General features: G+C 36.5%; 3 protein-coding genes across 4 annotated transcripts in view; 1 reads left to right on the forward strand and 2 right to left on the reverse strand.

The window, feature by feature from the left end:
• LOC145686520 (charged multivesicular body protein 1b-like) overlaps positions 1-5,343 on the forward strand; it is a 14,284-nt gene extending 8,941 nt beyond the window's left edge. Inside the window, exons 3-4 of the mRNA XM_081759908.1 lie at positions 337-557; positions 2,190-5,343. Of these exons, the coding sequence (XP_081616034.1) occupies positions 337-557; positions 2,190-2,307 (339 nt within the window). The 3' untranslated portion in view covers positions 2,308-5,343. The remainder of the gene's footprint in view (positions 1-336; positions 558-2,189) is intronic.
• A 4,660-nt stretch (positions 5,344-10,003) lies between these two features.
• LOC145686522 (AP-4 complex subunit beta-1-like) lies at positions 10,004-53,452 on the reverse strand. Its single transcript, XM_081759911.1, has 4 exons — positions 53,370-53,452; positions 22,423-22,551; positions 19,177-19,292; positions 10,004-12,240 (listed from the first exon to the last, which is right to left on the reverse strand). Exons 2-4 carry the CDS (start codon positions 22,549-22,551, stop codon positions 10,857-10,859), a joined length of 1,629 nt encoding a protein of 542 aa, XP_081616037.1. The 5' UTR covers positions 53,370-53,452; the 3' UTR covers positions 10,004-10,856.
• Positions 23,142-59,120, reverse strand: LOC145686521 (uncharacterized). Of its 2 annotated transcripts, XM_081759910.1 has the most exons (3): positions 56,142-59,120; positions 46,821-46,884; positions 23,142-23,259 (listed from the first exon to the last, which is right to left on the reverse strand). In XM_081759910.1, the coding sequence occupies exon 1, from the start codon at positions 58,991-58,993 to the stop codon at positions 56,249-56,251; it is 2,745 nt and encodes a 914-aa protein (XP_081616036.1). In that variant the 5' UTR covers positions 58,994-59,120; the 3' UTR covers positions 23,142-23,259; positions 46,821-46,884; positions 56,142-56,248. The 2 variants fall into 2 exon arrangements, with proteins under 2 accessions (XP_081616036.1, XP_081616035.1); XM_081759909.1 differs by lacking the exon at positions 46,821-46,884.
• Between the last annotated feature and the right edge of the window lie 12,969 nt (positions 59,121-72,089).

A 72,089-nucleotide genomic window follows, 5' to 3' on the forward strand; every position in this document is an offset into this window, starting at 1 on the left:
TCATAATGAGCATCTCTAGCATGGGATATAACGTGTGTATATAAAAAAAAATGTCATTGCGAATAAATAAACATAAGTTATTCAACCTTCAAAGAAGAAAGATTACAATAGCCCTGTATTTTACTTATAGTGTATATTGTATAATTTTATCGCGAAATCTACCTGTTGTATGCAGAGATGTAGTGAAAGCATCCGTAGTTTTGCAGAACTGTTGAAAATATTCCGTAAAAACTCTGCTCCCTACCTTTAAGCCTAAAATTAAAAAAGCATTATATACGCGTAAACGCAGTAATTTATGTACAGAATGTAATGAGTCTTGTTATTATTATTTGATAGGTTACTCAGTCCATGGCTGGTGTCGTAAAGGCTATGGATGCAGCCATGAAATCCATGAATTTAGAAAAGATCTCAGGCCTCATGGACAAATTCGAACACCAATTCGAAGATTTGGATGTTCAAAGTTCATACATGGAGAATACTATGTCTCAGACGACTACGACAGCTGTTCCTCAAGGTGATGTCGAGCACCTAATGCAGCAAGTGGCTGATGAAGCTGGGTGAGTATTAAAGAAACTTTTTAATATTTAGTTTCACTGACATTATAGCACTAAGTCATTAATACTGGTGGATATTTAAATCCAGGAGTAGGTTTTCAAGATCAGTATCAGTGTGCTTAGGAATATTTTGATTTGAACGCATCCACACAATATTTCAGGTTGACTGACCAAGCATTTTTAGTGTATAAGGACAGGGTTGCTAAAAACTGAAAATGTTTCCAGAACTCCTTTTGACACTTCTTTTATTTCGATTCTATACATAACACTACACATATTTTCATCTCATATTTCTAATCTTTTTGGGACGGCCACATTTTTTCGTAAAGTTTCAGTTTTCATACTACTTACGTGAATTTTTGTTACCGTTTTCAGAAGATGACATTTCAAAATTGTAAAATCATTTGAGATATGGGAATAGTATACCTGCAAAAATGCCTTAAATTTGTTGTGATTACTAATTTTATTTCTGGAAATAGTGCAAATATACTGCAACGTTGTAACAGTGGCATATTTCAGATTGTCAAGTATTTTGAGTTTCATGCTGCAAACAATTATGAGAACATTGTACGTCATTGAAAGACATACATTTACCCACAATGGAATAGTCTTTTTCGTTGAAACTTGCGTGAATTTCAAATTCGAAACACTAGACCTTTATATTCACCCCTGGAAATCAAATTCATGAATGAGAAGAGCATAATCCATGCGCGATTATCAGTGTAAAAGCTCCCCTAAATTCTCACAGCCCCATAGCCTTCTTTGGCTCCCCTTCCCCGTCATACACACAGATTTGCTCCATCCAGTAAGTCATGGAGTAATTTCTTGAAGTCCTTAAAGGTGTACTGCTTTCACTTTGTTTCTCCGTTAAGGAATAGGGTACGAAAAGTGCACACACTTCCATTTCTTCAAATCCTCTGTTCTCATTTGGTGAAGTTTCCTTATTCTCCCTCACGAGGTCTGATACTACGTACCCTGAGACTTGTAATTTCGGTCATTCAAAATGATATCCCGGATTTTGTCAGTTATTTCCCTGGTTCTCACAGACATGTTTGGATCTAGGCTGTCATCATCTTTCACAGATTCCTAGCGTTCAATCTCTTATGCCATTCGAAAAACACGGCAACGAGAAAGGTAAATTATCTCCATACACCTTTTTCAACATCTCAGGTGTTTCCATTGGAATTTTTCTTAAGCGCTTACAGAATAACTTGATATTTACTCTTATCTTCCATTATTGAAATTGTGATGAATTATCACAAAACCAGTCAATGCGTAGCCGCGTCATGCACCACATTGGCGACCAGCCGAGTTGGAATGTATGCATATGTGTTCCCAAGTCTCACAAACGATTTTCCACCTATGAAAAGTTACGGTGCCAAAACTAACTTCGCAGCGAAAAAATAATTCTTATTTCCTAATTGCCGCATTGTGCGTGCAAAGTTCAATATTATAGTATTGTCTATGCACTCGTAGCATTTAACGTCACCGTATTAAAATCTGCGGACTATCTTTAATGAATGCATAAAACTGATGTGCACATCTCTTGGTGCATGTAATTATCTACACTTAAAATAGAGATGTGCTCTGTGTAATATATGTATTGAATTATTGAGCTGGACTTTTTGTTTACAGTTTGGAGCTGAAAATGGAGTTGCCACAGGAACAGACCGGTAGCATTGGAGTATCAACCGCTGCAAGCACTGAACAAGATGAACTCACTCAGCGTTTGGCTCGTCTTCGGCAAATGTAGAGATTGTTTCGGGATCTTTGAATGAAAGGTATTTTTCAGTGCGAGAATTTGAAGAGTAATATATTATGAAGTTAACATCAAGTGGAAATTTTATTAAGAACATGTTGAAAAGTTTGAACAGAATTGTTGAATACAAATAACAAAGTGGTTCACTTTGTTAATTTTGTATTTGAATCTGCTTTGTATATATTCATATGCCTTGATAGGATTTATTGTTAAAAAAGACAATGATATAGTGGTTTTCCTCATGAATACAATTTTAGTGCTAAGTGAGGAAGAGGTGTGAATTTCAACGAGTGTAATTGGTATTCGTTATTTGATTTTTGTATTGAAAAACAAAAGAAAAGAAAAGAAAATGTAAAAACAAATAAAGACAAATGTAAAAACTAAACAAGTGAATAAATATGGAAATTAGCTTGAATTTTGATTTGCAGTAGACACCTTTAAATCAGAATGAATAATTTGAATCTAATGCATTACCTATTGCCAAGTTCCAATGCCTAGAAGGCAGTGTTTTGATAGATGTGGATTTAAAATTGATCAGAAAATATAGAATTATAGAATCTAAAAAAATTCTTTGATTGAAACTTCATACATTTGTCATTACAGAAAAGAATTCTTGAATTGTTTCAAATATTGAAAACCGTACACAACCGACATCATGTTTATGGAACCATGTCAGAAGCACTGTTAGTTTTACATTTTCTATGGAAACAAGCATGATAAACTTAAGTTGTTTTTTATTGTATTAGTTTCAATTTTATACATGAACTATAATGTACTACGTTAATTCAGTCTAAAGTGACATTAGTTTGACATGTAAAGTCAAGTGTGTGTATTATCGTAATATCTTTTAAGTTAACTGAAGGTCCAACATAATCTCTGGTTATTATCATAACGGAAATCGTGTATTTTCGTTTAACCATGAATTTGAGAACTTCCGGTTATATTGAGACTTCAAGAAACGTCTTGAATGAAATGAGAACGAAGGTAATAATTTTAAGACTATATATTCTACTGTGTGCTAAATTACTTTTATTGATTTTAAATATCCCAGCAAAGTTTTTATATAAATTGTTTCATGTCTTGAAAGACCGGTTTTTTGTTGATGTGTCAACCGTGTGCAGAAACAGTAAGTAATCCATGTATTTAATTAGCAGTTAAAAGTTACATTTCGTTCTAGCGCAACAAACGCTTATCGTCACTACCAAAATAGTTCTAAAATACGGAAAACGACGTGGTGTATGCAGCAGCCTAGAAAGCGAGTGATGTATCAATTAGAATCGAACATCAATCTTTTTTCAAATTTTTATCATTGCTGTTTTCCTATAGTTACGTGGTATTGTTGTCATGTGCTGGCGGTTACTTTATATCCTTACTATTTGAGAATATGGAAAGGAAAAGCAGTTTATTTTGTTTCTTTGTTGTATTTTATTACATTTTTCATTCTTATTTTTCTTTTAAAGAAAATATTGTCAAGTACATCGAGATAGAGTCTGACATTTATCTAGCATCTGCTTATACCTTTTTTGAAAGTAAATGTATTGTATTTTTGTAATTGTAATATATTGTATTTTTTCTGTTCTGAAAATGTGGTTATGTCACACTGAACTATTCTTGCGTCTCTTCGCTAAGCTGACGTCCATTTTTTCTTTAATTAGTGTATAAACTTAACAAGGATGAAAAACATTAAGCTTTTGTATAATGTACGAGGGCCGTTTGGAAAGTAACCTCCGATTGGGAAAAAAAAAACAAAGTAAATAAGAATTTATTATATACACATGAAAAGTACTTATTTGCTCTATTTTTCAACATAGTTTCCATAAACGTTCAAGCATTTATATCTCTGCACTGGCTTAGAAATTCCATCAGCATAAAAATCTCCTTTCTATGCTTTGAGGCAGCCTGTGACCGCATCTTTCAGCTCCTGCTCATCATCAAAGCACTGAGATCATATAACACAGTCCTGGAAATTTGTGGAAATTCGTCGGAAAGCTCCGAGATTGTGTAACGTCGATTTTCACGAATTTTTCCTTCAATTTTCTGAACGAGTTCATCGGTGATCGCTGATCGCCTGCCACTCCTCTCTTCATTATGACACAAAGTTCCCGATGGATAGCTATTGCCGAATATTGTTTCGCCATAAGAAAACGTATAACAGCTCGCACCTCGCACTTGGCAGGGTTTTCTATTGCAACACACATTTTGAGACGTTACAAAAGTGGAACTAGTGGTCAGACAACCTTCTCTCTACCACGGCTGGGTGCAGACTGATCTACCACACATATCTGTCCAAAGACGGTAGCGCTAGCCTCACTACTTTACCCACAATCGGAGGTTACTTTCCGAACGCGCCTCGTACAAATTTGGGTGTCTAACACTGATGACGTCATAAACTGTGTACCGAAATTTCTGACCTATAAGAAAAGGTTTGGAAACTGTTATTAGTTTATTTAATAACATTTTGTAGATACTATTTGGCTCAGTTTGCATGTTTTTGATATTCATTATTTGTTATTCATTTTTTATTCACTAAAATTTGAAAAAGTAGGGGCGAGCTTAGCGAAAACTCTTAATAGTTGAAGTACTTCTTTAATTTTTCTCCCCAACTTTTTCAGCATATAATATGTTTGACGTATTACAATCGTCTACAATATAAATATTTTATTGGCGTAGAAATAATCATATTTACAATTCGCTTTGGCAGCAGAAGCTAACGTGAGTGTTTCATAATGATTTGAGCTTGCGTTGACAATTTACTATACAAGTACGAAGATGCTTTGTACTTTCGTTCTACAATAACTACGTGCCAGCGAATCAATGCAGTTTAATTATATCACATTTCTAAAGCAATCGATCGTGATAGAAAGTGAATGTACGGAGTGATTTGGAGAGAAACCGTACATATAGGAACAAATAACACTTGTAAAATATAAATTGGATATAGTACGGGATGAGAGTGTGTACATAAAGTGTAATATTCAATGCAAAGTTATTTTGTAATAAATGTGATATATAAATGCTTGCTGTATCTTTGTAGAGCAGTTTTATTTAAATCCTTATCGCACCAGAAAGAAAGATGTAATACACTTGTTATTGTATGGTTGCTATAGTTACGTTTGAAAATGAAATCTTTAAGTTTTACGTCCCACGGTTATGCCGGTTAGGCTAAAGGAGACGGTGATGATGAGTGAAATGATGGAAAGAAAGTGGGAGGAAACGGGAGAACCCCGAGAAAACTCACGAGCACGGTGTTTGTCCACCACAAAGTTCACACGACGCGAGTTGGGATCGAACCAGGGACCCCAAGCACCGGAGGTGAACGCTCTACCACTGAGCCACCGCACCCCCATATAGTTAAGTTTGAAAATGAATCTCATGAATTCTTTTATCAATCTTATTGAACTGATTAAATAGGTTACGCAAATCTTTGTGCAATAGTGAGTTTCAAATATTTAGAGTAAGTCCGAATTGTTGCGGAAAACTGCCATATTAACGTTGTTTGTGTGGATGTTACCATTTCAGAAATGGAAGAGGCACATTTCCGTTGCTTTTTGTTTTCCATATTATATTCTAACGTGAGATCATAGCGATTTTCTTAGCAAGAAACAATGTACAAAACAATCTCTTTTAGGTCTTTTGGATAAAATTATAATAGTAAAATTGAGTCTTACACTTTCCATGATATTCTAATCTACTCTTTCCAAAGTTCCAAGATGGAATGTGAAGTGGACAAAATTCAGCATTTCCGACATTCGTTGTAATTTACCTTCAACATCATTTGCATAATGTTACAAGCATTCGGAATGTTAGTGAAGATTATTTTGGGAGTAAAGACTTTTTTTTAAATAGAAAAACAATATTAACCGACTTCTATAAGAGCGCTAAAAAGCAGAAAATAATACGAGGGTTGCAGTGAAAGTTTCGGGAAAATGATAGAACGCAAGAACATCAAAGTACAACAGTTTTATATATATATTGATTTTCAAAGTACTCCCCTTGTGCAGCAATGCTATAGAACCACATCTTGAAATAGTTATGCCACTGCAAAGTTGGTACCTGTGAAACATGCAGTTTGTATGCGTCGCTGGCTTCTTCCCCCGCAACACATCCTTGATTGTTGAGAACAGAAAGAAATCATGGCGGCTAAATCAGGGGAATAAACAGGATGTGTCATGACCAACGTTTTCCTGGTCTAGAAAATCACTTGTGGGAGCCGCTATGTTCGAGCTATCATTGTGGTGATGCAGAATGATTCGACGGTTGGGGTTGGACTGTCTGCTCACATTCAGTACTTTTGATAGACATATAGTTGTGCACCATCCTGCATTGACTATTCTCGATTCTTCAGTGGGACAATTGCAATATGACCTAATCATTTTTTGAAGACACTGCATGCATGAATAACTTTGGTTGGTTTAGGTTCATCGCGAAACAACCACACAGCAGATTGTCGCTTTGTTTTCTTTTTGTATGCATAAATCCACGTTTCATCATCTGTTACGATGTTAAACACCAAATTAGATTATCCAGACTTAAACCGTTTCGTCATAGCTTTGCACTACTTCACGGGAGTCGTTTTGTGCTTGAGTTAAATTGTGTGGGATCCAACAAGCGCAAGGCTTTTCCGCATCTAAATGATTATGCAATATTGTTTGTATTTGACTCATGCCAATGCCTAACGTCCCCTGAATTTCGCGATAAATCACATGTCGATCAGTGTTAATTAATTCATGAACGGCTTCAGATCTGATGAAAGTTTGCCTAGATGATGATAGTAAGAATGTGTGTTCGGCTAAGTAGGTTGATGGTGGATTTGCAACACGTACACTAATGTCCAAAATTATTGTCGCATATCTATAAATATGTTGTAAGAATATAATTTGATAACGAATTCGCCCAGTATTTCTTATAATGTTAGTATGTGTATAATCGGCAAAGACATGTATGTGGCAAATTTCATGTCAAAAGAGCAGTAAATAAGAACAACAAAACGAAAATAAAACTTTCTTGTCCATTTAGCAACATTTTGTTTTACTCACTCTAATTTTCGTATTTATAATTCTTTTCCTATGAAATTTACCGCAAATATACATTTCCCGATTATACACATAGCATCAGTATTGCTACATACATGTCTTTGCCGATTATACACATACTATTCTTATAAGAAATACCGGGCGAATTCGTTATCAAATTATATTCCTACAATAACAAATTTATAGACATGCGACAATAATTTTGGACATTAGTGTACCTCGCAAGTACGTGGTGTGAAATATAAAATCTTTATACGCATTTTTGTGTATCATTATGTATGTTTTATAATTGATGGCTATAAGGGGAGATGGGAAGCCATCAAAAATTACATATATTTAACAATATTGTTCTTGCCCAGAATATATATGTACTTATTTTGTTTATATTTTTATAACAGCTGTCTCAAGTAAGACAACAGATATTATAAAACTACAAGTGTCTAGAGAGTAGTGGTTACTTAACTTCATTAAAATATAGTCTGGAAACTGTTCTTTGTGGGCTGGAAAATTCAGGGAATTTTATTTGTCTGAAATAGATACGCTGAAATTTCTCTTAGTATGTGAACCACTTTGGAGCCCTGAATTGTCTAATGCAATTAACATTCGAAGTCCATGACTGAAAGCAAATCATAAGTGTCAGAAGTGCTAGGCTTGTCCACCTGTCACTCCATCTTGGGCCACTCGTATCACAAAAGATATTGGATTGCATAAGATCTAATAGCGCTTTTTAGATGGGTAAAGACCATACCATAATGGCATAGAAGAAGATTTAATCGAAAAATTCACCGTATGCAGTAATATACTTTTCTCAGCTAGAAAGTTGCGGGATTCCTCACGAATGAAATCCTTGGGTCTGGACGAAACGAAACTTCGGAAATAATGATCTACAATATTCTAATTGACGAAGGATTTTGAACTTCCTTGTGGCTTAACCAAACAACAAATCATTTTTCAGGTAAACGAGTCGCCAACATTAGGAAGAGTTGATAATCCGTTGAACTTAGATTTGGGCAATACATGGATCGGGAAAGAATTATGAAACCCAGTTAGTTCAACTTCGCAACTGTCACTCAAGAAACATATGCAGACATGTGTCATCATGTTGTGAGTTTAGAGAACGTTCTGGTTCCTTGGCTTCAACGTACTGGGTTGATTGCTTTGGCGTTTCCTAGTTCCATTTTTCACATGACAATGCGGTTGAGGGAGGGTGTGTTCCGACGTACTAAGGAGAAATATAACTCTAGAATAACACTATTTCTGTGTTTCATTGGTCCTTTTCTTTTTTTCTTTAGTACCTTTCAGACAGTTATCAACTGTCTTGGAGAAGGCTCTGAACCAGGAAGAAATTTCTTGCTTCCACAGACATGGATTTTCGTCGCCTTCAGTTGCTTGTTGATCTACGCTCTTCATTTTCAAAGCTGAAATTGCCAGTGTAGAGTTTCCGGAACCATTGCTGGACTGTGCGTCCATTTATCACTCTCTACCAGATTAGTGTTAATGCTGCGCGTTGGTTAACTTTAAGACTAATTTGCTAAAATAAACATTTGTTTATTTGAATTCACTGATCATAATTTATCATAACTTGAATACACAAAAACATAGGGTAAAGCCAACGCAATCCTTAAGATTCTGACATACTAAAAATAATACAAAATTTACCATTTTTGTTTTGCTTGTTTTTCATAAGTGATAGGAGATAAAGAAATGCAACTTACCACAATCATAGATAATGTTATTCTACAACAGAAAATATGAACCTGAAGAACTTTCAGTGTTGCCAAAATAACATTTCCGCCAAAATCATAATTAAGGCTGCGACTAGAGGAACGAACTGAACTGCATTTGATTACGTATCATGTTGTTTTGGTATCCTGTGAATTACTTTTTAAATAACACTATTATTTAATTTAAATAACTCTACATTAAAACTATTTTGTTTATTACAAATTAAATACAACTATTATTTTAAAAGTAGCTCATAGGATTCCAAGACATGACACGTAATCAAATGCAAATTCAGTTCATTCTTTTAATCGCTGTCGTAACTTAGATTTTGAGGCAAATGTTATTCTGGCAACACTGTAGTTTCTATGGATGACAATACTGAAAATTTTTCAAGTTCACATTTTCTGTTGTAGAATAACTTACCAATGATTGTGGTAAGTTGCATTTCATTATCTCCTTTCACTTATGAAAAACAAGTAAAAGAAAAATGGTAAATTTTGTATTATTTTTAATGTCAGGCATTTAACATCCTCAGTTAAGACAACCCACTCTTCTCATCCAACAATAGCGCTCCTGCAAAAACATCGACTACGCAATCGATATTATTTGCCTGTCACCACTCTCTACCATGCCAGGTGTTCTGTTTACTCTTTGTCCTCTCCGTGTGGTTTATTAAGAATAGGAGCAATAATCTTTGTTACCATAGAGGATCCAGTTAGAAATGACTTCCCTACACCTACCTGTTGGATTTCTTTCTCGTAACCTCAAAATTTATGAATTACATGTGCAGATTTAACAGGATCATGATTTCCAAGACTAAAATAACAAATCTTTCATAGTAGCGGTACTTTTGTAAAATGTTTTACATATATAGCACGTTGGTGTTGAGAACCACATGGGAAGAAACAAAAATAAATAAATAAATAAATAAATAAAAATCACAGATTTTATTGCCACACTGCATAGCAGTACACAAGCCACTAAGTTTCACCCACTTCATATGTACTTTAGTCCATAACTTAGAACAAGATTAATTACAGTACTATTTTTTTCATATAGAAGAAATGTAGTTCTTTGTCTGTATATGTTATCAAAAACTGCTACTTTCAATTGCACTTCAAACTGATTTAATTCATTTTCAGGATATTGGCAAAAGAATACACATACAGAGGTCAGACTTTCTCTAACAACTTTACCAAGTGCCAATTTAAGAATATAAGCTTCTGCTTTCAAGTTACAGGATTCCATCAATGTAATATAATCTTATTTAGGATAACTTTTTGCTAAATTGAAATAAAGAATGAGCTACACCATTTCGAGGAAAAGCTATCCTTTGGAAATACTTCAAGTAGTCCTAAGCTATTTTAAATATAAAATTAGAAAAATGTTTGTTACGATACACAATGCTATCTGAAGCTATTCACTAATTCTTCTTTAAGATAGAATCGCATCTCATCTGTCTAAACACACACATCACAAAGCCTTATAATACCTGATTCATTCAGCGAATCGTATTAGGCATGGGAACACACACAAAAAGCATGAAGTGTAAATTGTATGAAACAAGCATTTAATTTACATAATACACTCAAAACAGACAAGTAATATATATATATATATATATATATATATATATATATATATATATATATATATATATATATACGAAACACTAACAACAAGCCAATAATATAAAATTTAATAAATTTACAGTTAATTAAATGCCAACAGAAAACAATGCAACATTAGTATCTGGTTCCTTCAAATTAAAGATAATAAACATGTTTAATCCTCTAAAACAAGCTTGCGTACAAGATCGACATCTTTTCGCATTAAGAAATAGTATTTAAGAGCTCTTTCTGATAATTCAATTGAATCACTTTTAACACACTTTTCCATAAGATTTCCTAATATATCTTGATATTGAGAAGGCATCTTGAAAAACAACTTCAAAGTTGAAGTGAGCAACAAATTTCTAAATCCCTCATCATATTTATCAAAATTATCTATCATTAATTCCATTATGTACGGTGTTTCCTCTATTAAAACCCCGTAGCTACCCAGCAGAAGAGGTATCGTAGGGGAAATATTTTCCGGATGATAAACATCAACTTTTCTGCTGATTTTCTTCATTACTTTTGCAAGTTCACTTTGTTCTGTAGTTTGAAGACTAAAATGTTGTAAAGCATTAAGTACATTCCTACATATCCCTGCATCACAATCAAGTAAATTCACTAAAATATTTAAACATTCTTGGTTTGCTGAAGGGAGCAAATTTGCAATTTCACATACTGTATCGATACCAGCCACACTAGTCTTCGAATTTTTGCAATGGCGAAATACGGATTGTAATGTGTGCCTTACATTTTTATCTGAGCATATTGACGGAATTATTTTTAGTTTCTTCAACACTAAAGGAAGTGGATCAGCATTTTTGGTGTAAAAAAGTTCAGGACTATCCTTAAATTCTGATAACCAATCACTATCATATTTGTTTAGAAAATCAATCACGAAACTGGCAGCTTCAGGTGAATCAGACGCGAGAAATTCTCGTAACTTCGGTGAAGATCTCTGTACGATATCTGACTTAAGAGATGGGTAGTCTTCAGTTAAAAAAAGAAACAGTTCTATACAATTGACTACAACAGCACTCGAGTTGTACGTTAAGAACTTGTCCAGAAAATTAAGCTCTTCAAACAGCTCTTTTTCGTTCTTTGGTTTATACTTTCTTAGCACCTGGAATATTGAGACAAGCTGAGGGTTAGGGAAATCTGTTAATCGCGAGAGTAAATATGACGAAATATGATGATTCACTACTACCCCACCTTCAGCTACTAATACAAAATCCAATACTAACAACGTACTCGTAACTACAATAGGATCTGGGTCCCTTATCATTTCATACAGTCTATCTACAAAGCCGTGTTCAGCAAGGAAGTTAGGCGTATGCTTGAATATTTTATTACAACTTGAAACTGCAGTGCGTCGCACTCTGGGATTGCCATCGTAAAACGCTTCGCGTAGTACTGAGTCCACTTGATCTACCAAACAAGGAATGGTGCACAGTGTGTTGAGTGCAATACATTTCACCATAGGATTTGGATCTCTGCAATCTTGAAGAACTGTGTTTACTGCCAGAAGAGCGCTATCGGGATGATTTTCACATAACCTAGAAGATAAAGTAAATTGTTACAATAGAATTAACAGTATGTTCTTTGAACATCGACATATAGCTATAGCAAAAATGATATGAGTCGTAAGTCTTGCAATATTCTGTCTGGTACACAACCAGGGGCATAGGCGTGTCTAATAACATTTAAAAAGTTATTTTGTAGACTACAACATATATATGTAGACTAAACCATACTCTTTTAGTAATTTACCCCTACCAAGATGCCGGTCAAGACTAGAAATACTTACGCGTATCTACAAATTTTTGACAAATGATTCAGAGTGCTTTTAATTTTCGAACATATCTGTAAAGAAAGTTGAGTGACAACTCACTTATACAGTCTTCAGCTGAACGAAACTTTTATTTCTGGCTCCGGATAGGTATTGTCTTTTCTTTAAAGATATATTTACATCAATTAGATACACAGATTAGATGTAATTAGATACACATCTCACATAAAAAAAATAAATAAAACAAAATATTTACAGATAAATAAAACAGACAGGCAAGACCAGAACTATATGCTGGATGCGTCACCAGTTCGATCCATCAAGTTTCCGACTTGTTTGTTGCGTTATTCGGGTCAAGTGTAATTTTGCGCTGTCCTGTTACAGCAGGGCACGGTTTCGGTTCACCAAAGCGGGATATTTTTGACGTACTGCAGCATACATCCGTTCCAACTGTTGGGAATAAAGTTCGACATTGATGGTACGACCGTTAGGAACGAACTCGAAGTGAATTACCTCGTTGCATTTCCAGCACACACAGAGCAGAACTTTATGCTCAAAGCGGTCCTATTTCACAACCGCTTCTGGAAGATATCCCTTACTCAACCATTGTTTTGGTACTTTCAGATTTCGCAAAAATACCCAGTTTTCGTCGCATGTGGCAATTTGTATCAGGAAACTTATATCAAGTGGATTTTGCACAAATTGTCGGCAGACATTCACTCTCCTTTGGGCGTGAGCTGGTGCATGCCACAATGCAACTTTCCCGAGTTCGTGAAGGTGACGCACTACAGGGGACTGATACAAGCCGAGTTGGTTTGAAAATTGTCGTGTGGCTGGTGGACGAATTTTCCTCAACAATGTGTCATATGACCTCAGAATCTGTTCTGGCAGGACCTTGGCTGATCTTCGACATTTTTATACATCCTGCATGCAATTTCTGGAACCAACGAGTTGCTGTGTTGTAGTTCATTGCATTTTCCCCTTTACATGACAAATGTTTTGAGTTGCTCTTGCAGCATTATGGCCGAGTTCAAATTGATATAGTAACAGTTCACGTATCAGACATTGTTGGCCACTCATTGTCACTATCACTATTAACTGACAAAAAACTGACGGAGGGGCGGCCTACATGTTAAATAGTTACCCTGCCAGAGTACTTCTTGGGCTAGTTTGACCTTCTACTTACGGCTGATCATTGTGTATGCACGTGCCTCCTGTTTGGGTTGTGGAAATATTGCAAGACTTACGATATTTTATTTTGTACTTTGTACAAAGAAACGAATCACATGTCATTCTTGTCATTTCTCTAAAATAGTTCTGGATTAATTTCCTAATAATTGGTAAGTCTCGATCAGTCTACAGTGCATAATTTTGGAACATAAATATCAATAAATAAATATAGAAAGCTACCTCAAATACAGTAAACCACAGATTTAACGGACAGAATTTGATTAATGTAGCAAATATACTTGGGAGAAAGAAACTGATGAGACAACAATTTCGACCAGATTTTTAAAACATGCGACGACTGAATAGATGTCATTGTAGTATGGCAGTTGTTCGTGATTAAGTGCGGTTCGTCAGTGAGTATTAAGAAACAACGGAAAAGAAATCGAAGCTTGAGGCTTTTTCCATCTTTCTAATACAAGGTTGTACGTTTTTTTCTCTATTAATATAATATGTGCATTAAATATTTTACGTTGAATTTATATAGCATATAAATATTTTACGTTGAATTTATATAGCATAGTTTCAGATCCTATTTTAAATATTGTTCATACCGCCTTCCGATTTAATAGACTCCCAATTATAAGGACACCTTTTTGCCCCAATTCGTTCGTTAAATGAAGGGTTTACTGTACATATATTTTTAAAGAGCCACTCAAGACTTGGTATACACAAAATCAACATAAATGAAAACACTAAATCGAAGAACACTGCTTTTGAGTAGTGTCGTTGAAATAATTAACATCGTCAGTTATGGATGTTTAGATAACACTTCCACATTTGTGGCTCTAAAGCTGAGTACTTCAGCAAAACACCGTATTGTAAAACGCAGGTGAAAGGTAACGGAAATATGTCCACTCTTTGTTTTTACCATAGAGGAATATGCATTTTATCGATGTAACTATATTCATTCCTAACTTTTTAAACTTCAAGGATGGGAAAATAAACAAAAGTATTAAATCCGAATGGTTAATAACAGCTATAATAGAAGATATATCAACTGCATAATTCTTAAATATCAATTTATTAAAGCTTTATGACATGGCTTAATAATGAATTTTCTTTCTCTTATGGGAATAAACAATTAATTCTTTTCAATGTTTTAAGTTATTCTGCATTCACTAAGTAGCAGCAGGAATAGAGCAAAGATTAACAATATGGAGAAAATACGGCAGTTGTGGGAACTCAAACCACGAATTCCCACTTACTAATCTCCTGTTCTACCAATTGAAACAGCGACACGACCATTTTTTCCCCCGCTTTATTTCTTAAATCGCTAATGACCAGTCTTCTGCTGGTAAATTGCGGAAGTGATCCAACAATAGTAAGCATTGGTAGGTACAAGCAGGCTTTAGCGTACTCCATTATAATTAAGTATTTTACGATGTCTAAGTGCATTTAAATGGTACTTATTAGTGTATTTAAACTAAGTACTATGAATATGTGTGTAAGTGCTCTGTATAGATGTTCCTCCCAGAGGGTAAGGTGTAACCTATTCGACAGGAAATGGTAAGCTAACAGTAAGAGTAGGATTCACAAGATGTCTTATTAACACTTTGACCTTTTCGATATGGTCCAAATGATCTACTAAAACCTATTCTATTTTGTAAACCAAATTACGTTTACTATCCCTAATTCTAATAAACTTTGAAGTATAACAATTTCGATATTATAGTAGCATCGATATTAAAGTTTCGACTTCACAACTTACTTTTATTTATTTATCTTCTTGAAGGGAAACCAGGGCGAAGAGGTGGATTATGGATTGGAATTATGAATACCATAATATAGCTCAGTAATAATCGCTACCTTGTTCAATGCCCATTTGTACACGCTTCCGATGTTAGCACACTGACGTTTTATAGTTAAGAAGCCAGATTCTTAATAGAGGAATAAGTACTAATAAATACACAACAGTCCAAGTACTTCAAATATTTGTTTCTACAGCACGCCACACCTTTACAAATTAGTAGCACATTGCTGGTTATTAATAATAATAATAATAATAATAATAATAATAATAATAATAATAATGAAACTGCTCTGCAGAAATAAGATCGAACTTTAAGCTCCACCAGACTTTTCTGTTACATGCTTCAGTTATCAGTTATTTTCTTACAATGCTTCCTGAATATAATACTTATACTTTTTTCTTATATGAAATACTTTTTTCTTATGAGACATATTCTTGATCTTCCTTCCGTAAATTCACTTTGCTCTTAATACACATTTTATTCGATATTACCTTGCAATAACTTCTGTAAAATTAATTCAACATTTTTGGCATATTGGCTCGTTAATGATATTTCGTAGCAGTTTCTACATTAAAAATATATATATATATATATATATATATTTCTTTTTTGAAGGGTGGCCCGACTTACCCTCTCTTCCATTATTTTGGTATCATTCTCTGTCCCTAGACATATTTCGTCACTCTATTGAACCGATATATATCCAATGAATTTTGTATAGTTTCAAGTTTCAATCGATATTTTATGTTTTCCAGGAGCTTTGTCTGCTTTTATCTTTTTTTCAATGCTCTCTCGACATCTCTCAGATAATATCTGTAGCTGGTATTTGTTCAGTCTTTTCGTCCTGTTGAAGGTGTTTCTATTTATCATCTGGTACTTTGTCGCTGCGCTCTTTACTTCGCTGTATTTCATCTCTGCTATTTCGTACATTCTCTACTAATCTGTACAGCATTTTCTTGTTTCCCTCAGTACCTTTTTCCAGATTTGTGATAACGTTTTTGTGTTTTCTTCTTTTGCTATTTTCGTACATCCCTTTTTTACTTTATAATAACACTGTAGTAAACAAAGATAGTTACATAAATGTTATTTTAAATGTATTGTAAAACCAATAATTAAACACATTTTCAAAGACTATGTATTACTCAATGCTAATATCGTACATGAGCTTAGTCGCTGATCGCAGTAAATATTTGAATATGGTTTTTAATTTTTCAAGAGTTTCAGTATTTCGAATAATTCTGGACATTGAATTCCGGGCATTTGTCATCCTTCTGTTTGTTTATTACTAGCAGCGTTCACCCCGCTTCGCTGGGGTCACCCCGGAACGCAATAAACTTTGTTACTTAGATAATTTTTACTTTTTCGCTTTCAAGTGATATGATAAAAACCATAGAAGATTGGAGTAAATGTTAACATTATATCGCCTGTCATTTATGTTAACCCGCCGAGTGACACGGTCATGTGGGTTGCATATAAATACGGTTAGATTTAGCTATGATGAGCTAACAAAGGATTTGTACGTTATGGACACTTGAATGGTCAATTATCTCAAGACACTGGTAATTGAAAATTAAAGTGATATGATAAAAACCATCTAGGGTCCAAATCTTAATAACCCCCCAAAAATGAAAGAAATTGGTTCAGCCGTATTAGCGTGATGAGCTAACAAAGGATTTGTACGTTCTCTTTTATATATAAGATTATGTCCGGACACACCAGAGTTTTGTTTACTTTACTTTAAGTAGGAGTGATTATAATTTTGTTATTAAAATATATAACAAAACATGATCTACTCCTGTTTAGTACTACAATATCTGTTGATTAGGTGTTTACCAAATGGAAAGCAAATTTCATATATGTGTTTCGTACTTTCTGTATTATCTAAGAATTGTTGACAAATACGGTTGATCAGAATAGACAAGATTAATGTATTTCTTAAGTAATGTTTAATTCCTGGCGAAAAATATTCTTATAGTCTGTAGTTTATTGAGATGTCCTATACATGACGGTCATTATTCCAGTTTAGTTCTTGATCAATTGATAGACCGACACTTCTGATAACAAAAGAGTGCATGATATTTACATAAAGTCCTTCGCAATAATTTTGTTCAACAACTTGTCCTAAAGTTCGTTAATCTGTAACTGGCCCGATCGATGAGTATATCGTTATTATAACAACAACTACACATGTCAACAAAGTACCCATTAGGAAGTTCTATTGTTTGGTGAAGTTGTATACCTTGTGGCGTTGAAGTAAAAAGATGTGTCATGCATATATACGGTATATATATATCAATGTTTTGTTAAACGTTTGGTAATGTTTACTAGATCTTCCGTGCACGATAAATATACTGTTGGAACTTCTGTAGATCTTGTAGTATACTTGGTTCAACAATAGAACGGTCGGAGACTAATTAATTTTTTGTATCCAGGGCTGTGACCCAAGCAGGAACTGTAGTTATATCGGATAAATTACAGTACTTCATATAACGCATAAAGAGTAGAAAAGTGACTGACTGGATCGAGACCTCCGGCAAACTGTACCGATTCCTTAACTACCACGCCACACAGTCCGCTACCTAGAACAGCCATTCATTCTCTCACTCTCGAAGTCGGTACTCTCCACTCGGACCATATGGGTTCCAGTCCCGGTTTAGTCAGACACTTTTTCGCCCTTTGAGCGTTATAGAATTCACATCTACAGAGAATCTGGTGTGTTAAAAATAATAAATCGTTTGTTTCCTCTTTCACTAACATCTATGTGAAATTACAACATAGGTGCTCAGTATATGGACACATGGATTGTCCAAGCTAGGCAGCGGTCTGTGGTACAACCCACGTGTCCAAGTGGAGAGCACCGACTTCGAGAGTGAGTGGCTGTTCTGGCAAGCGGACTGGCTGACGCAGTGGTTAATGCATCGGCACGGCATACCGGAAGTCCTGGTTCGAGTTCCGGTCCAGTCAGTCACTTTTTTACTCCTTGGCGTTATAGAATTCACATCTACAGAGGATCTGGTGTGTTAAAAATAATCGGTTGTTTCCTCTTTCATTAATATGTATACCGTACTTCATTTTTGTCAGTATAAAATGTGGTTAACTAAATTAAAAGCCTTACCAGAATCTAGTAAGAATAACATATCTTCTTGTGAACTATCAACTATAAGCAATGTTTTTCATCTACAGTTTTTAGTGATGCCCTACTATGGAGTTTTCTAAAATCTGACTGAATACGCGGTACAAGGTCGTTGTTTTTAATATACCAGTATAGCTGTTCATACACTACATTCACCTAGTACTTTTGACATTCTTGGTAGAATCCTTATAAGAAGAACATCGTCTATTTTATTTAACTGCTGTTTCGAAGGCACGAATTTGATCATTTTTCGTAAGTTTGGGAAACAGGCATTATTTACGAGGAAATTATTTTATGACAAGCGTTAATGAGGCTAAAATACACCGTGAGGGCATCCTTGTTGTTATACATTGATGGTTGGAGAAGGTTCTGTCACCATCATTTGTACATTATTAAGACATCAGTATGTTAAAAATAAATGACTGTTGTTGAACAGCTTCTACTGACGCTTAGAGATATCCAGAATCTTACAATAAAATGCATAATTATTAATTTTACTGACATAAACAAACAAACAAACAAACAAACAAAAATCTTTAAGTAATGACTATATATCTCTACAAAATATTTTAGTATATTTAAAACTTACTTTGGCAATACAGAATAGGCAACTTTCTTTACGTTGAAATCACGATTTGGAAGCAACTTCACTACAGGTCCTATAAGGCATGTTGTGTCTCCAGGTGTATTGATAGCTTCAACAAGCTGCAAATAATCAACACAATCCGTAGTATCATAAACATTTTCAGAGATTCCAAGAAGAAAGAGAAAAAGTAATTCTAAATTTATAATCAAATTATGTCAAGTTATTTCAATTTTGGAACAAAAATACAATAGTACATCTTATCTATATATACACATTAATATTCCTCGTCAAGACTAATATGAGATACAAAGTTTTTATTAATTTTGAATCTTCTCTGTTTAAGATTTCACTTTGTCACTGTATTTCAACACACACTGTGTTTAACATGTACATGCATGAGATTGTGAGACTGTTCAACCGCTAAGTTTATAATTACTTAATAAAATAAATTAACGCCCCTGAGTAAAGACTAACGCCCCTACGAAATTTCCTACAGAAATTTGAGTTTTCGACTGAAAGAATCCTAAATTCATTTCTGAAGACTTTTCAACTCTTTAGAGAACAAATAGAATGAATACTTAAGAGGCTACGATGAAATGAAAAGCGTACATGAATACAATAAATTACAACAATTGTACACACATCTTTACGTAGAGAGCAGAGAATCCATATGGAGAAAGTCACCAGAACTTTAAAACGCTTGAATTTAGAGGACCTTATCCGTCAAGAAGATGAAAGCATTTTTCAGTCGAAAGCTTAAACGAATCATTTTTACGGACATTTTCATATAACAAACAACTTTGTTGCATTTACAAGGGAAGTTTGGGAAAAAGCACTCGCCTGCAGAGAAACTAAGCATGCTATTTGAAGGACCAATTCATGCTGATTACAACAAGCTAATAAAATTACTGTACGGTTCAAAACTATTTGAAGTTTATAGTAAAAAATGAGTATATGCGCCTTTATACGAGTAAAGTACATTATTAGCAACGAACATTGACATACGAATTGAAATCTATCGAGGGTAACAGAAAAAACTGTTTTTCAATAACTAACGGGTTTGTTAGTTAAAATTAGTCATTATACTGTTCACAATAATGATAGGTTAGAAATGAAAATTGATCACTGTTGTCCTGTTCTATGAAGAAATGACGCAGGCAAAAGACTTTCTTGCACCATTTTATCCGTGCAATTGCGTTGCATCCGTCAAGGGAACAGTTTGCATAATAAAGCGAAAAGCAAATTCGACAGATGGTTCAAAAGGTATATAATTTGTTCGGTGCTTCATAGAACAGAAGAACAACAGTGATTAATTTTCATCTCTAACCTATCTCAAACAGTTCTCAACCGTACAGGAATTTTATTAACTTTTTGTAATCAGCATGAATTGGTCCTTCAAATGACATGCTTAGTTTCTCTGCGGGCGAGCGCTTTCTCCCGAACTTCCTTTGTTAGTTTAATTTACAGTAAGTTTACTGAAATTAGTCTATCTATTTGAAGTTAAAAGAACAAGAAATTTACTTACGAAAGAAAGAAACAAAGAAAAAAGAATAGAAACTTCATTTATTCAATTCATAAAATTTCAAAACACAATATCATAGTTAATCTTCTGAAAAATAATAAAGATGATCTGATTTTATACCATGTTTCACTTGTAAACGTCAGTTGCATGAAACTTCTAATATGATTATTTATATCTGGTACTCTTTAAATCTTAGTGAAATTCATTTCGTTCCTGTACTCCCATTATCAACATTGGGATAAATTTCATTTTAAATATTGAAATAAAATTCTTTGCTTATCAATCCTACAGTAATGCCCTTTAAATCAGCGAAGAAGAAATGCAAGTAACTGATGATAAGATGAATAGACTTGTTTGAAATTTTCACCACCGAGGACACACAAACGCGCGAACCTGTTTATAAACATGGGATCCGAATCATATGAGCTACCATCAGTAATCAAATCTGAGGTCCTCGAACCAAAGACAAAAACGGTATCCATCTGAGGACCAAACTTTGAAAGAGTTGGTTTAATAATTAGAAGGTAGGCGAAACCCGAAATCTCTGAACACGATAATAATCACAACTACATATGGTTGGGATGGAGCAGCTGTAATCCCAGCATTAGAAAACACTGAGTCACCGTGCACTCTTCAAGAAAAGTTATAACATTTTAATTTGAAATAATATTGGATATTCGTTAGTTCCTTGTTTGGCAAGAATCCATATTGATTTAACGTTTTATTGAATCAGGAGCAAATCCATTTCGTAGAACACATAAACAACAACAATTATTATTTTACTAATCACTTAAAACATACGATGCAGAAAGAACAAATCTTGTATACGTATGTTCCTGGCATCCATTTCCCGTTGAACGCAATAAATGGACATAAAAAATAACTCATTTTGCAGTTTTATAAGTTATTATATGCAATAAATGGACATTATAGTAAACCTCATTTTTTGTTGTGTGGGTCCATTGCATTAAAACAGAAGAATGACACACGACTTATTTGAAATGGTATTTCGAATGTTTGCCTAGGTTTGCTCTTTCTTCAGAGATGTATAAAAGAAATACCCGAAGTGTGAGAGATCACATTTCATATTACTGTTACGGTCAAAATCTTTCTTAGGATTAGACATAAGATTTATACATTTAACCCATAATAACCATTTGACTCTGATGGTATGATCTTCTTCAAGGTAGATGTGTTTACCTTGAATCTATTGTAAAGTAATACTTTTACTTAAAAACGCACCAACAACGACAATAAAAAAAATCTGTCATTGATAAATATATTATTTGTTCCCTTTTGAGTAAAAATACATAAATAATAATAATAATAATAATGAATAATGCATATTACCAAGTAAATACGTAATATTTATAGTTGACAGCAAGAACAATAAGCAAGTCTGTAATCGATAAGAAAATCTCGATACTTTGAAGTTTCTTTCCATACTTTACAGTAAATTTTCAGGTTGGATTTTAACGCTTTGTGAACTCAATATTTTCCTTATGCAATAAAGTGTTATAATGTTTCCTTCATGAGAACTGCATTTTTTGCCCTACATTTACAGAAAACCTATTTTATATAGCATTTTAAAATCTATATAAAATCATAAACATTAAATATTAAACACTGAACATTATTAAATACTAAACAATAAATATTATATCATAAACACTAAAAGAAACATCACAACCGATCTTTATAATCATTCAATGTAGTATACCATTTACCTGCGGTAAGAGTGTCTGTAGCGAAGGATTATTGCTCTGAATTGCTCGATGCAGTTGTGATGACAGATCTTCTAATGAGGACATTGTTTGAAGATTACAATTAGTTTTCTTCTCCGAGTAACAAAGCATCTGTTACAAGTAAAAGAAAGAATAAAAATTAAAATCCAATAAAGGTTTCACTATTATCGATACAAATGATCATACGCTAAACTTGCATTATAGTATAAATTATTGGCTAAACTTAAGAGCTCTGTGTTGTGAGTGGAGAATATTTAGTGTGTGTGGTTTCTACTACTATGTGGGCAGAAAGTGCTTAGGAAGTACTGTAGTAGGTAGTTATGCTTAGAGATAGCAAAGTGTGTTTTGTTTATAGATTTGCTTGATGTGTGCTTATAATGGATGTCATGTAATTGAATTGAAATGAAATCTTTGAGTTTTACGTCCCACGCATATGCCGGTTAGGCTAAACGAGACGGTGATGATGAGTAATGAATGAAATGGTGGAATGAAGAAAGTGGGAGGAAACGGGAGAACCCCGAGAAAACCCACGCACAGGTGTTCGTCCACCACAAAGTTCACTTGGCGTGGTCTGGGATCGAACCCGGGACCCCAAGCACCAGAGGTGAACGCTCTACCACTGAGCCACCGCGGCCCCTGTAATTGAACTGATTTCTTAGCGAAACCATAGAGTGAATATTGAAAACCACAAGTATAATACTCACCTTACGTATCCGTATGAACAAATTATATCCACAGACGGTTCCAACGACGTTCCGTTGTCATCATCAGTGCGATTTAAACGTTGTTTGAAGGACTACATTGTGAAGAATCTTCTTACTGATTAAATAAACAAATAAATATATTTATTATTATTATTATTATTATTATTATTATTATTATTATTATTATTATTATTATTAATAATAATAATAATACGAGAACGTAGCATCGGAAAGAAAATTGGAGGTAATCTTTACAATACACGCTCCAGCTACGTATCAATAAGTAGGACCTCTTAAAAGAGTATTGTAGAGTAAGGTAGGATACAGTAAAACAAGATAGAGATAAAGAGGGTAGGGGGAGAAACGGGTTAGCTTAAGGTTCGGAGAGTTTTGACCCTTTTTCATAAAATTAATAGAGTGTAATTTCACGTTTCTGAGTAAGTGTACCAGCTGGATTGTAAAATTAACTCAAAATTAGTTTTGATTTGACGTTTTGAGTAAGCTCCTAGTATCTTTGATCCTGTCTCAAAGAGTAAATACCTGTCGAGATATTATTCACCTATGCATCGACACGAATCGACACCTACAGAGGTTGTTCAGCCTACGTTTGGCCGATTTCGTTCTTTCCCCTCCTGGGCAGAATGGACTCGCCCGACCTGGCTCGTGGCGTCCTGCAGTGTTGCGCAGTGGCTTCCTGAGAACGGAGTTGTTTTCCGCGCGGACGACAATAACGCACAAAACAGGACCATTGTTGTGAGTGTTGTGTTAAATCTGTTTCCAAGTGTGTGGGTTTCCGCTCTGTGACCAAAATGCCAACCAAACTAAGCCGGTTTTGGGAAGGCTATGTTGCGGATCTTTATGACGCCCACTTTAGAGTGTCTGTCATTAGAAAACAGTGCAAGAAGAATGATTGCAACATCAGTTTAAGGGGAATAAAAAATGTTATTAAAAAGTACAAGGGCAACGAAGCTCCACTAAGGCCACCTCCACCATGCAGAGGAAACTTCGCAAAATGGCAATGCAAGAAAATCCGCTAACACAAAGGTGTATGGTTAATCGTCTTGACTTATCTTTGGGGACTGTGAGCCGGACGTTACACCATCAACTCAAGCTGGAAAAAGTCATGAAAGCTCGCGGCCACCCCCGGATGCCCACCAAAAGGAACGAAAGTATAACACCCGGGAGCTGTACGAACGGCATCTGACAAAACAAAGGTGGATGTACGTCGTAACGCTCGATGAAGCATGGATTTACCTTTCCGACTGCGGCAAACAGAGAGCCATCATGTACCGAGAGAGAGAGACGCCAAGAACTTCAGAAGGTGGGTCCGTGTCTGTAAAGAATCCTTCCCAAAAGGGTTCATGGTCGTTACTGGCTACTGTTACCGACGTAAACTGAAGATTCGTAGGGTGGAGAAGAACTGCAAAATAAATTCGCAGTATTTTCAGGAGCAGATCATGCGGCCGATCTACGAGCATGAGATTCCAACAATGTACGGAATTGACGCCAATCTGGTACGTATTCACATGGACAAGGCCTCATCACATACCTCACGATCGTCCCTCGCATTCTACAGGGAGATGGAGGAGGAAGTAGTGTACAGGTGATAAATTTCAATGAGGTACCTGTTAAATCTCCAGATGCAAGTGCTATAGACTATTGTGGATTTGGATTGCTGAAGCAGGCTTCGGAAAAAGAGCGTGTGACAACTGTGGAAGGACTTTAGAAAGCTGTGCAAAGGGAATGGGACACCTCCCAGTTCTTCATAGAAGCCTATTACAGTGGAAATTACGCTGTTGGGCTATTGTTAGGAACCACGGGAAACACATCGAGCACTTATGGACCTGGCGCCATGGATTCTTCTCAATTTTTAGGTAAGTCGAAATTGGCCAAATGTAGACTGAACAACCTCTGTATTTGCTTTCAATGGCGTATATATAAAGTTTCTTTACTGCATTTTTTAAAAACATTGGAAAGTGCAATCTTATGGTTAAAGAATGCATACAAGAAATATTTTAAATTGCTGTATGATAGTTTTTTTTCTGAATGATTTTAATTACTCCATTAACGTAACAATGTTGAAGCTGCTGCTTTTTTAAAAACCTATTATCATAGAGTAAATATTGTTATATTATCATAGAGTAAATATGATCAGTGCTTATTATTACTTCAACCTCTTCCGAGGCATTATTTTATATATACAGGTGCGGACCACAAATCCAAATCATCTTAACCTTTCCACTTGTATTAAATTAAATTGTTTTGTAATAACGCATTGTTCATAATGACGGTGGTATTAGTATTCATAGTTTTGATTGTAATCTATAATTATGATAATGTCACATTAGTTCATGTGTAATTATATTATACACTGTATTATTGATTAACCTTTCCATCGTCATAAGTAGATATGTAATAAAATAAGAATTGCTCATTCATATTTTACATATTTTTATGAAGTTAATAAGTATCTTTGAAGAGTACTAATGTGCTCATGGCGAAATTCCAAACAGTAAAATTACTATATATATATATATATATATATATATATATATATATATATATATATATATATATATATATATATTCGCAATATTTCAAAATTTCCACTCAGCCATCGCATATGCAGCCGATCCACTAATATACCTCCACCTCTAAGGCCTTCCCATTAGAAATCTCGTTTTATATTTGAAAAGTGAAATTTTTCAGTTTTACGTTCCACGATTATGCCGGCTAGGCTAAAGGAGACGGTGATGATGAGAAGTGAATGAAATGGTGGAATGAAGAAAGTGGGAGGAAACGGAAGAACCCCGAGAAAACAAACGAGCACGGTGTTTGACCACCACTCGTTTTATACTTATTCCACTGAGAAGTTAGAACGACGGAACAGAAAGGAAATTAAAATCACCCAACTAGGAAAGAGTTTTTCGTTTAAAAACGAATACTATCAGCAATAAAACGAGTTGAATTTCTTAATGATAGACTTTCTTTTATTATTTTTAAGGGTCGGTGATGTGATATTATTCTAAATGTACATACCCCAACAGAAAAATGACGATATAAAAGACAGTTTTTACGAAGTAAAACGTGTATTTGACAAATTCCTGTGATACCATATGAAAATTCTATTAGGGGATCTCAATGCGAAGATAGAACGAGAGGATATTTTCAAACCGATTATGGTGAATGAAAGTCTGTAATGACAAGTAATGACAACAGCGTTAGATTCGTGAACTTTGCAACATTAAAAAAAAACTCATTGTGAAGAGTACAGAATTCCCAAATAGCGACGTTCGTAAATATACTTGGACTCTGAGAATATCGATTAACATTTTGAACTACTTTCTAAAATTGAACACCACTGTAAAACAAAATACAATATTTAGAAAATCAACAACTCTGAAGATGATTTCAGGAACGATGATCTTCGGTTAGAGATGATTTTCCAAGTATAAAAATAGAATAGTTCGCAATTAGTAACATAGAACAACAACTAATTATATTCTTTAAAAGAAAAACACGCTAGTAACAAATAGCGAAGTTGAAGTGACAATATACAGTTTAAGGAGAAACGAGCTATGTCTCAGAAGTTCCAGGCATTTGAACTAGAATTCAGTACAGTTTTCTGTTCTACATTTGTCAGGCTGTTTGTAAGGGACAAAAATTACACAGTTTTTACCTTAAAAAAAAAAAAAAAAATCACTTAAATAATATAAATAAATAAAATAATTGACTATTTGTGTTTTTGTATGATGTTCCCTTTCCTTGAGATTACATGCTATGTTGAATGTATCATTGACTAGTGACACCGAACCTACTGGGCCCGTATGGGCTCGTCATCAACAGTCACTGATACACTCACCAAGCCAATCATCTACGGAAAATAGAACTCAAATTTGGCCCGAAATATAAAGCTTCCAAACTCTCTTCCATCTCGACTCACAGTCCGATATCCAGGCCTGCAGTTCATCATCCACATCCCATCCGGAAATAGGTTGTGAACCACGACTACAGACACAGGACACCGACCTCCGAGTGGAGCTGGCACTGAGCACAAAGAAGATCTTGATGTTGTCTGTGAAAGCCCTATCTGAATTTGAAAAAAAAAAAAATCTCAAAACAGAATTTTGTAATTAAAAAAAAAAAATCTAAACTGAGATTTTGATAGAAACTGATTAAATGAGAAATTTCTACAGATTCGGTTGTTTTCAACTCGGTCACACTAAGGAAAGTCTCTTCCCTGAATTTCACAGCTGTTTCATTTCCCCAGCAAACTTATTCTATGCATACTGCTCTCTGTTTTGACCATGCTTCGCATGCATACCAAAAACATCGACTACCTATTTCTATGACTTCTTAAAATTACAAGCTAATTAGATTTAGTATTCGAAAAGAAAGATGCGTTCACGGCTAGTAAGTTTTATTCTTTTCCAAAATATTCATGAATGTGTTATTGGACAAAATATTCATTAACAGGAAAATATTTTACATTGAACTGACATACCCATCAAAATAAAATTAATAAAATCGATTTCTATACTTTTCAGAGCCGAAACATTCTTTACTTTCGCTCATATTCTCGAAATATTCATATTCTTCAATATTCATGAAATATTCTTGCCTTCTAGAACATTGACATTGTATCGACACGCAAAACAGACAAAAGGACACAATAGAAAATACAAAACACTACTGAAAAATAATAACTTCACTGCCTACATGTTGTGGTTAGCTTAATTGGCTTCTGTTTACATATTCTCTGGTGCTTACACTCCTCTGTGCGTCGAGATTGTGGCCGGCGTAGAGGATTTACGCTCTTCGCGACCTCTCTTCAGCTCGGACCCACATGACAATCTAGCACAGGCAAAACATTCATGTACATACTGACATCACACTTAAACCTAAAGCCCTAATCTAACTAATCTAACTTAACCTAGACAAGCATATATATATTAAAAAAAAAATCACACATATATTTCATAAAGCACCATACTTATTTTGCATTCTATATTTTGTTTTGTTTTGCTACCACAATCCTACCGAAGACGCAGTGGTTATTTTCGCATCAGTGTCACTCTGAATATATTGAATTTCTTTAAAAAAAAGAAGGAAAAAGATATTTACTAGTAATTAACAAAATTTTGCAATTTCTAACTTGATGGGTATCAGATTTTTAAAATATTACGTAGGTATAGCCTACTGATGAAAGTTTTCAGTTATCGGTACGCGAAAAGCATGTACCCTTGCACTTGACAGTAGCCGTGAAACTGACACTTGTTTACATCTTCAACATTCATAATCATTCTATTTCAAAACCAAAGAAAACATGCCAAAATAAATAAAAGTTGAATTTTGAGCAGAATTACCGAAAATGAATACTTTCTAAATTTCGGGGAATCTAAAACATCTTTTCATCACTGGGGAAAATGTGTGTGTGGTACACACATTTTCTTGAGATTACAACAATCGCTCTGTGCTGAGATTTTAGCTATCTTTTCCCCCCCATCGAATGAAAACACGATGTCACATTGCCTGAATCTACATGTGTGCGGCGTTGAGGGAAACTTTACGAACTTAATGCTTCATATCACGAATATTACACTTACACCAGAAAAATATATTCACACATGTTTGTCAGAACAAGGAAATTTTGATGCCAAATACCTGGATTGAGATTCACTTTCACTATTCCTTACTTACATGAATCCTCTTCTTCACAGCGACTGAACGGATATATTAATAACAAAAAAAAAAGTTCCTGATAAAGCTTCCACGCGAGATTCCTGGGAAACTCGTAAAACGTGGTCTCAAAACATTTTTTTAGGATACTAACTCCTACAGCACCTATCCAGAAAGAACAATCGAGCGTGGCTTAACTTCTTCTTCCTCGATGTCTGCACCACTACTCAAAGTTCTCTCTCCTTCACCGTCTCCTTCTGGCTTCTCTTAGGTTCTCTGGATGATCGAGAACGCAAAATTTGCTAAGGAGCTCATTCCATACCACTAGAAATCTACAGGCTAGTATCCATTATGTTATACGAAGTCACTTCACAGTTGGACTATTTCTGGAGTAATAATCTGTTAAAACACCAAACACCGTACGTTTATCTCTGATAACAATTTCCAATATTCGCCAGAACGCAAAATTTAACACAATTTAACGTGATCACAAATTATTCCACTTTTCTGCAGACGTTAAACACTGCACGTCTGACTCCTGAAATGGCTGACGCCGTAAGACAAAGAGTTACAAGAAGATGATCCCTAATTGGAAGATAATCATGACGTAATGATCGGATGATAGGCTTCTGTGCGAAGATCAAAGAGAACCGAAATCTCAGCCGCAGCTGTGATTGTGGATTATCCAATCAGATAATTTTACTTCGAAACAAAGAGATGCACCAAGAAGAAATTATGGCTGACTTTCTTAATTTGGAATTTTGAAGAAGATTTTACGAAATAAAATTTTTAGCTTTCTTGTGAAGATTCCCTATGCCGAAATATGAATAGAAATGAACTGAAAACCATTGAAAAAGCTGAAATATACACTTATTTGTCTAAAATAATAATATATTCATGAATAAATGCGTAAAATATATAAAATATAATTAATAATCATGTAATCCTCTTATACTATCTATCGAAACGCTCTGTTGTACTAAAATTACGCAAAATTCTCGACCTACTGTTCTTCCACTATAAAATAAAAGTTTCTCTTACACTGTAAATAAATTTTTAAAATTTTCTACCAACATACAAGGTGCTCAAAAGCATCGGGCCATGTTACATTATGCTGGGCATAAGGTAACATCCTCCGGGAGCTTCGGAGAAAAAAAAAAATCTGAACTTATGAGTTCTTCTTAAGTTTTTTTTTTTTGTTACTACTAAATTACTAGAGACTATACAAGATAAAACATCCCCCTTTTTTTTTTCTCTCTCTCAATTCTAATTACAACTATACATTCTAATCAAGCCTAACCTTAACCTATAAACTAAGTTTTCTTTTCTTTTTTTTTTTTTTTCATCCTTCTAATAATTCCTTTCTTTTCTCTTCTGAGCAGCGAAACAGTTTCAGATTGTCAAAACTCTGAACTCCTATGTTTTCTCCCTGCAGAGTCTGCAATCTCGCCGAATTTCGAGATACAGATACCACTTGGTAAGGTCCGACATATGTGTGCATAAATTTAGCAAACACCTTTTTGGGTATTGACGATATATGATGAGTTTTCACCATCACCAAAGAACCTTCTGTGACGATGTCTTGCTGTTTCCGCAGCTTTCTCTCCTTCTTCGGTTCTGCTGCCGGAACAGAAACTACAAATTTCTTGTCTTCATTTACTTGCACCGTCTCTTTGGGCCAAATGAAGTTTTCCTTGAAGCTCTTGGATGCTGAATACGTTAAGAAACGCTCCGCTGGAGTACATCCGAGAGCATCACACCAAGAGTGATTACACAAATCTTGGGCTGCTTTTAGAAAATTACTCCATTTGGACTGGTTGTCACTGCAATATAGGCGGAGAATGCGATGAAGGTCACGATGTCTGCGTTCGATAATGCCATGTGAAGCCGGATGGTATGGCGTGGTAAGTATATGATTTATCCGGTGTTTTTGACAAAACTCTTTCCAGACGCCCGATAAGAACTGCGGACCTTGGTCACTCACCAAATACTTCGGGTATGGTAGCTGATAATAATATCTCTTTTCCAGGACCGCCACAATCTCTCTTGCGTGTGCCGTCCGAAGAGGGAAGAAACACACAAAACGACTGTAGACGTCCAGGATGGACAAGATATATTTATATCCCTGGCTCTTAGGAAGAGGCCCGACCAGGTCGAGGCATTGTTTCTCAAAGGAAGAAGACGCCTCAACATGACAGGGCTCCTTTCTAATCACCCTGTAGGAGTATTTGGTTCGTGCACAAAGAAGGCACTCTTGAATATACTTTGTAAAAGTCTCACGCATACCTCTCCAATGAAACATGGCCTTAGCGAACGACAAACATCGCTTCACTCCAAAATGGCCTTTGTTGTGAATTGCCGAAACAATATTTTTCACTGAGCTGGAAGGAATGACCAGCAACCAAACAGAATTTTGAGAATTTCTGACGTAAACTAAATTATTCTCCACACGTACCCTAGTATTGTTTTGACAACCCTTCCAAATGGCATGTAGTTTTCTACAATACGGATCTTTCCGCTGTTCTCGCTTCAGTTCCGCGACATTCAAGAAATCCGTGTCCTCCGCGGTCAAGAAATTTACAAAATGATCCTCTTCTGCCTGAGGAATCTCTGGAGGATAGCGACTCAACAGGTCTGCGATTTCATTGTCCGTGCCTTTGATGTGAATGAACTGAAGATCAAAGCGTTGCAGTTTAAGCAGAAGACGAGTTGTTCGAGCATCTAGGTTCTTTAAACTGAAAGCATACGTGACGGCAGCATTGTCACAGTGGACCGTAGTCCGACGACCTAATATGAAGTATGAAAATTTTTCGCAGAGGAAAAGAACTGCAGCTAATTCCAACTGGAACACCGACAACGAGGCCTCGTGCGGTTTTATTCGCCGACTCGCATATGCAATAACCTCCGGATCATCCTGTCCCGGGGGATATTGCGCCACATAGCCGGCCAACGACTCCGCAGATGCATCGCTGTACAAATGAAAATCAAGATTGAAGTCCGGTTGCGCAAGTGCGGGAGGACTACTTAAAAGTTCTCTCAACTGATCGAATTTTTCCAGTAACTCCGGAGAGTATTCAATCTTTCGGTCCTTTTTCAGAAGATCATAAAATGGAGCTGTTAACCCCGCAAAGTCAGGAAAATGTCGCTTTCGCCATCCCACGAGACCAAGAAACCTTCGTAAAGCTTTCTTAGTCCGCGGCAGAGGAAAGTGACGGATGGCCTCGTTACTTTTGGGATTAATTTTGACTGAAGATCCTGAAATTATGTGGCCAAGAAAAGGAATTTGTGATTGAAGGAAATTACACTTTTGAAAATTGAGCGAAAGATTTGCCGAACGGAGAGTTTCAAAGACCTTTTCCAAATGCTGAAAATGTTCGTCAATAGATGATGAAAAACAAAGGACGTCATCAAGGTATACAATGAGAAAGTTTTTGAAAGGTTCTAAGCCGAAAAAAGTATGCATGATTGATTGGAAAACTGCCGGAGATGATTTCAAACCCATGGTTAGACGTGTCATTTGATACTGACGACCTTTGTAAATGAAACTGACGTATTTGTAAGAGTCTGGATGGATCGGGACACTGTGATATGACTGCGTACAGTCCAATGAGGTGAAAATGGTTGCACCACTGACTCGCGCGATTAGATCAGAGATCGGTTCGACTTGAATCTTTGGTGCAATCACACGCTCATTGATACCACGCAAATCAACTACAGGCCTTAGCTCTCCAGACGCCTTACGCACAATATGAACAGGGCATCTGTAAGGTGAAGGACCTTCTATGATGATTCCGAGTTTTAACCATTTGTCCAGCACTTGCTCAAATTCTTTCTGGAGGTGAACAGGTACAGGATACAACTTTCCTACCACGGGAACGTCGTCTGAAAGCTGTATTCTATACGGCTCAACCTTCACGACTCTGGGATTCTCTGTAAAAAGACAACGAAACCTGATTAACAAAGAAAATAAACGATTCCTAGAATCCGAATCCAAATCAGTTCTCTGAGAAACAAAATTTTGAATATCTTCTTCCGAAATAGCTGGTTGGTACAAAGAGTCTTCCTCTTCATCTGATGATACTTCCGCAACTGTGACTCGACAACAATGCTGCTTTTCCATGTTGATGGAGATGGTCTGACCAGAATCAGTCTCAAGAGAGACTTCTTTCGTTTTACAATTTAGAAGAACATGATACCGAATGAAAAAGGGAAAACCTAGAATGCAATCTGTTTTCAATTTCTGAATCACATATACTGGAACCTCGAAAACGTAACCTTGAATCGTGAAATTTAGAATTTGAAAACCCTTGACTTGAAAAGATTCGTCTCCTGCGAAACCTCGTAATGAAATGTTGGATTTTGGACGAAGTTTAGCTGACGGATAAATCTCCTTGATCCTCCTCCAAACGTCTCCAGACAACAAATTCGTGTCCGCTCCAGAATCCAGAATGCAAACTAGAGTTAGACTTCCAACTGAACAACTTAACGTGGGCGAAGGATACGTTAAAAGGATACCTTTTCCCGCACTGGAGTCACACTCCTTCTCGTCGATCACGAAACGAATCGAGAACAGAGGCGTGCCCAATTTTGTTTCCCGATTTTCGGAATCTGCCAAAACATTGAATTTCGAATTTGGAAGGTTAGAATTAAAATCGAACGAGGTTGTTACCAAATGGGAATTTTGACTACTCGCGAACCGATCTTGTTCTTTCTGGGGAGTTGAGGAATCCACACCGCAGTCCACACTCTCCCCTAATGAGGGCTGCGGTATGCATTTCCCAAACTATTCCCGTTCGTTTCCGGTGGCTGAGCCATCGTAGGTACGAATGTCGTGTATTGCGGAGGCCATCCAGTGGACATCGCCATGTTCACTCCCGGGGAAGAAGTGGACGTGGGAGCCGCCACTCCCCCTCCAGGAAGTAAATTCGGCGCGTATCCCGGATAGGCTTGCGCTCCTGCTGAGTTCATCGCGTTTGGCGCGCATGTCTGAGATGTACCCCGCGGATACCCATAACTCATCGCTGCTGGATAGTAGCGTTGGTTGTACCCATACGGAGCATTCCGATTTCCATTACCATCTCTTACCCAATTCGGTCTTCCTTGATTGGGCCATGGTCTTCGAGACTGAAAATTTCTTCTTCGACCCCGGTTTCCGGAAAATCGGTCATCTCCTTTGCCATTGGAACTTCCTTCCTTCCTCTTGCTTTCGTCTTCCTCCGTCTGAGACGAAGTATCTTTGGTGGTTTGTTTCCCTGACTTTTCTGTCTTTTTGACGACTTTCGCCTGACGCACCTGAAAGCGTCTAAACTTCTTATCCGTGACCGGTTCACTAGGCTCTGGATGTCCCTCTATCTCAGCTATTTTCACCATAAGGTGTTGAATGTTCTTTGGCTCAACAGCCCTCAACAACTTGGCATCACCAGCTGGTAAGCAATCCAAGACTATCTCAATCAGTTCGGTTTCATCCGGGTGTTGTGCCACAGCATAATATTCTGCTACAATTTTCCACGCGAAGTCCGTTAATCGGCTGTACTTCGCTCGATCGTATTTCATTCCCTGAATGAACTTCTTTTGCAACCTCTCCATTCTCGCCGAAAAATAGTGTTCTCGGAACAGACGCACAAAATCCGCATAACTATTAATGTCTTGACATACAGTCTGGAACCATGTCTTGGCCCCAGCTGTTAAGCAACAAGGTACCAAGGTTAGACGTTCGTGTTCTGATGCCGAAATTACCTTAAAAGTTTGTTCCAAATTTTCTAGAAATGTTCTAGCCAAACCGTATTCACCAGAAAATGTGGGTAAGTGATTTAATTCAGAAAGTCTTAAATTTAGCGTTCGCTTGCCAAAGCCTTCCTCGCTTCTACTGGGGTTCACGGGAGAATTGTGGCCAACGACGGGGCTCTTTGCACCCAAGTGATTTTGACCGAAAATGGAATAGTGTTGGTAATTTTGTCCAGAAATTAAGTTGTCTGGCATTGATACCACCGCGTGACCACACATTCCCTCCTGAACTCCAGCACACGAAGGAGTCATGTCTGCTACATTACTAGAGGACACCAAATGGTTCAACCGACAACTAGGATTGGAAAATCCTGACACCTGAGGCGAAACTAACAATGGATTCGACCTCCTGGACAACGCCTGACAACCTATTGTCTCAACACAGGACGTATGCGACTTGTTTAAGTTCAACGTACGTGTAGATAATTCAAAGGGAAGGACATTTGTGCCGTGAATGTTGGTCGGCTGACAGACAGAGACAGTCACCGTGGGAACAGTACGAGTCTCCCCAACTGAAGAGACCGGTACATCCACTTGGATGTCTGACTCGGTCCCGTCAGACTCGATTTCATCACCGCCAACAAAGTCTCGCGCTCGTTTACGACTACACCGTTTATCTTTTCTTTGGTTTTGTTTTCCCTCTAACGTCTGAATCCTGGCTTCAAGTGCCTGACACGACCTTTGGGTACTGAGTTCGAGATGTGAGAACTCCTTTGTCAAGTCGTCACATCGTCGATTCTGCGCTTCAACCGATAACCGGAGACCTTCCTCAACGGCATCTACCCGCGCGTCTATTTTATTCTGATAGTTCCCAACAGAGGTATATAAATCGCGAACTTCCGACCTAACAGCCTCTACGTCTTCGTTCACATGGGCTACTTTTTCATTAATCGTTTGTAACAACTCAAACTTTACATTATCGAATTTTTCATTCATGTCCTGGAATTTACTATCTACCTGATTGCTCATCGCCTGGAATTTATTGTCTACTTTTTCAAATTTTTCGTTTAGGGTTACAGTTAAAGTTTGACTGAAGCGTTCCATCATGGCCGCAAAGTCCGTTAATTGTACATTTGGACCGGAAGCTACGTTTCCTCGACTTCCTTCCTCCTTGTCAGAATTGTTCGGACTACCCCGCGTTCCACGTTCGCCTTCATCACTCTCAGTTTCCGGAGATTTCGGAAGTGGCAACACTGTCACCTGCTTCGCCAGGCAAGGCTTACATAGCCACGGCTCACTGCTTTTGTCTAACTCCTGCACTTGTTCATCTGACAAACCATAACACTGGGCATGTACCCATCTAAAACAGCTGTCACAATAAACACTAAACCCTGCAATTTCGTCAGAACAGCATATGTATTCACTCGGATGACGAGATTCGTTACTTGATCTGCTACCCACAGACATTTCCACTTTCATGAAGGTTGTTTCCCACAACATCACGCACATACAGATTCAGAAGTGACCATGTTTCATTCAATGTAGCGATTGTCGTAATGATCCCCATTACAAATACTTCGCTGTGATTGTTTGTTTTCCTTAGCGCTCGCGTAGGATTGAAACAACAGAAATCCTGGATAATGGGTCGCCATTTTTTACTTTAAAAAAAAAAATATGTAAATAAAATAAAATAAATGTATTTGACTATTTGTATTGTTGTATGATGTTCCCTTTCCTTGAGATTACATGCTATGTTGAATGTATCATTGACTAGTGACACCGAACCTACTGGGCCCGTATGGGCTCGTCATCAACAGTCACTGATACACTCACCAAGCCAATCATCTACGGAAAATAGAACTCAAATTTGGCCCGAAATATAAAGCTTCCAAACTCTCTTCCATCTCGACTCACAGTCCGATATCCAGGCCTGCAGTTCATCATCCACATCCCATCCGGAAATAGGTTGTGAACCACGACTACAGACACAGGACACCGACCTCCGAGTGGAGCTGGCACTGAGCACAAAGAAGATCTTGATGTTGTCTGTGAAAGCCCTATCTGAATTTGAAAAAAAAAAAAAATCTCAAAACAGAATTTTGTAATTAAAAAAAAAAAAAATCTAAACTGAGATTTTGATAGAAACTGATTAAATGAGAAATTTCTACAGATTCGGTTGTTTTCAACTCGGTCACACTAAGGAAAGTCTCTTCCCTGAATTTCACAGCTGTTTCATTTCCCCAGCAAACTTATTCTATGCATACTGCTCTCTGTTTTGACCATGCTTCGCATGCATACCAAAAACATCGACTACCTATTTCTATGACTTCTTAAAATTACAAGCTAATTAGATTTAGTATTCGAAAAGAAAGATGCGTTCACGGCTAGTAAGTTTTATTCTTTTCCAAAATATTCATGAATGTGTTATTGGACAAAATATTCATTAACAGGAAAATATTTTACATTGAACTGACATACCCATCAAAATAAAATTAATAAAATCGATTTCTATACTTTTCAGAGCCGAAACATTCTTTACTTTCGCTCATATTCTCGAAATATTCATATTCTTCAATATTCATGAAATATTCTTGCCTTCTAGAACATTGACATTGTATCGACACGCAAAACAGACAAAAGGACACAATAGAAAATACAAAACACTACTGAAAAATAATAACTTCACTGCCTACATGTTGTGGTTAGCTTAATTGGCTTCTGTTTACATATTCTCTGGTGCTTACACTCCTCTGTGCGTCGAGATTGTGGCCGGCGTAGAGGATTTACGCTCTTCGCGACCTCTCTTCAGCTCGGACCCACATGACAATCTAGCACAGGCAAAACATTCATGTACATACTGACATCACACTTAAACCTAAAGCCCTAATCTAACTAATCTAACTTAACCTAGACAAGCATATATATATTAAAAAAAAAAATCACACATATATTTCATAAAGCACCATACTTATTTTGCATTCTATATTTTGTTTTGTTTTGCTACCACAATCCTACCGAAGACGCAGTGGTTATTTTCGCATCAGTGTCACTCTGAATATATTGAATTTCTTTAAAAAAAAGAAGGAAAAAGATATTTACTAGTAATTAACAAAATTTTGCAATTTCTAACTTGATGGGTATCAGATTTTTAAAATATTACGTAGGTATAGCCTACTGATGAAAGTTTTCAGTTATCGGTACGCGAAAAGCATGTACCCTTGCACTTGACAGTAGCCGTGAAACTGACACTTGTTTACATCTTCAACATTCATAATCATTCTATTTCAAAACCAAAGAAAACATGCCAAAATAAATAAAAGTTGAATTTTGAGCAGAATTACCGAAAATGAATACTTTCTAAATTTCGGGGAATCTAAAACATCTTTTCATCACTGGGGAAAATGTGTGTGTGGTACACACATTTTCTTGAGATTACAACAATCGCTCTGTGCTGAGATTTTAGCTATCTTTCCCCCCCCCCCCCCCCATCGAATGAAAACACGATGTCACATTGCCTGAATCTACATGTGTGCGGCGTTGAGGGAAACTTTACGAACTTAATGCTTCATATCACGAATATTACACTTTTGTCAGAACAAGGAAATTTTGATGCCAAATACCTGGATTGAGATTCACTTTCACTATTCCTTACTTACATGAATCCTCTTCTTCACAGCGACTGAACGGATATATTAATAACAAAAAAAAAAAAGTTCCTGATAAAGCTTCCACGCGAGATTCCTGGGAAACTCGTAAAACGTGGTCTCAAAACATTTTTTTAGGATACTAACTCCTACAGCACCTATCCAGAAAGAACAATCGAGCGTGGCTTAACTTCTTCTTCCTCGATGTCTGCACCACTACTCAAAGTTCTCTCTCCTTCACCGTCTCCTTCTGGCTTCTCTTAGGTTCTCTGGATGATCGAGAACGCAAAATTTGCTAAGGAGCTCATTCCATACCACTAGAAATCTACAGGCTAGTATCCATTATGTTATACGAAGTCACTTCACAGTTGGACTATTTCTGGAGTAATAATCTGTTAAAACACCAAACACCGTACGTTTATCTCTGATAACAATTTCCAATATTCGCCAGAACGCAAAATTTAACACAATTTAACGTGATCACAAATTATTCCACTTTTCTGCAGACGTTAAACACTGCACGTCTGACTCCTGAAATGGCTGACGCCGTAAGACAAAGAGTTACAAGAAGATGATCCCTAATTGGAAGATAATCATGACGTAATGATCGGATGATAGGCTTCTGTGCGAAGATCAAAGAGAACCGAAATCTCAGCCGCAGCTGTGATTGTGGATTATCCAATCAGATAATTTTACTTCGAAACAAAGAGATGCACCAAGAAGAAATTATGGCTGACTTTCTTAATTTGGAATTTTGAAGAAGATTTTACGAAATAAAATTTTTAGCTTTCTTGTGAAGATTCCCTATGCCGAAATATGAATAGAAATGAACTGAAAACCATTGAAAAAGCTGAAATATACACTTATTTGTCTAAAATAATAATATATTCATGAATAAATGCGTAAAATATATAAAATATAATTAATAATCATGTAATCCTCTTATACTATCTATCGAAACGCTCTGTTGTACTAAAATTACGCAAAATTCTCGACCTACTGTTCTTCCACTATAAAATAAAAGTTTCTCTTACACTGTAAATAAATTTTTAAAATTTTCTACCAACATACAAGGTGCTCAAAAGCATCGGGCCATGTTACATTATGCTGGGCATAAGGTAACACAGTTGCCTTCAGAGCCTCCACATGGAAACATGAATAGCCGTAGTTTTTTTTTTTTCTGTTATCAGTTTGCAATTAAATTAAAGCAGAACTATTTAAACTACCGGAAGAAGAAATATAAGCTTTCCAACTTTTGAAGCTAATATTTCTATCAGACAAGGCAATGCAAAATTGTCAGAAGCAGTATGGCATTATAATTGATTATATAAAAGTTTATATTACAGTATTCAGTATATTCTGACCAGCACTTAACTAGTACAAAATTTTATTCTAGAACTATCAGTGAGTGAAACCTGCATACATATAGCTATCATAATAAACTGAGAACCAAATTCTTAAAAATATTGGAGCTAGTAACCGTGTTCGTTTTAGATCCCTTTAAAGTAAATCTGAACATTTGATTGTTTTGTGTGTAAATTTGATAGCTGTGTGATAGTTCGTGAAATCAGCTAATACGTATGTAAATTTACCTAATATCATGTTTAATTTTATTGCTCGGAACACAAATTAGATATATTTATATTTTTCAAGTTTAATTTAATAATGTTTCTCATTGTGTGGGTCTTTTTTTTTATATAGTTCTGTTATTATAATCATTCAGCTATTATTAGAAGACTGAGTAATCTGTGTTTAGTTCAATTAATTGAATTAATGTATTTTTTGAGTCCATGTTAACTCCATGTGTTCCACCTTTTATGATTAAATATAATTTCTTTGCCAATTGTATGCTAGTCGTGAAATCGTAACAATATCAACGGACAATGAAAATTACTGATATTGTCATGCCAAACTTATAATTTGCAGATACAATAATCACTAAATATATACTTCACAAATTACTACAAGGGTCATGTAGACATAAAATTTAATGAATCAGTGGATGAACTATCAAGAAAAGCGACTACAACTGGCATTAGATACAACATAAAACTTCCATTTCACAATTTCAAGTATATAGTTAAACAACAACAAAAAAGGAAAATAGACTTATGGAAAAACAAAATTAGACTTGGTCCTGGAAAACACTATTGGGAATTAATGGAGATCAACGATAAACCGTTATACAATATCATAGAAAAATGGTAAATATACAAAACGATACTACTCATCCGAATGTTTCTTCATACAATATTAACTCCAATAAAACTACATCAAATTAAAAAAAAAAAAAAAAAAAAAAAAAAAAAAAAAAAAAAAAGAGAGAATAATCTATGTTGGTGTGAAAAAGATCATGGTCCGATCAATCATTTGATATTTCAGTGCGAACTATTTAATAAAAATAGAAATATTTTTTGTCAACAATTAGTAAAAACTATGCAAACTCTGTCAGTTAACATTAGTATGATATTATATTCAAAAGATGTTGATATATTAAGCTATCTTATCCAATTCATGATTCAGACCAATCTAAACTTATAAAAAAATAACATAAAAAAAAGTGGAAAAAAAAGTCATTCATTCCAAACAAAATAATAATTAACATCAAGCAGTAAGCACATTCGTTGCACAAAATTCCATGGGTGCATCTAGATCTTCAGAATAATTAACACCAATTATGGTGAAGAAGACAAGACAAGACAAGAAATTTGGAGATGAAATTTTGTTGCACATTTTCTGTAAACATGCATAATGTTCAGTGTCACAACCCAGTGTTGATCAACTTTCGTGTTGGTAGAATTTGTGAGTGAATATTGAAAATGTGAATGAACTTACAGTAAAATGTTGACAAATTCGATCTAGTGTAGACGCACCATTATTTTATAAAGATAACCAAGAAAGTTCTGTCGCTTTTTCACCCACCACTTTCCAACGTTGATATGTCACCTAAGACGTACCTGGAAGATCAAAACTAGTCCCCATCAGCATCGATGACCTTCTGCCAACGTTCTGGAAGGCCATGGATTCCATCGCGGTAGAACTTGGTGGGCCGTTAAGCGAAGAAGGTATCAAGTGTATTTTGCACCAGTACTAGGGATTTGAACTGGCATCCTCAAAAGTGATTACGTATCTTAAAAATGGAACAGGTGATGATCGGACGGTACAATGTCCGGGGAGTATGGCGGATGCAATAGTGTTTCCCATTCAAGGCATAGAATGGTGTCCCTGGTCATCCTAGCCACGTGGGTTTAGCATTGTCCTGTAACAGGCGGACCCCTTTGTGATTCAGAAGTACTGGCTCTAGAGTTTTGAGTTTTTCTTGAACACGGTTCAACTGCTGGCAGTACACAGTTGCATTGATGCTCTGACCTGCTGGTAGCAGTTCCCGATACACGATGTCGTGAGCAGTGTCCTGTCCTGTGTTACGGCAATTTGGAGGTAGTAGAAATATCGGCTTTGTGGTAAATGTATTAATGTCGATCGCAAACAGGCTTGTTGTTATTCCTGGAAGCAGATACAAAAACATGTAGCAGTGTCACGTGTACATCACGTGAAGGAGTTTGGTTTGTATGGTGTAATATTTTCTCAATTATTATTTAAACAGGAAGTTGTACAGATTTATACTCCTTCCGGTTTTAGTAAATATTAGAGTAGAGACGCAATATAGGCCTATTCTTGGGACGCTTAATTGATTAGAGAAAACAGCATATGTTTAGTTTAAGGAAAGGGGAGGTAGCCTTTTTTGAGAAAAATGTTAAGCTGATTTCAGGTTGTCTTCGGGTTAGGTTAGGTTTAACCAGTGCTTGCATCACTGTATGCATACATCTTTACGTACACTTCCGCTAATTACCAATAGTCCCTATAGTCTTTCGCATATTTCATTTCCATACAGTGTATTTTTTATTCCATTAACCTATCAAATTACCCTTATGTAACATCAAGTTATTTTTTCTATAAATCTGATTTTTTACTTACTTTTGACCTCCCCTCCCCCCCATCTAAACATAACTCGCGAAAACTGCTTTTCGCTATATATTACTATTTCTACTGTATAGCGATCAACGTTAAAAAAGGAAGTAGATGATTTTCTGCCACTTACGGTTTTAATAGAGATTAGAGTGGATTTAAAATGTATTCTAGAGACGCTCAATTGATTACAGAAATCCGCTTCTCGCTATCTGTTACCGTTTTCACTCTATAACGTTCCAATTTAAATCGGAAGTAGTTGATTTCTGAAACAGAGTAGACAGAATATAGTTTTGGAACGCTTAACGGATTACAGGAAACCGTTCTTGAATATCTGTTATCGTTTATGCTCTATAAGAATCAATAACAATTCTCATTTCTACCACATCCGGTTTGAAAAGGGAGTTAAAGAGAGATGATAATATCTATTCTTAGAAAAGTAAATCGATTCCATAAAACCGCTTCTTGCTATTTCTCAGCATTTTTGTTCTGTGTGGATTAATGTTGAAACCGTAAGTTATAGTCGATTTCTACCATTTCCGGTTCGAGTAAAAACTTAAGAATGGGAATGAAATGTATTGTTGAGACGCTTAACCGATTGCAGGAAACCACATCTATTACTTTTTTTTTAAAGCTCTAAAGCGATCAACGTTAAAATCCCGAAATGGCTAATTTTTACTATTTGCGGTTGAAGTATCGGCTATAGAAAAGAAATAAATTTCTAACTTTTAGCCTAAATTTTCACCAAATTTGGTACTGATTGGTCAAGAAGTTCTTGAGAGTTTTTGTCTCCCGGACAGAAGGACAAGGTAATTATATAAAGGAGCTTTGGTACACCAAACACCTTAGTTAACGTATGTCTACTAGCTTGAGATTGCTTCTGAACCTTTTTGGTATACGGTACATCATATTAACCAGTGGACTGCTTTTGGTGTAATAGATAATAATCATAATATTACAATTAAAACATCAATTAATGTTCTTGTAATAAAGTGATCATCCTAATGTTATACAGGATGTCATAGTAGGGTTAATAATCTGTCACAGGAAGAATCTTGGTTGACACATGTTGGTTTGGCCACAAATTTGCGCATGGACGCTTCTGCATTCCCCGTTATTCATGTTCTTCCAAAATGCATAAGGACCGAGTACTTCTTAGGCTCATAGTCTCGGCAGGAAAATATCCCACGGATTTGATAACAAAATGGTTCACCCCAACCCCAAGAATTTTGCACTATGCTTATCACTACCCTACCGGTAGCATACATTATATCACGTTGGGAACAAAACAGTGAAATGATTAGCAAGTTTGAAAGTGGGGCTAATATAAACAATTAGTAGCGATTCATTTCATTTCATTACTCCGAAGATCGAAGAGATTTGGACATTAAAACAAGTTGTCTATAAAAATATCAGGCAGTTTCCTTGGTTAATTCTAACCTGTGTAAAGCTGAAAATTCTTTAGGGTACATAATTGGATTTCTATTGAAATAAATAATAGCCCCACAGATCGAGAGCAGTGTACCACCACCACCTCCTCCTGCTCCCCCTCCTCCTCCTATACTACTAAAAAACTATAAAATGAAACTCTTTTTTTCTCAATGTCCACGAAAAAAAAAAAGAATGAAAAATGCTGATATGAGGCATGAAATTTAATTTCTTGTGACGTAGTAAGGTGGGCTATCGTACCGACATAATTTACAAAGAGGAGTAAACTAGGGATACGATGGAGCTTTTGTCGAATGCAAAGGCAATATTGCTATCTCTGTAATCTTTAAATGTAAACGACCTATTATGCCCTATGAAATCCGATCCAGTGTTTGGTTGGGGTGCGTAAAATTCAACTGGTACACAAAAATACTATACAGTTCAAGAGACTGACAAAATATTAATATCAAAGGTGACTATCAGAGCTCCAGCAGGGATTTTGAAAGATTAACCAGGCAACGTAGTGTGGTATAATACTGAAGATGCATAAGAGACACCAAAAATGGACGTACTATCAGAGGAGGGGGTAAATATGGAAGGTTGCCGCTTTCTTACACGGAAGATTCGCCAAATATATATGGAAACTTACTACTTCACAAAGATAAACTCATGTCAAAATAATTATTAAAAAAAAAAACTAATCTATAAGCATCTTACAGCACCATAGAGAGCGACGAACTATTTCAACGAACCACCATTGTCTTCGTCAGTGTCAACTGAGAACAAAAATTAAATCTTGAACACTTCACATTGTTACTAGTGTTCACTAAATTTCCTCCAACTCATATAGCGCTCACGGTGGCTCAGTGGTAAAGCAACTCTACCGAAAGTTGTCCGTGGTTCCATGGCGTTATGTTAGTTTGTGATAGACAACTTCGTTCTTGTGGGGTTTTTGAGGTTTTCAGTTTTCTGCTACATTTTCATTCAATATTAACAAGTATCTGCTTCGTTTAGCCCACAGGAATCATGGGACGTAAAATTAGAAATTTCACATAATGTTCAAGAATTTATTTATTCCATGTGAATAAAGTTTTCTATTACCTATATGTTGTGTTCAGCAGCTTAATTTTTTTTCTTTTCTCAATTAGCACTGACGAAGAAATATATTTCGAGGAGGATAACTTTGAATAATCAGAAATATCTATGTAATTATCAGTATATATGAACCAGCCCAATTTCATAGGTCGTTAGGTTTCTTGCCGATTGGGATTGTACATGAGCAAGATACAGCTTATAATATGATCTCTACAGGAATTACTTTTTGCATGTGGATAGGGCACATTAGGTAACTCCATAAACGTACATAACGGAACCTCTGAGCGTGGACGATCTATTGGCAAGTCTAGTGTGACCATCTAGTCGCCAGACTGCCTGTCATTAAAAGTAAATGGAGTGCCTTACACGACGGAAAATAATAATACTAAAATTAATAATCAAAAAGAGTTGGATTCATCTGATATGAGAATTAAATTCCAAAGAACAAGTTTTGGAAAGTTCTGTAAACAGAGAACCTAACCCCGTGATCGCAGCATAAAATTCCGCAAGTTAAGTTTTGAAGACGAGATGCATATTAAGAATATCGGGTCACATTTTTTAAAATTACAGGAAATCTGTTACTTTAGAAATACTTACGTGGGCAGCAAGCATCTAACTCACTTATCATCATACACACATCAATGAAAAGTTCGCTCTATTACCATTTTACTACGAAACAAACATAAGGTAAATGTCCCGATTTTAACGCAGATTTAGCATGTAAGTCACTGGTTGGTTGCTTTGAGTTTAGCGTTCCTTTTCAGCACAGAGGCTATACGAGAAATGAACCTCAGGCATCGGAGCGTCTAATGGCATTGAAAATAGCTAATTTGTAGACCAAATGGAGCACAAAAGGAGACCTCGTAGACTAAATAAAGCAAAAAAGGAGACTTTGTAGACCAACCCGCCTCTGATAAGAAACTTCACAAATCAACTTTCAGTCATAAGTTACAAAATGTAACATTTTTTTATAGTAATTTACCCCAACCAAGATGCCGGTCAAGACCAGAAATAATATATATATATATATATTTACCTATTTTCCAATCTTCGCAAATGATTGAAGACATTTTAAATTTTCGAACATATATAAAGAAAGCTTAGGGACAACTCTGCTGTAAAGACTTCAATAGTACAAAGCTTTCATTTCTGGTGCCGGATGAGGATTGGCTTTTTTCAAAGATACAATAACATCATTATGATTTGACATCTCATGAGCAGTAAGACCTTCGCATTTGGATAAATTTCAGTTCTTCTTTGACTGCATTAAAAAAAGATGTAATTAGAGCATTTCTTCTTTTCAACACTTTTCTGAAGAGCTTGAATGTCCTTGTGCTCTTTGCATTCCTCTTTTTTCAATGACATGACACCTTCCAACATCCTTTGAGCGATTTGTGCTTCCTTCAGGTCACCTTTCTCAAGAGCCTTCCGAAGTCTGTGGCAAGCTGCAGACATTTCCATTCGTCAGCAAGTTGATCATCTGGCACTGCTACAGATAGTGCTCTTGCTACAGTTCTGATATATCTGCAGCTACTGTGATTTTTTAGACTTAGGATTGAGAAATGCCCTCTAACCTCCCATACAAACACACACACTGACTATATTTATTACCGTGTATTTATGCGATTTTCTATTCATCATCATTATTATTTTCTTCTATTTAATTACTGACATTTTCTAGTACATTGGCTACAATCCAAAAAATATGACTAAGTAAGGATAAAAAAAAAACAACAACAATAAAAAAACTTAGTATACTAATGTTCCAAAAATAGATACTGATAGAGACTTTGGCCAAAAAAGATACTTTTAGATGAAAAAGATACTCGCTCCGATGCCTGGAATCTACATTTAAGGCAGAATCCGGACCAATCCGTAATGTGTTCAAATTTCAGAGATTTCTTTCATCGTGGAGCGAATGTAAATCATGTATAGATCAATCATAGATCATAATCAATAGATGTAACATTAAAAAAAAAAGTGCTTGGTAATCACGGAATTGTACCAATATCTAGTGAACGTTAAAAGCAAGACACTGAGAAAGTGTTTTTATGATATATAAGTACGTCAAATGCACATTGGAAGCGGCTTACGCACACACTAACGTTACCAATAGACTTTCGTTTATGTGCATACCCACCGTAGCTAACGCGCCTTATTCCTATGGATACTTCCCTGCGCAGACCCACCAACTTCACGCTCTCCTAAAGTAGAATAAATACAAAGCTTGCTTTTAGTACCACTTAACAGAGGTTGGTGCATGTTTTGTGAAAACACTAATTTTTATGGCATGATATAAACCTGTTCACAATTAGTAGGAATGCACCAAGCAAATACTACTAGAATGGAATAGTATATTATTTACACTAAGATAAGCGGAATAAAATAATATCCAGTGACACACTGAATCACATGGAATAATCGAACCGAACCTATCCTTTAATGATGTACAGCTAGTTATTTTGTCGAATTATCATATATATAATATCTTTAAACTGGCGTCATTTTGGGAAACATGTTATGATGCATAAACCTAAGCGATTTATCGACATCACTTTATTTTCTCACGCATTTTTAAACAAATGTAGGGTTCAGGAAAAAAAAAATCAAGATCTTTTATGGAGTGTGATATTCTGAGTATTCTTGCACTGGAACATGTTTAAAGCTAGCAAACAACTGAAAAATAAAGTTATTGTTCGAACACTTACAATTTGAGTTGAATATTTACAGTAGAACAGATATAGGCCCTATATAACTTATACACCTTCCAGTATTGCTATAACTTTAGTTGTATTCCACCGCTGAGGTGAAAAACAATACAGATTTAAGAATTTCGTCAAAGTGATTCAGTGGCTCATTCACACAGTTTCATTATGTCAAGTGCAGTGACATTCACAAATATGCTGGACAAAGATTTATAACCTACAGGATTCCATTCAACTGACAAGAATTTTTCAGTACAGGTGAGGTGCAAAAACTACACAGGTTTAAGAAGTAACTACCATTCATTCGGTTGGACATCTGTACCAGTTTTTCAAATCAAGTAAAGTGGTACTAACAAAGTAGCATAGAACAGGTATAATTTACAGGCATCTTTTACCTGACAAGCCCATTTAAATTCAGGGTTCACATGAACATAATGAATATTTTAGAATAATTTTTATTTTCTTTAATTTACTCTTGCACTATTATGCTTCGAAACTAAGGGAGGTGAAGATGATGATAATGAACAAACGGGAGAACCCCAAGAAAATCTACCCACATGGTTTCTCCACTACAAAGTCTACTTGGCGCGAACTAGAATCGAATCAGGAACCCTTTATACAAGAGGTGAGCGCTCTACCACTCTTAGCGTAAATATATTTTTTTTCTTACGGGAGGCTACTATGGACCTTTACTCCTGAGAATTGAAAAAAATCTTACCTGAAGTCCAACGGGACTCTAGGGAGAGCTTGGCTCATATCGACTCCTGCGCCAGCGCGACTTAGAAGAAAAACTCGAGTAAGGAAGGGAAACTTGAAGGAAGTGTATCTCTTAAGCTATACTAACGTAACCGTTGCATAGAAATATGACATGCGAAGCCATGAATTTTCTTCCCTTCACTTTTCTACCATCTCCAGAATCTTACCCACCATTTCTACAATGAAAAAAAGTAATCGAAATAAAGTTCTACACGCAGTGGGACTACCCAAGAAACGCGCACTGAGGACGATGACAATTGGTTGTTGAAACATATGCATGAAATTGTTACATGCGTGCTTTGGGGAACCATTTTCCGATAAATTGATATGCAACCTATCACTTAGTTATGTAAATGAATGGTTAATTTATTCAGTTTGTTTCACGTGCTTATATATAGAGTAAAATTAAATATTTACGTTCGTACGCTATTTTAATTTCTCCAAGAAATGACATGGATGTGTCCCCAATAAATTGTTAATGGTGAGTACTTGTGTTCAAAATCTTAATAGTTATTGCTGTTCTTCCAGTTTGTGTTGAATTTTGCAGATTCAAATATTGGAGACTTGTTACTATGCATAAAAGAATCGAAACAGGAACTGGACAAGGAGCTTTGGGGTTGTTATGAAACTCTCAGTTTTCTTCGAATCCACGTCCTTTGAGAAAAGCGGCAGCTAAATAGTTACTAAAATACTAGGTGAGAAATAAAAATAATAACGAATGATGGTAAATATTATTTATAAACGTAAGGCTCCATATTATAAATGATCGTCTTGTGAATTTAAACTTCTCGTTTGATTACTCTCTTGTAGCCCTTCATTTATTATTATTATTATTATTATTATTATTATTATTATTATTATTATTATTATTATTATTATTATTACTCAAAGTTTAGGTGAAGATTTACGAAGAGGCTCGGTTATTCGTAAACTCTTAGAGGGATATATAATAGATAGATAGATAGATAGATAGATAAAGAGAGAGTAGATAGATAGACAGATATAACTCTTAGGACCATACAAGTAGATAAAATCAAATCTTTTACTAGATACCACAAGTGACAAGTAGAGATCTACACAGCATCCTAATACAAAGTGCTGTGACGAAATTAGGTATCGCTGCGAATATCTTGAAAACGAATTATCCCAGATAGATTGTTGTCAGAAAGTACTGCAAAGAACTTAATCCAGCAATGGATCGTTCGACAATGGTATAAATGCGTTTCAAATATAAATAACCCTCACCAATACATTCATGTGATCCTAGTTCTCATTCTTGATGTGATATCTGATCATTTGAGATTAAGAAATATAAACACTTATACCTTGTTCTTAGAGATCATAGGTTCAACCCTTTAGTGTAAGAATTTCTAAAAACAAAGACAAACTAAAATTTACTGTTCCAGGGTAAAACTTACTGTTATGTCTGACAAGGAAACCGATTCAAGTGTGATACAAAATTGTGGACGTGTTTATTCGCAAACGAAGTGTTTTTGTGTACAATTAAACCTATTAGAGGAAAACCCCTCGATCTTAACCGTTCCAGAGATATAGAGGAATAATGAAAAGGCTGGTGCTCCGGTATTTTGAAATTTTTGAATATTTAGCGATACTACAAGTAAAAGAGACTTAAAAAATGAAGAATTCCTTCATTCACAAATCTCTAGTAATACGTCGCCTTAGATATGAGGGTTACAAAACCGAAGAGTCCATAAAAATTCTAGGGGAAGAACGTTTTGGAGGGAAGGCGAAAATACCGGATTTCCATTGTTGCCTGAAATAGGCGTGTAAGGTATACTAGGCATAAAGGCGACCTTAATATGTCACAAGTTACGTTAACCACTACTCAAAAGAGTTATAAGTATACAGGTATGAAATTATTTAATGTATTACCACAAAATGTACGCACAATGCCTCACAACTTCAAAAACTTTTGTAAATCCTTCCTTATAAGCAATTCTGTATATAGTATCTCTGAATTTGAAAAAATCTGTTATCAAGAGCTGAAAGCAAGAACAATGATATATAGATAAAACTTGCCTGATAGTGTGATAAAACTTGTATATATATATATATATATATATATATATATATATATATATATATATATATATATATATATATATATATATGTTATATTTGACAATGTCTATTGCAACAAATGTTGTTTAATGACAATAAAGCATATCTTATCTTATGTATAAGCTTCTTAGTACGCGGAATCGAACAAAGGCATCAGCAGTGAAATAGGATGAAGAATGTAAAAAATGGTGGTCGTCCGAACTTTCCACACATTCATAATTTCTACAATTATTAACCGATCGGAACTGTATGTGATACACAGTATATAAGGCGTACAGATTTTCGTTTTTTAAGTGGAAGATACTACTTTGTTTATTGATTTATACTTTGCGTTTTAATATATCACACAACTACACACTGTCGTACTTACGTTTGCAACAGTATGTGTTAATGTTTCATATTATTTGATTAGTTTTTCTAAAGCGCTTTTGCACAGAATATGACCTTGAATTTTTGTTTACATAATAACGTCTTTGTTGCTTTGGCAATATAATTAATATATTTTCATATCACCTTTTCTTATTTGCTACGAACTACAGACATGATAAATTAGCGAGTACTATCATACAATTTAGTTCTTCGTGTCAAAGGCGTTTGTTGTTCCTGATAGCCCCTTTTCTTCCGGCCCCGGATAAACGCTACGCCACTCACTTCAATATTCAACACCACTTTTATTGTCTGTGGTACATCTTTCTTAACATTTCAATGCAATTTTCAAACATACATACTCACAATATAGTCGAAAATCCACAAAATATCAGAGCACCAGCTTTCTCCTTAAATCTCTATATCTTCGGATCGCTTGAGATCGAGGCCTTTTTCTCTAATGGATTTGACTGTACACAAAAACACTTTGTTTGCGCATAAACTCGTCCACAATTTCGTGTCACACTTCAATCGGTTTCCTTCTGAGTATAGCAAACGGTTCTGCGAACTCGAAATATTTTAACAACCGGTTTTAGCGAACCGGCTGAACAGCACCACTGCCAATAAGTATTTCACGCATGCTTCCTGCGGACGCTTCCGTTCGGGCCCACCAGCTTCGCTATGCTTTGAACGGAACATACAGAATTCTTGCTTGTAGTGTCGACTCAATACAGCATAGACTGGTGCGTGTTGCTCGTGCTTGTTACATTTGCAATGTCTGTACAAATATTATACATTTTGTGGTTCAGTTCCACAGGTAGTTCTCCAAATTATAATATTTTAAGGGGAATTGAAATGAAATGAAATTTATGAGTTTTACGTCCCACGATTATGCCGGTTAGGCTAAAGGAGACGGTGATGATGAGTAATGGATGAAATGGTGGAATGAAGAAAGTGGGAGGAAACGGGAGAACCCCGAGAAAACACACGCACACGGTGTTTGTCCACCACAAAGTTCACTTGGCGGGAGCAGGGTTTGAACCCGAGACCCCTAGCACCAGAGGTGAACGCTCTACCACTGAGCCACCGCGGCCCCTTAAGGGGAATTGATGTGACTATACGAAATTTAAGCATCCGAAAAAAGTAATAAAGTCGTCAACATAGGATGACTAATTATGGAGAGAAATGAAGTTTAATTTTGGACTATACGAAGGTACGCAGTGAGACCATATTAGGTACACTGACAATAGAACAAAATCTGTCATTGTTTCAAACCTACTGTCTAGGGAACTAACCTAGGAAGTGTGAGGCAATAGGGGAGAGAAAGGTGTAGATTGATTCTCGCAACACTCGATAGCGCCCCATTACGTACCGATCCTTTTCGGCTTGGTGCTATCCTATTGTATGGGGCATAAATTTGTAAAATATACGGAAGAAATCCGTGAATTGATTTTAGAACAGGATTGTATAAGTAATCAAAATATACGGGGACCTTATCTCTCATACATAATAAGGTAGAAATACAAAATGCAAAGTGTGTTCGTTACCACCTAGCACTCCATAAGAAGGGCATTATGAAGTGAATCACTATGTGAAGGCAGAGCAAGTGTTTACTCTGACTAGAACATTCACTGAAAACAATTCATTTGACCCGGTTCCCGGAGCAGTTCACTATTTCTCAAGTGATTTAATTCAATAGAGCAGCCTAACAAGCAATTCCTCGAAACAGAAAACCTGTTACGAGGAACTCACTCACAGACTACTCTGGATAATAAAATCATCTTTGGGAAATGCTTACTAAACTGTTCCAGGGATCGGTTCAGATGAATCAGTTCTTAATCTTAATTCAAAATGTGCATTACAAAACACTAACATACTTTAAGTGAAGTGAAACCAGACTGTAAACTAACCTAACCTAATCCAGTATAAATATTCCAAACTATTCATAATATTCAACTATGATATCTGATTCTGAATTGAAAACAATCATGAGTAAAATGTAGAAATATTATTTTCAATACTACATGGGGGGAGATACTGGCTCCTAAATAAACCCTTCGTATTAAAAATAGCTGAACAAAATAAACGTTATCAAATCACACTCCCTAATTTTAAAATTAATACTAAAAATCTGGCACAATCCATGTTATCACACACCAAGAAAAACTAATACACACTCTCTCTTACCATACGTCGGAAATATCTACAGCCTTCGACCACAACCATCAGAAGTTTCCTTCGACTCAGTTAAGCCACACAATGCCACAAAGCAATAACAATTACTGTTAGAAACTAATACAAACCTATTTTAAGAAGACAAACTCAAATTCTTCGCATCAATTCCATTAAACGTTTTGTCAATCTCATTTACTAACACTCGCCATGAGAGACAAATTGAAGTACGTGCTTCCATGAATTTGCAACCAGGAAATAAACCAAACACACTGACACACATCAACTACAAGCGGATACGAACAGCTTACATCTCAGCACCAAACTATCATATGACTGTGCAGGGATAGGCAGATACCTCGTGACAAAAATAGGGACTACCACCAACTCATCTCACAATAGACATCGCACCAAAGGCACAAACAGTCCCAGCAAATAACTGAACCTACAAGAATCAGTTCCAGTCACTGTTCTAGTCTAAGTAAAGTCTTACTGAAGGCAGTCTACAGCGATTATGGAAGTCGCGCAAAAATGTGTTCCACGTATGGCTTGTACTTTTATGCCATATTAATCATTTTCCCACTATCCTTGATTATCAGTATACCCACCGTCACTGACGGGTCTGTTCCTACGAACACTCCTCTCTGCTTCTGCCGAGCTCATGTCCTGACTCGGTTTTTATCTGCCATCTAGAAGAAGTTGGTTTGTGTTTTTAAGTTGGTTCATGTTTTATAAACTGTAGTCTTTATACCAAGGAAATAATATTAGAATTCCATTGGGGTACCTTTTTCTTTCTCCCCCAATCTTGCACATATAAGATCTGTGTTACTTCACAAAATATAGCTGAGAGAGCGAAAAGGGTTAGAAGCCTCGCAGAGCTCGTTGCTTTCTACCTTTATCACAATTTAGACAAAAACAAGGTATTCGGTTTTGGAGCCATGAAACGAATTGGGGGAGATTCTAAATGCCATCCATTCCATTGAAACATTCGGGAAGGTTCTAGAATACAGGTCCCCTCATATAGGTTAGGGTAAGTCTTTACTTTGACTCCAACTGTGACTTTAATCGGTTCTTATATGTTCAGTTACTTCCTGGAACTGTTTGTGCGTGAGTCACTTGTTAGAACTGTTCATGCCTTTGGTATGACGTCTTAGTTCATATTTTTCCCACTAGGTGTCTGTGTAGTCATATGGTAGTTGGTTAGTAGTCACATGTTCTGTGTGCATGTATGTGTGTGCTGCTGTTTGTGGCATTCGAGAAGCGCGTAATTGAATTGGTTGAATTGAGTTAGAGAAAACCTATCATAGTTGTGGTCTAAACTGAAGATATTTTCGACGTATTGTAAAAGTGGACGTTTATTGGTTTCTTGTTTGTAATAATAGCAAGTGTGCTCGGTTTAATAAAACGACGTGTGTGCGGAAAGGAACATTTTTCAGTAATGTTGAGTATTGTGCATGTGTTCTTGGTATCTTATTTTTTCGTGTGTGGAATCAGCAGTTATGAGTTCATTATTCATGAGATTTCTCCTATGGCGAAATGATGAGTGTTTTCTTTCACTGTTAATTCATATTATTTTTATTCTTGATTTGTTTTGCATTTGAGTATTAGGCAAAGTATTTGGTTTGCTGCTGCTTGTCCTATTGTCTTGTTAAGATGTAATTTTTTTTTTCTTTGTCATGCACTGATTTATGATTAGAGACGAGTGTTTTTTTTTTTTATTTTTCCCTTCTTATCTTAGCTTTATAGTAGTGGTGTGATTATTTATTATTATTTTGTATGTTTTTATGGTACTTGAGCGGGGGGTTGGGGGGCGGTAGCCCTCCATTTAGATCTCAAAATTCATAGTCACCGCTTCACCTGAATTGATGTTTAGTAACATTGTGGCCCTTGTACTTATAGTATAATTCTTAACTTCGTATAGTAACATTGTGGCCCTTGTACTTATAGTATAATTCTTAACATCGTAGGTAACTCTTTACTTTGGGCAAGGCAGTGATATCCCGTCACTGTTAGTATTATTCACAGGTGTCATTGGTTCCTTTCTGGTGCTAGGGATTATTCATAGACTATGTACGACCTTAAAAAGGCAGTAATAAGGGGACTTTAATTTACTACAATATTGCCCTTGTACTTAATGCAATCAGTTCCTGTCACTGCCTTGCCTAAACTAAAGATTTGCCACATCGTATAGTAACATTGTGGCCCTTGTACTTATAGTATAATTCTTAACATCGTACATTACTTTCACTGTGTTAGTAATTGTAATCGATTCATGTGATCCGGTTCCGGGAGCAGTTTAGGAATGATTCCTAAACTGCTCCGGGAACCGGATCACATGAATCGGTTGAAGTCACAGTTGGAGTCAAAGTAAAAATTTGCCTAGGTTAGTACCTAGGATGGTTCCTTTCCGTACCAAAGTTGAATATTTAATTCAGCGGGTTAGAGCCCCGCAGGGTACGTTGTTTTCGGTCTTTATTACAGCTAAATGGGAAGGGGGACCTGTGTTCTAAAACCTTGCCGAAACATTCACTTCGTTACCGTATTTCTGAGTACTACAATTTATAACAATGAACAGTTGAAAGGTAGTACTATTGCATACTAATACAACATGGATCCGTACGTAGTTGGTGAAGAACAAAGCATGAAATTAACAAATATTTACCAAATACAATTGACATAAGGGGTAAATTTTACGACACGCACCAGCTGCGCATCGATAAATAGGGCCCTTTTAAAAAGTATAGAAGAGTAGGGTAAGGTAGAGTAGAGTAAGATATAAATAAGTAGGGTAGGGGTTAGGATCGGATTAGCTTAAGGTTAAGTAAGTTTTGAACCATTTTCATAAAATTATTAGTATGTAATTTCTCGCTTCTGAGTGAGTATACCTGCTGGAGCGGGCGTTGTAAAGTCAACCCATAACATATAAAACAGCTTTATGTTCCTCCAATCGTGGGGTCCATCAGCGGAACCTTAGGCTAAATCTGCATGGTGGCATTCTTAGAAAGGTAGATAAATCAAATTTTACAAAAAAAAAAAAAAAAAAAAAAAAAAAAGTATATATACGCACACCTAAAATTAACCTGCACCGGGGAATGCACCATTACCTATAGAATATGATTTTTAAAGCTAGTATGAGTCAAGTTTGTATATATAATTGCCGTATCGCCGGACCACTTTGAAAACTGAAAAAAGCACAAAAGTGTATTGCATTCGGTTATATTTTGTGGAACTCTATTAAAATTTGCACCATTTATAATTCTCTATGTTTCTACAAAATCCTGAAACATTTTCTTATGGTACAAGATGTACAAGCTCGTTCCTTTTTTAAAATTTGTAAAACTTAAAAGATACATTTCTGTTTGAATACACAGGACACTTACGTTTTATAGACATGACATACTTGCGTCACAAGCACCTTGACACACAGTTCCTGCAAGAAATGAGCATCTCTGGCACTGTACAACAAAAATACAGTTCTTAGTTTTCTCTAGTCTTTCTGAAATGTTCTCTTTTTCTTCTTTTTCGTTTCACATTCGTCTGCTTCGATGGCGAAACCTGCAAAAGATTCCTCAAATGCTGAAGTGGAAGCCTCTAATTCCCTTGACTTCCTTTTCTTTTTCTTTTTACCTTCTTCTGGACTTCGAGGAATTTCTTTCTCTGGGTCCATCTTCACATCAACAAATGTCGCCAAAACCATTTTTTTCTTCTTAGATTTAGTTCGAGGCATCAGATGTATCTCCTCCGGTTCTTCATGCGTTTTTTTCTTAGATACGCTTGTTTCTTCTTCATCACCATGTTCTAGCTGCTCCTTATACTCTTCACTTTCGTGGTGTTTTATCTTCTTTTGGGGGGCTTCTGTTACAACTTCAACTTGTTCTTGTTTCTTCTCAATTCCTTGCTTTACTGTCTTCTTTTTCTTTTTCAAAGCTTCTTCTGGAATACCTTCAACAATTTCTTCCTCTTGTACTCCTGACATGCGTTTCTTCTTACGTTTTTTATGTGATGGTTCGCCTGTTACATCTTCATGTTGTTTAGGTTCCTTTCCTTCCTCCTTAATTTCTTGCTTTATCTTCTTTTTCTTTTTCAAGGCTTCTGGAATACCTTCAACAATCTCTTCCTCTGCTGCTTCTGACATGCGTTTCTTATGTTTTTTATGTGATGGTTCGCCTGTTACATCTTCAACCTGTTCAGGGTCCTTTCCTTCCTGCTTAATTTCTTGCTTTATCTTCTTCTTTTTCAAGGCTTCTTCTGGAATACCTTCAGCAATCTCTTCCTCTTCTGCTTCTGACTTGCGTTTCTTCTTATGTTTTTTGTATGATGGTTCGCCTGTTACATCTTCAATCTGTTCAGGGTCCTTTCCTTCCTCCTTAATTTCTTGCTTTACCTTCTTTTCCTTTTTCAAAGCTTCCTCTGGAATACCTTCAGCAATCTCTTCCTCTTCTGCTTCTGACTTGCGTTTCTTCTTATGTTTTTTGTATGATGGTTCGCCTGTTACATCTTCAATCTGTTCAGGGTCCTTTCCTTCCTCCTTAATTTCTTGCTTTACCTTCTTTTCCTTTTTCAAAGCTTCCTCTGGAATACCTTCAGCAATCTCTTCCTCTTCTGCTTCTGACTTGCGTTTCTTCTTATGTTTTTTGTATGATGGTTCGCCTGTTACATCTTCAACCTGTTCAGGGTCCTTTCCTTCCTCCTTAATTTCATGCTTTACCTTCTTTTCCTTTTTCAAAGCTTCTTCTGGGATATCTTCAGCAACCTTTTCCTTTTGTGCTTCTGATACGTGTTTCTTCTTATGTTTCCTGTGTGATAGTTCACTTGTTCCAGAGGGAGTTTTCCAGTACTTTCCTTCTCCCATCTCTTCGATTATCGGTAACATCTTTTGTTTCGACTCCTCCGGCGACCACTTTTTCTTACTTTCATTAGGAATTGAAGAGTCTCCTGCAGTTGGGTACTGGATTACTTCACTCGTAACATAATATTTTTCAAATTTGGCTTTAACTTTGGCTGTTCCACTGATTCGTCTCAAAGCATCCGCTTCCAAAGTGGCTAGTCTTGCCACAAGCTTCTCTCGATGTTTTATTCCAAGATCCATCGTTACATGCTCACCTAGGGCATCTACCCTAGTGGCAAGAGCTGCTTTTGACGCCAACATACGAGACGCCTTTCCTTTATTGCGTACGCTTGTCTGACTAACCAAATTAGCATGGTAGATAAGACCGTACTTGGGGGTATCATGTTTTGATTTCAAGGCTCGGAATAAAGCCTTCTCAGCCCCCAGGATCTGAACTGTAGATGCTGGGTGTTTGGCTAAGTTGATTAGAGAACCTGCATGGGACAACAATCGTGCTCCAACTAGCTCACCGACAAGAACTGACAAGTTTGGCGCGATTACCATCATTCTGGACTGAATATAATTAGTAAGCCGGATACGGAATCCTGTCCACTTAATTACCTGATCGCATAAACCTCTGATAGCCATGATATCATCCTCAGCGATCTCTGTCCCCATTGAAATTTCCGCCTCTTCTTTGACTTTTTCTTCCAGGTCTTCGGGGAGGAGATCACTTAAGTCCGTATTGGCTGCACTTTCCCTGTCACCTATAAGCTTCACCACTTTCACGTACGTAAGATGATCAGTAATCAACTTTCCCAGTTCTGGGAAATGCCATCCGTACCATTCTCTACATCGCATCACATAATTATTAAGCTCTTTGTCCACATCATCAAGCAGCCTTATGGCCTGGATAACCATTGTATCGATTTTGTCAGGAGTAAACTTCAACTTATAACGCGACAAACTGTGTGACAACCCGAGAGCCATGGCAGTCATTTCTTTATGCGATAGACCAGACACAAGATTGTCCAACTGCAGTCGAATACAGCGCATTAACTCCTGTACGGCTGTGTTGGTAACACACGAAAGATTGAACTTATCTTTAATTGCATTCCCAAGTTTAGCATCGGCCACCAATAGCTGCTCGTGTGCTTCCTGTGCGACATGCTTTCTTAGTACTTTCTTCAGAACCTTGGATATTTTGCCTTCAATGGCCGCTGTAGTTGCTGCGAGTGCTTCCGTGGTGTCGTAGAATTTTTGGAAATGTCTCAATTTTACAACTTGACTCGCAGTTTCTGGTGTTTCGAAGTCCTTATACAAATTGTCCACTTCCCGTAGCTTCTCTTCATCCAGAAGCTTAAAAATGGCATAACCAGCCGAAGTCTCGAATAACACCAACATGTTTGTTTTTCGTATTATTCAACACAATCTTAAAAAATAACACATACTTCGCTTATGTATAATTTTTCACAGATTTTATCTAGTTTCTTAACAACTTCACCCGCTGCACATTTTGATCACACAGAAACTACTAACTTCTTTTTTCTCTTCTTCTTCTTCTTCTTCTTCTGTATATATGATGAGTGATAATCAAGATATTATCACACGATTGAAGACAAACTTTCCTGTAATTTAGAGAGGCAGTAGCAGTAACTGAATGGAAAACAACACATTAATAAAATTGAGCACGAATTCGTGCAATATGTATGATCATAAAGACGAAATAAAATGAATATGAATATGAATGAGCAAAGTATTTCGTAACACAAGAGAGAGAGATACTAGAAATTGAAAAGTGTAGAAGCTGGTAGTTATAGGAAAACATTTTACTTTTCGATAAATAAAATATGAAAAATTATAGAAGAGAAATCGGTGGTGTACAAGAATAGAATCTAAGTTAAATTGGCCACTACCATGTGAAACATAGAAGATTACAACAACAAATGACCATTTGGGAAACAATTTTATGTGTGATTAGCGTCGTATTAAGGATTTGGTTGCGCAATTTCTGGTGAGGAATAAGGTTCTTCAGGTTACCAGTGCCGAGGACTATACCACTTTCACAGCGGGGAGAAGGACGTTTGCAGACGTTAGAAACGGGACAGTAAGGACAACATGCAAGAAAGTTACGATAATAAACAGATTTGGTAGGTGGAGAAAGATGTAGAAATAAACGAATGAGGGTAGTAAAAGAAATATGGTGATGCCAATATCAAGGGCTAGTAGGACTTAATCGTTCGTGTGTGGTCAAAGAAGGTTTGAACAAGACTGTTGCCCAAAACTATTTAATGGAAATGACGTCAGTACTGATCATGGGCGCCCGAAGGAGGGCAGAGGCCCGGCCCCTCCCGGCTCACGAAAATGTATACGTAATATAGCAAACTAAGTATATAAAATACCAGATTAAAATAGCCACCAGAAAGCTGGTCCCTCGAAAATTTTCTTCGGGCGCCCATGGTACATCATTTCTGTCTTAAATTCAGTAGGTTTGTCCAAGAGATTTTGTTTTGGCTCTATCCTAAAAGAAAAATCCATATCAAGAATATTCAATAGTCAATCAGCGCACCCAAGTTCATTACTGGAAAAGACAGAACAACAACATTGGCGTCGTAGATAGAGCGACAGCGCAACTCTGAACTAAATCAAAGAGTTTCGTTTTCAGCTGTTTATATATTTTCGATCACTTTTTTTAAAAAAGATTTCTACTTATCAATAAGTACATAAAAGACGATTCATTACTTCTATGTTCGTGTACAACCAGTTTTAAATTTATTCGAGGTTGTCCTTCAAGTGTCTTGAATAATGCTCCTTTGAACGTATAAATTTGAAGTCTTGGATGGTCTTTCTCAAGCTTTCTTTGACCATACAAGTCACTTTAGAGGATTCGGACGTATGAAAAGGGAAACATTTTGCGGTTAAAAAAAAGAGGGATGTTTAAAGGTGGCCATTTATCAAATCTCCAAAAAGGTTTGTTGATTTATTACCTACGATCCCTACCTGACTCTACAGAATAAAAATAAGACGGAGAAGAGATGTATGTTGGCCAACTAATCTCTAAAGTGACCAATCTATGTACTCCCGCAGGAGAGGGCAAAGGAAATAAGGACAATTGCAATCCTCTGGATTTTCGATAGGTGTTCGGTTTCTCGAAATGTATATCAAAATATATTAGATTTGCTTATTCACAGACTACAGTATTTAAATCAATATATTTACAGAAGGTAATAGAATTATGCAAGTGTGTAAATGATGGTTTTACATGAAAAAATCTGTGGCTCAAGGTGTGCATATTCGCGATTTCGTTTGTGTGTCGGTCTTTTGCTCCCATTAGAAAGAATCTTGTGACCATTTTCTTTAACTAAGTCATTTTAGAAAACCAGAGGATAGGTTTCAAACTTCCATGAAGAGATTTAGAATCAATAAAGATACAGATGATAGCATAAGCTTGCTGTGATGAATGATAGAAAACTGCATGAACTACGTATACGCCAGCTAACTGGAGAAAGTAAATTTTAAGTGAAGTTTTTAAGGAGAAGATCGTAGAAGCCAAAGGAAAGGATAGTAAAAGGTCACGACATTTGGAGCCGTCACCAGTAGTTTAATTGGACTATAACGCATAGGAACGACCTTCCGGAAAATATTTACCTTAGATATTCTGTAGTTCAGTAACAAATTGTGCTTTATAGCCGTTCCGGTAAATATTTATTTCCAGCTAAATAACTGGCCCTAACAATATAAATATCATGTATCAGAAGGGAAACAAGATACTTAATTATTAAAATTCGAAACAAACATTACGGAAAGTAGAAGCTACAAAGGAATATGGAAAGGGAGAAAACTGCAAAGTCCAACATTAAGGTGGGATAATCATACACAGGAATCTCAGGACCCAGTGAAGCCAAGAGATAGGCTTGGGTGCCTCTCAGGATACAGTGCTGCCAAGAGAGGTAAAGGAGATTCTCAGGATCCAGAGTAGCCACGAGAGGAGAGAAATGGTCAATCTAGACAGACTGATACCGTCCAACGTGTTACAACTTCTTTTATAGCAAGTCTCCTTCTCGACCTTCTTTGTGAGTGCCCTATTATAGTCCTCCTTCGGGGTCATCTGTCAGATGTTGACACTTGTCGTCTGCTTAATGTTGTCATTTATCTTCAGCACCTGGAAACGATATTACGTTCCGTGATGGAGGTAAAAAGTAATCTGGAGATTTTTTTTTATTTAGGTAGAGGAGATGTCACTGGTGCAAAGCGATCGACTCCGTTAATAGGCATTAGAGACCACTAATACGAAAACTGTAAACACTCTAACACCGAATCACAGAAGGGACGTGCAGATGATGAAGTAAACTGGAGTGAGTTTTTTGTAGTTAGTAACTAACTAACTAAACTAACTAACTCTATGGCCCATGGAACCCGGAGGTTCAATGTCGCGTTCACAAAAGCTCTCCACCAACTTCTATCCTTAGCCAACTGGATCCAGTTTCTACTTTGTATTCCTATTTCTGCGAGATACATCTTAATATTGTCCTCTCATCTGCGCCTAGGTCTTCCTAATGGTCGTTTTCCGATTGGTTTTCCAGTCAAGACTTTGAAAACGTTTCTACTTTCTTCCGTCCTAGCTACATGACCTGTCCATTTAAGCCTCCTAGACTTGATGATCCTAACATTTTTTGGTAAACCGTGTAGATTATGTAGTTCGTCGTTATGAAATTTCCACCATTTCCCATTTCCGCTCCTCTTGGGTCTTGGATCTCAGGATCTTGTTCTCAAATACTTTCAGTCCATGTTCTTCCTTCAGAGTAAGCGACCATGTTTCGCAACCATACATAACTACAGGCATGATTATCGTTTTATATATTTTAAGCTTCAAATTCCTCGACAGAATTTGTGACGACAAGAGATTTTGAACTGAATAATAACACGAATTCCCTGCTTTTAGTCGACATTTAATTTCTTCGTGAATATGATTTTCGTTTGTTAATATTGATCCTAGATATTTAAAAGTGTCCACTTTGTCAAAAGTATTACTTAATATTTTAACGCATCCATAATTTGCCGTATTACGGTCCCGACGGACTTCCATGTATTTAGTTTTCTCTGCATTTCTCTGTATTTCTTTCTATTGTTCTCCTATCATCCCCTATTAAATTTACATAATAAGCATATGCCATAACCTGGTAAATACTGTTCAACTCTAGACCCTGGTTGCTATCTTTGATTTTTTTATAGCGTATTCCAGAAAAAAGTTGAACAATAATGGCGACAACGCATCTCCTTGTTTCAGGCCATTTTCGACGTGAAAGCTCGTGGATAAAAATTTTCCTACCCGGACTTTACTTTGGGATTCATTTAAATATATCTTAATTAATTTAATTAGCTTTCTCGGTATTCCAAGTTCTGTAAGAACGTTGTATAATGTTTCTCTCCTAACCGAGTCTTAAGCCTTTCCAAAATCAATAAATAGTTGTACCGGAGTATTGTATTCGGTTTTGTCGCCTTGCTTGTGAATTGGAACAATGATTGATTCTTTCCACTCTTGTGGCAATTCTTCCTTGTTCCAGATAAGGAGAATGAGTTTGTGAATCTTGTTCCACAATTTTTCGCCTCCAACTAAAATTAACTCAGCCGGAATTTAATCTACACTCAGAGATTTGTGTTTCTTTAATTTCTTTATAGCGGTTTCTATTTCTATTCGGTTGGGTTGTGGAATATACGGTTCTGCGGTGTGTATCTCCTTTCCTCCACGCACATTAATTTTTGGCTGTGCGTTCAGCAAATCGTCAAAGAAATCATTCCATCTATTTAAGATGCTATCCGTATCAGTGATAACTGTTTCGTCAGTTTCTTTAATATATAAGCACGATGTTGATAGCCTTTCTTAAATTCATTGATCCCTTTATACATGTCCCGAATGTTTTTATTTTTAATATTATCTTCAGGTTCCTTAATTTTAGCTTTCAAACAATCGCGTTTCATCGTTCTAAAAGTTTTGGAAGTTTTCCTCCTGATGTCTACGAAATTTTGTGTAGTTATTTCATTCGGATTTTGTAGCCAACGTAATTTTGCCTGTTTTCTCTTGTCTGCTAGTTTAATGCATTCCTGATTGAACTATGGTTTGCTCCTACGTATTTCCGCGTGTCCCATTTTTTTTTCTGAAATTTTAATGCTATCTCTAATTTCAGTCCAAGTATCCTCAACACTAGTGCACTCCGAATCTTCTAAAACCGAAAATCTATTCGTAATTTCAATCTGGTAATCCCCTCTTACCTGCGTCTCATCTAATTTCTTTAAATTAAATCTCTCCGTTTTCGGACAATGAATATTACCTTTATTCAACGATAATCTCTCTCTTATTATCACTGCTACCAGGTAGTGATCAGTGTCACAATCAGCCCCTCTAAACGACCGGACATCAATTATGCTAGACTGTCTTCTAGCTACTAAAACGTGATCAATTTGATTATGTGTTTTCCCGTCTGGTGATGTCCAAGTGTATTTATGAACGTCGCGATGTGGGAATTTCGTACTCTTCACGATTAGGTTTTTGGATGTTGCAAAGTTCACGAGTCTAACACCGTTGCCATTACTTTCCTTATGCAAACTTTCGTTTCCTATAATCGGTTTGAAAATATCCTCTCGTCCTACCTTCGCGTTGAAATCCCCTAATAGAATTTTTATATGGTATCGCGAGAGTTGGTCAAATATTCGTTCCACTTCTTCGTAAAAACTGTCTTCTATATCGTCACCCTTATCTTGTGTTGGGGCATATATATTTAAAACAATAATATCACACCACCGACCCTTAAGAGTAATAATAGAAAGTCTGTCAGTAACAAATTCAACCCGCTTAATTGCTGGTAATATTCGTTTGTGAACGAAAAACCCTGTTCCTAATTAGTGCTTTTTATTTCCTTCCCCGTAAAAGAACGTAAAATTTCCGGAATTCACAGATCCATTTACTTCCCACCTAACTTCCTAAACTCCTACTACGTCCATCCTGTATTTCTCTAACTCACTACGGATTTTAACTGTCCTATAAAGACTTCTAATATTCCATGTTCCAAATCTCATGTCATTTTCTTTTGCTGAGATCGTGCCAAGTTATCAGTCCTTGTCCGAGGCTTCTGTGAATGTTTCTGAACAAGTGCCTTTTTTATATAGGATAAGGTTGTTAGCCTTACACAAACCTCCAAGCTGGAGGACCACTCCTTGTCGTCTGTCCACGACTGCTTATTCAGTATACTCGCAGCTAACCTCTATATCTAGAGGCCTTCAACCTGAGGACCGCCATGCCGTGGTGACAGGAACCCACGTTACAGGTCTTGTAGTTAGCTCTCAGGCTGTCAGGATCGGTGCCATTACGTCGTCTCTCTCAAGGATGAGGCTGCAGTAGTATTGGCGTAGATGATTAGTATTTGTATACCAAACCACTGATTGTTATTGAAGGAACACTATGAGGTACTGTTTATGCGTCAGTGTTGGTATTGGAATGAAAGAGTTCCTCTCGGATTTGCATTGAGATTTCGATTGTAGATTCCTCATACCGTTAACACCGCCAACACCTAGTGGCCCACTTGCCGGTAAATGTCGATAGTCAATATAGCGACGCGTCGAAGGATCTCCGTTAATTTGTCACTGGCGGCAGGGACAGACTTTCAGATATCTAGAGTCGCGGTGTTGAAGTTACCACCACGCAGCAGCGAGGACTTCATTTTGGTCCGCGCTCCTTCGATTCGTCGCAGAGAATCGCGAAGGGACCAACACGAACTATTACCAGTCATGTGCATGCGGTTATTATTATTCAGTATATTTTTTCCCCCTGATGAATTGTTCCTAAAGTAAGCTCTAGGGATCAAGAGTAACTCTTGCCTCTACATAATGAAGTTATAAGTCTTGAGATAAGTGCGTATAATTTTATGAATTTAGAGGGCAACTGTCGCCGATCATAGAAAGTGAATATGGGAGAACTATGAAATAAAGTAAATAGATGCACGTCATCTTGTTATAAAATTACATGGCGAATGCATTTTATTTTATCCCAAAGAGTTATCGTTGAATATACAACGGTTGAAGGAGCACTCTGATCGAGCAAATTAGAAAAAAAACCCAACGATTTATACCTTTACAAGCAAGGTTTCCTCCAGTGGTGAAATCGGAAGAGCACACATTTACTAATCATAAGGTTGGTGGTTCGCACCCACCCCAGGGTTATTTTTTGATACTTTTTAAAGTTTGGTTTAGACTGAACCAAACAAATTAAAGTTTGGTTTAGAGTTTTAAAGTTTGGACAAATCACGCATATAAGCGATTTAACATATTTTGGGGAGGTAATTTTGTGCCTGGTCACATCCGGTCACTGCCTGGTATATGTATTATACGTAACGAGTAAACAAGGCATTTCCGCACGGAGTGACTATCATCACGATGATTAGCGATCCACAATTAGTCAATGTACCAATTTTCATAAATATCTAGCTGTCACGGTTCGCATACGTTCCTTGTAAGGAGACAACAGGAAGTAATAGTAAGCAACATATAATTCAGAGCCTGTTGTGTTAATGATTGTACTTCCCCAAACAGGTGTTTACAATTAGGATCACAACCCAGAAACCCAGGTGATGATAATCATTGGGAAGGGTTGTCCAAACCATGGATGGGCATGGATGAAGGTGAGATGGAAAGAAATGGAAATGAGAAGGAACCTAGTACATATTTAAGAAAGTATTCTAAATTATTTGAATTGTTTGATAATGGATATAAGAATGTCGAAACAGCAAAGGGAAAATAATATAAGTAAGAAATTTCTGGATCCCAATGGAACAATCACTGTAGTTATCAGGCATAAATTGTTGGATACAGTGATTATTAGAAGTAGACAGCGTAAGGGGAATTTGAACCAGTGTAAAGGAATGGGATTAGGGTGAAAATGTGAACAAAATTTGAACCAATCGTAAGATATACAGGGTGTTCATTTATTATATAGCCAAAATTCACTGGTGAAATCCTCACACCTAAACAATAAAAAAGTGAATATGAACATAGGGCGAAAACCGCGTTGTTTCAAAGTTACGGGATACCGAAATCTAGAAAATTGTAACTTTGAGGCTGCCTAGCTTGAAAACTATGAGAGATATCAACGGCAGTTAAAGAACTATTAGATGAAATAGTACACTGTCTAAATAACCATGTTTCAAAGTTGAGTTTTACCGGTGCATATGATTTTAGAGAGAGGGGAGGAAGAGTGGAACCTATACCACAGCTCCCTTTATAAAATCCGTTGCGCCGATATGTCTCAACTCTGAAACATTGTTATTTAGATAGACAACGTACTAGTTCCTCTAAGATGTCTTTAACCGCCGTTGATATCTCTCATAGTTTTCAAGCTAGGCAAACTCGAAGTTACAATTTTCTCGATTTCGGCATCCCGTAACTTTGAAACAACGCGCTTTTCGTCCTATGTTTATGTGGACTTCTTTTTTATTTGTTTAGGTGTGAGGATTTCACCAGTGAATTTTGGCTACATAATAAATGAACACCCTGTATAAGTGCAACTACGCATTGGCCAGCGTAGGGAGGCCATTTTGGCCAGCGATGTTCCCGCCTCGGGCTTCGACTTCTGAGGGGCCCCACCTGTAGCTTAGCAGTTGATCATTAATAAATGGGGCATCTTGATGGTGGTTAGTGATGCAATGATTCTCTTTGTTTCAGGACTTAATTGTGCGTTCGACTAAGAGGAAGACTCTTCATAACATCAATAACCATGATCATGCGTTGAATTTAGCGAGAGAGCAAGAAGTTGGCCATTTTGCATAACGAGTCATTCGTCGCAGCTCCGAATAATCTCGATTTCCTGTTCCATCCTCGTCTCCACGCATCCATTCCCTGATTTGGTGATTGGATCTTGGATGTCAGTCTTACTATCTGCTCTTTGTACTGTGAACACACACATAGAATAGATATATATTTCATGGATAATTAAGTCCTTAATATAATATTTATTGTCTAATTTGCTACTTGTTTTTAAAGTATTATTTTTCTCTTTTCTTGCTGTCTTATTTTCTCATGATATTCAAAATGAACTTATAAACCTGCTTGGAGAAAAAAGTTCGCTAGCACGCACTTGAATCCGAGGAAAGTGCGAATTACTTCAGTACTATATTTGATTAAATTCCTAGTTGTTTGCATATGGAACAGTTGTCGCAAATTATTCGATTAGTGGAGAGTTCAAATTCGGGAAACATTTCTTGATTTCATTACTACTGAGGAGAAGACTGCTGATAGCATTTCTGCTAACATATAGAACAAACTTCAGCATGATGAAATTGAAATTCATGATTACAGAGGACAAGCGTTTGACAACCAGGCTACAGTGGCCGGTCAACATTCTGGAATTCAAATTTTGATTCGGAATGCTAATTCTGGTGCCGTATTCGTTCACTGCAACCATCATTCTTCGAATTTTGTTGGCTTACACGCTGCGTACGTTAACATTCTAGCAGTCACTTTCTTCGGAACAATAGAATGCTCTTTTGTGATTTCTAGATTACTCATCGGTGGAGTATTCTTCAAAGTACATCAAAATTGGTCTGAAAAGCGAAAGTGATACTCGATGGAGTTCAAAACAGAAGCTAGCGGATTAGGCTATTCATGCACTAAATGAACTGCGTGAAATCTAGACTGTAAAACTTCATATGTGAGAAGACGCATGTTTTCTTTCATACATCCATTTATAGAACTTCATTGCTTTCCTTTATTTCTGTACTGAAATACTCCAATATATTAATCGGATCCAAAACTGTCTCAATCCACGGATGAGTTCTAACCACGCTTTTACTCTGTATTCAGTTGGGGTGCATAATGTGAGCACAATTGATAATTGAAGACACAAGATGCTGTAGTACGTCATATATATAGCAGAAGAGAAGTGAAGAGAATGGAACGTGGCAGTGGGAGCACGCTGCAGAAGAACATGATCCATATCTGGACAGAAAGCAAGTGATCAACCTTTTACTGCATAAGCCGAAATAAAGCACTCTATCATATGAAGTGCTAGATGAAATTTGAATTAAAATGTAATTTTTTTTCCCAGATGCAAGACCTAAGTGATATGTTTGAATTTCTCTGTCCCACTGCCGACTTCGTCCAACAGCAATCAGATACAAGTGAAGAAAGACTGAAAACATGTTATTCGATTTGACATTACTGAATTCGAATGATTTAGACAGAGTGGAATTATATTAGGACTATTGGAGACATTATTCTGCAGGGATCCTACGGTAAAGTGAAACACATAACATCGTACTTGCGTTCCACTACAAGCCAGGGAAAACTTGCAAATCTGGGTGTTCTTTCCATCGAGTGTGAAACTGTATCGACTTTTGATTTTCAGTTTATAATTGAAATTTTCACATTTAGCAAAGCACGAAAGGTTTTCTCCCCCTAAATGTTAAGGCAAGAACAGGATAGCGAGATAGTAGTATAGTACTAGGAAATAATACCCCATTTAGCAATATATACTGAACAGTTATTTATGCAGATCATATTAACTGCACTTAGATTCCATAAAAGTACAATAATTAAAAAAGAAAACATTCAAATATTCAAAAAATAAATACATATTATGCGCACACAGGCTAGCGAGATAGTGGTACGGTAGTTGGAAATATTACCTCATATAATAGCACTGAATAGTCATTTATGCATACTGCACCATAAAAATTCAAAAATAATAAAATAGAACAAAAGTGCAAAAAAGAGAAAAATATAGGTCTACATAAAAATAAATGTTCTGCAAAATCTGACTACTAACTTTCATGTGGTGAGAGGTGTGATAATGAAAAATAAGAATTCTGGCAAATAGTATCAAGGTGCACTCAAATTGTTTTCGAAATCTGGTCTCGATGAATTTCACTTGGCCCAGGCCCCAGTTAAGGTTACGCCTTCTCTATAACTACGCAAGATCTATTAGAGTATTAAGTGAATGGAGGTATTCAGTACCATATTGAAAGTGAAGGTAAAGTTTGCAACACTTGTTCCGATCTTGAAAAGGAAATCGTGTAGGTCATGTTTCTAGAGCTTGAAGTATAGTCTTAAGAGCAGTGTAAAATGTACGATGAATCCCAGGGTGTTTAGTAGTAGACTGGGAAGAGAAAGTAGAAATTCGAGAGAAGATTTTGTAAATGCTGATTTTAATGATGTGCCAAGATATAGACGAAATTAGGTCTTTAGAGGATAAAGGAGTAATATTTTCTAAGTTGATGTGGAATCTACAGCAGAAGACGAATACGTATTTTAAGGGTTACCGCAAAAGACACCTGTTTAATTTCCTACGATTTTGCCCCGAATGTAAGATATATATGATAATAAACAAAATTATGGAATTAGGAAACTGGAGGACCCTGACATAACGCAAGCACATGGTGTTTGTTAATCACAAAGCTCATTTGGCGAGACCTGGGATCGAAACAGAGTCCATAACAATTTAAACATTTTGACGGAACTGGATGTTGAAAGATCTGTGCTCTTCCAGGCCACATTGAACGTAAGTGAATGTCCTTTACAAATTTGAGAATAGAGTAATTCGGGGGAAGTGAACACAATAAACAAAAAGTAAAAAAGAAAAAAAAACAGAAATGGCTGCACGGCTGATTGACAATTATGTATGAATACGACAGACCTGCATTCTCAAAAACAAGTATGGTTCATATCTTGCCCGAAGTAACGTACACAAAAAGAAATGAATCATACAAGATAAATTATTCACTTCACCCCACACATGGAGGTGAAGTGAATATATATAATGGGGTGAAGTGGTGAGAAGTGTCCTCAACATAATGTAAATAACAAGATACAGACTGCTATATAATGAGTATACAGATAACGAAGAACATCTACATGATGTAGAGGTACATAAGCTATTGTTGTAGAAATACTTGAGAAGCAAATAGATATACGAATCCGAGATTGTGTCCAAAGTACTGTCTCGGGGGCCATTTAGTAGTCTGACCTTACAAGAAAGTACACAATATTTGAGTCCCCAATAGGTCTCTAACCCAGTTTTCTCCGATACGAGACTGTGGTTTGGAGCAGTGTTTTTTTATATAGAAAAGATGTTCCGGGGGCCAGTGTTCGGTATATGTTAATATTCGGAGGGGCGTACATACACACAATATGGAATGATTAACAGGACTATTCACATCACTCCAAAATATGTTAGTCGCTTCACCCCGTCTCGTCGTCTTTTCTCAAAATTTATTTTGTAATTTTGTGTTCGCAATATATTGAGGCATATCTATATACATGCGTACCTAATAATCGCCTCATGCTGCTGTGGAAGTATTGGGTACAATACAATTACTTCACGAAAAAATTGCCCCAGTTTCTTACTGTTCCATATTACAATAGCAACAAAAAGGCTACAAATCTACTCACCTTCCTTACTGTCCGTGCTCACTGTATTCAATAGTTCACTTCTTTTCTCTGTACACTACCTCTTTCGTCAGCCTTATACTCAATACTGCACACACAGGGATTTTGCAAGGTCAGCGCCGATCATGCTTTGCTGTCACATATCATTAACCTTATCTCTATTCACTTCACCCCTACAGTTACATCCCCCCAAATTACTCTAATGCCCATAATGAAGACATTTGGGAGATGGCTTCACTTGGGGAATGCGTGTAAAATAGTGTGCACTATTCTGGTAAAATATTACTATTGAAGGTAAGGACAAGATACTTGTAGGAGTCTTCGTTGAGGGTGAAAGTAAAGAGGACGGGATTAAGGATTTGGGACTACAGGAGGAACATCTGCACACGATTCGCGAACGCGGAAGCAAAGGGGTGAGTACTATAAATTTGACGTGCACACATACATTTCTAATAACAATTTAATTATTAGGAAGTTGATAATTTTGAATATAGGATGAAAAACGGAATTGGGGAACAAAGCATTTACTGTAATATCAGTTTGAAAATATTGTAAAACTCTGTCCCAAATAGGTTGTAGGTAGAGCATGAATAAAAAGAGCGTCCGGAATCGACTCCCACTACCGGCTTTTATTATAAAATTCCACCATAATAGTATTTTACAAAAATACTATAAAGATAATTTCTCTAAGTTTGTAAGGTTAGATATAGGTAGTCTTTTGACCGTGAGGTCGCAGACAGGATTTCCACAAAGCCCCGAAGCAGGCTAGGCAGAGTGGCGTTAGGGTTCCCAATGCTCCATGGCAAGCAGTGGGTTGGTTAGGTGACCACAAAGCCCCGGAGAAAGCCAGGAGAAAGGAAAAGCAAAGAGTCCCGAAGCAGACTAGAGGCCTGGAGTTAGGTTACTCCTAATGTTCCGAAGCAAACAGTAGGAGGAACACCAGAAAACTGGTACAGGTCCGCTGTTGGCCATCAAATTTATAGGGTTCCCAGACAACGATGGCGCTGCTGCTCCGTTGTCGTCGTCTGCTTCGTGGGAGGAGCCAGAAGTCTGTCGTCTGCAGATCGTA

The sequence above is a fragment of the Thermobia domestica genome, chromosome 5 (genome assembly GCF_964235325.1).
Source record: "Thermobia domestica chromosome 5, izTheDome1.hap1.1, whole genome shotgun sequence".
Taxonomy (NCBI): Eukaryota; Metazoa; Arthropoda; class Insecta; order Zygentoma; family Lepismatidae; genus Thermobia; species Thermobia domestica.

Bases quoted from the DNA above. Each gene is read 5' to 3' on its own strand.
- LOC145686522 (XM_081759911.1), bottom strand. From the start codon at position 22,551: ATGCTTTGTTACTCGGAGAAGAAAACTAATTGTAATCTTCAAACAATG. The intron at 19,293-22,422 runs GTAAATGGTATA...GATTATTTGCAG, and splicing joins TACAGACACTCTTACCGCAG to CTTGTTGAAGCTATCAATAC. The intron at 12,241-19,176 runs GTAAGTTTTAAA...TTTATCTTCTAG, and splicing joins GCCTATTCTGTATTGCCAAA to GTTATGTGAAAATCATCCCG.
- LOC145686521 (XM_081759909.1), bottom strand. From the start codon at position 58,993: ATGTTGGTGTTATTCGAGACTTCGGCTGGTTATGCCATTTTTAAGCTT.